This window comes from Suillus paluster (genome assembly GCF_016628075.1).
Source record: "Suillus paluster strain FC165 chromosome Unknown EDB91scaffold_133, whole genome shotgun sequence".
Classification (NCBI taxonomy): domain Eukaryota; kingdom Fungi; phylum Basidiomycota; class Agaricomycetes; order Boletales; family Suillaceae; genus Suillus; species Suillus paluster.
Window position 1 is genome coordinate 1 of NW_024537693.1, and position 68839 is coordinate 68839.

Here is a 68839-nt window from a genome sequence, read left to right on the forward strand (position 1 = left end):
GGAGGTAAGTTAAATCTGCACGTCTGACTCGAGACCTGTTATCGTAGGTTCCCGAATGACCTTGCCGACGCCACGCACCACAGCAGAGGGATTGAATTCGGTCATAATGTTTCGCTGAAAAAGCTCGTCAGAATTAATGTATCATAGAAGAGTCGTAGAAGAGCCTAAGTGATCAGCTTCTACAGTACAGAGTGGAACCAAGCTCGACCGACATAAGGCAATAGACAAGCGGAGCAGAACAAGTAGAGAATACAGTACAATGATGGAGGGTAGAAGAGCTATATATAACTAGATGAGATGATGAAAAATGTCAATGGTGTTCCAGAACGTTTCTTCCCTATAGTTGATTATTTTCGATAGAGATACAACCAATCCAGAGCCAGAACCGCGTCCAGCATCCAGCTCGACGTATGGTGATATCAAGGTGCGAGGTTCCAGTCGCCGCCGTGGTAGTGGAGACTGTAGGAATTGCAGCTGATGTCGTGGCTTGCTGTGATGAGGATGGTGGGGGTGTGCTCTGGGTTGCTCCGCCAGTAGGTTGCTGCATGACATGGATTTTGGGAGGTCGAGAGGAGCTGGCTGCTTTCTTCCCTCTTGCATGATATATCCTCTGCGTGAAAACGTGTCAGTGATAAAAAGAATAGAGGTAGAAAAAAGCGTACAGGCGCGCCTGGGGCGCACGGGACGTCAACTACTACCGGTAGCTCTCGCAACTGGATGTTCGATCCATCTTGTCTGGTTTGTCTGCCGGACGTGATGTTTTTAGCCCAGCTACGAGGGTGGGATCTGGGCGGGGTGTCGTGGTCGGTTGCTGCGCGTGAATTGGAGCGCCGGCGCCAGAGGGAAGGTAAGCGACCGAGGAGTGTGTGTTGATTTGGTGTTGTCGTGACACTTCGTCCTCGGGAGGTAGAGAACTAATAAGATAATGGTCAAAGGAGATCTTAGATTGGAGATGGAGATCACATACGTCGTCGAAAAACCCTGGGGGTCGTCGACTCGGACGAGTGCCTTCGATTTTCGAAGGCCGCGGTCGTGTAGCATTAGCCTAGTATGTAGATATTCAAGGCCGTGAAAAAGGTCAAGAGACACATAACATACATTAATGTCAAATGGCTTCTTGATTGTTTTTTGCGATGAATGAAGATATGAGAAAGGCTGTTGAAGAGACATGATGCAACATACCACCTGAAAGGACGACCCATTGTCAGCATGATTGAGGATGAAATGTACACAAGCTTACATTGTCTGATAGAAGGTGCTCGAGGCCAGCTTCCTTGACGATAGCAGAGACATCCCATTTGTATATGTCCTTGTCATCGCAGCCAGTGACGAGCAACCTTCCATCCACAGAAAAGGTCACACACCTCACCCAGTCTTCATGGTAGAAGGGTTGTCCGATGGGCTGATTGGTTTCTAGGTTCCATAGTTGCGCTGTATTGTCCCATGATACACTTGCAAGGATGCGTTCATTCGGAGACAGTGAAATAGCAGCGACAGCAAGATCGTGTCCCTCCAGAACAGCGGTTTCGGTCCAGGTGGCGGTGTCGAATTTCCTGACACAGAAGTTTGCCTCGGCGGTGATAAGCGTCTTTCGGTCTGAGGTCCATGCCAGACAGAGAGCTGGAACGAATACATTGTCGAGTGTTTTGAGCAATTCGCCTGTGTTGGCATCCCAGACTTTCAGACGTTTCTCTATGCCCGAAACGCCCGTCGCAATCATTGTACCATCGGGTGAGTAGCAAACCGCCGACACATTGCGGCCTTCCGCGTCGGCCTTGATTGGTTCAAGGATCATCTTTCCGCTCTCGACGTCCCATACTCTGAATGTCCCACCGTCGCACCCGCTCACCACTCGTCCTCCATCTGGACTCCAGCACACAGACCACACTGTCTTTGTGTGCCCCGTCAATTTTTTGATGACCTTGCCTGTGTCAATTTCCCACAATCTCACTGTACCATCCCCGCTCCCACTTGCTACTGTTTTGCCGTCCGGCGAAAGTGCTATGTCTGTCATTTGCTCACTTCGTTCGTCCGTCCAGTCCTTCCCGACCTGCATACCGCTCTCCAAGTCCCAGACTCGAAGTGTGCCGTCCAATGAACAGGTGATGATCCGCCGGTTATCGGGCAGCCGTAGGACGCCGAGGACCGAGCTGGTGTGTCCTTGCATCCTTTGGAGAGGCTTTGTCACTGATTTCTCTTGCTTTTCAGGGACTCGTGAAGACATGATATTGGTTCGGAAACTTCACCTAATAGGAGCGGGACAATTTCAGCTCTTGCCCACCAAACAAACGCCATCACTCACTCAGAGGTACTTGGTTTTACACAGAACACACCCGCCCAGGACGAATGAAAGCTGAAAAGGAATGGACTTATTGTTTGATGCTCGCTAGAGCTAGAGGGAGGTTGCTGTTCAAGTCCTGTACATGTGCGTCTTCCTTGCTTTATCCTCTTGCGGCTTGCTGTGCCGATCAAGCGCACGACTCACGTTGTCTGACAACCACTTTCTTCATCGATATCGACATCTCAGCATCACATCTGGTAGTCCTGCTATCAAGCGAGCCTGCATTTCTGTCGTTCTTCAGCCACCCTTATCTCCATCGCCAGCAAGAATTATCTCTGAGACTCGGAGACGTCTATCCGACTCCATCGCGTTGTCTTCTATAGCACGTGTCTCGCAAATCATCTCAGCAAGCAGTTCCCGTATCTCTTCAGACATCTCCCGGTTGACAACCATTTACCAGTATCGATACCTCAATGACTCGATCATCAAGCAGGAATGCACCAGTACTACTTGGATTCTTGAACATCTTTTCCTCGCGTGAATAAGGTATGTGCTCCGCAGCATTAGCTCAGGCTATATCTCACCATAGCATAAAGAAGACAGCGTCAACACTCAACTACCTGCTAAAATTCAGGAACCTGTCAAGCGCCATCCTTATCCAAGGGCCTATGCACTACTGAAGAAGACTCTTCCCCTTCCTCGCTTCTCCGCGTAGAGCGGCAGTGCCTTCTTCATGTGCCCAGATTTCCTTCTTTCCAAATCTGCGCCACAGCTTAGATCATCGCCAATTCACCTGCTCTCGCTTCAAGTCTATCTAAGACCGCAGTGGATAAATACGACACTGAGTCGTATGAACTACTTATACCTTTATCGCCATAGCTCTTCTCCCATCGCGCCTTCCCACATCTCGGATGACTGTTCGATGTGTAGCGAATTTGTCACAACTACAACTTTGCTAGAGCACCTACCATCTTTATTCTGACTTCGAATGGTTATGACTGCCCCCGCAATAAAGCTACTATGCGCTGACTCGTAAACTACAGCTAAACAAGTTCAGAAAACAGTCGCATGCAGTCTTCCTAATCGATATCGCCGTTTACTACGAAGCTTTATCCGCAAGTTTATGCTGCAACTGCTATGGCTGACCATGCTCGAGCTGCCAAGACAATCGCTTACAGTCATCAATGCTCGCAGGTTTCTTTCCAAGACATTCTCGCATTAGCACTCACATCTCACAATCCTCTACAGGATTGCCGATTCTGGGCTTGCCGGGCCTGTCGCACTTGACATGCTTGCCATGTCCGACTACTTGATCCTCATATAGTGCCCCACTCCGGTGGGCGTGTGGAAACATCGTGCTGCCGACATGAATGTACACATGTCTGAGGGATGTTTGTAAGAAGGACGACGAAAAGGTACGGGTAGACCTTGCGGTCCATGTACGTTGCTTATCTCGATATCCCAGTAAGTAGCCAGCCTACAATATGTGCAGGCACAATATCCTGGCAGTATGACATATCATTTACTGTCATTGAAGTAAATCCGTGATATATCCCTGGAGTCGGCTTACCACGGCAAATAGTTTAGATGCCATTACAAATGATATATCACCATGTACCCAATATCACAGCACAAACCAGTAGATTATGAAAATGGTATAATGTGGATAAAGTGTGAAAATACACGAGAATATCACCACGTTTTCTGCCAGACTCTCTCGTCTGGTAATTTGCCAAAAGTTACAGACTTTGCTATCATTATAGCGACATTTTCCCCTAGAATATACCCAGAATTCACAGAGATTTCTCCTGGAGTACTTGATGGATGCAGCTGCTATATTCAAAATATTGTTTGATAGCACGCTACTTTCACGCTCGTCCTAGCTGCAGCTCATTAATATAATATATTGACAGTATGGACATTATGGGTATACTATATAGCAGAGTATGACTGATATTTGAGTGATATAATCCATTCGAAACACCTGCCCGGCCAGTACTGTGCTCCACAAGTTTCAGCTCGAGAGCTTGTGATGAGAGTAATCAAGATGGTGAGTGCCTAAGCTGGAGAAAAAACAAAAATGGGGGCATCAGCCCTCAGAAATCATTACTTGTGTAGACATCTTACTGGAAGTGTCAAGTCTGGGCATAAAGTGGAGAGCCTTACTGAAATAAAGTGAATATATGCACATATTGTCAACCACATAACATACCCAATTGATTTGCGAGATCAGTTCCGGTTGACGAGACTTGATGCGAGAGCATGGCAGCGGCTGTGTGTGGATGATTGATGGATAGGCTAGGTGACGTCACAGAGGACTGAAAGCATTCAAGTCAGAAGAACAACTCATCGAGAAATGTTAACAACGTACATGAGCTGTGGCTGTCTCGTGCATGATAACACGTTGAACCTCAGAAGTCAATAAGCTCCTCGAGCTGAGCAGGACATTGTAGTATAACATCAGCCCCGAAATTGGTCAACTAAAATGTCACGTACATTGATAACGAGTCATTGAGTTGTCGCATCTGTGACTTGTGAGGGGGATTAGCATGATAAACAAGAGCTTCCCAATGTAACACCACCAGCAATTGTGTTTGCATTAAGGATCCTGGTGCGCGGTCATGGTCGAGAGTCAAGAGCACTGGGGCCAACCAGAACAAAATTGCGACTAAGTCCCATGTTGATCAATATTTGTGACACAACGAAAGGAAAGTTTGATTGTATTTTCAGATTCTGTTGAAATACCACAGGGTGTATTTTTCATTCGGGGAAATGCAAGAAAATTACTGGAAAGTGTCAAATTGCATTGTGTTTCCCAGAAGCAGTAATCTACGTGTTTGTGCTGTGTATGCACTGCCGCAATTTTGGCAATTTTGAAACTCAGCTTTTGTCATTCCAGGCATTTGGTCACCTCCTCATGTCAGGCCTTCTCACACTATTCCCACACTCCGCATTTTCGCATTTTTAGCCACCTTACTCCACAACACCCAAAACATGACCCAATATGGTACATCCCCACAATTTCAATTATTCCCACCCTCCCCCTACATCATTGCAGCTTCACCACCACACCACAATAGATCCCTGTGCATATATAAGTAGCAGTTTAGTATATATATGTATGATATAATGTAATAGACCGCTTTTTTTGTCTATTTGTGTGCCTGCTCCTCCTCTAGGGCCCTCTTGACATAGGGTAGGTTATAAAACATTTTCGCATTTTTGCCCCTTTGGTGGGAGGTGTTCTATTATATTCAGAACATGTCTATGAGCATATATGAGTAGATTCCCATCTTTATTTCACCCCCTGAAGCGTCCTACATCAATAGATATAGCACATATGCAAGAAAACATAAAATGTGTTCTTATTGAATTATTTCTAGGTAGACAGACTTGGAAAAATCATTCCTAGTATCTATCCAACTGTAGGAACAACGTATCAGGAGCATAGGACTATAGGATGATCACCTGTTGCATAGTGTACCCCCCCTCTCCTGGTGGTTCACCCCCTGTGAAAGTTTTTCCTGTAGGACCCTCGGGTCTATTTCTATGTATATTTGGAGTAGATATATCATATAGCTGGCCAAGAACACATATAGGATCCTTCTACAGGAATTAAAATATATAAAATCGCATTTTTGACATTTTTGATGTTTTTACATGTCTTAATCTTGCATAAATAATCCAGCCTGCTCATATATAATCAGTAGTACATTCATACATATGTTCTATGTCAAGGATCAGCCCTACATAGGGCGCAAATATGATATCTGATGTACAGGAGGTATTTCTACTGATAAGAAGCCTACATAATAATTAAGCCTGTGATAAGTGATCAGATACCTGTGATACCTCTCATATATGTCCCTAATGATATATTTGAAGTTTTAGAAAGATCCATGAAGGACTGACTGAATGACAAGCAAAATGACATATGTGTGAAAAGTGACAATTGTCATCTTTTTACACAAAGTCACATTTATATATGATATAGGCCGAAGATTTCATTAAAAATATGTAGGATACATAGTAGACTACTAAATAAACCTCTACTACACACTGCCCTGAGGTTAGAGGATTGTGGAGGAAATGTAGTGCATATCTGAGTTGATTCAGCATTAAAGTCCTACTACTGCCCAACTGATCATTTTCGATGTTTTGGGTCTTTGGACTTTCCCACACTCCATTTCTTATCTATTTCACTTCCTCAGCACTCAATTCCTGTTGGATTGTTTTGTGAATTTATGAATATGATACTGAATATATTTGGAATGTACTCCAAGTTTCTGATTATTAAATTTCGATGTTTTGAAGGTATTGATCCCTTATCAGTAGAAATAGCAAGCATATGCAGTATCTCAAGCCTACAACCTATTTTGAACTGATCTTTGTCATACAAAGCAAGTATATATACTGTGATAATCATATATGCACAGGCTGAATTATTTATGCAAGAGTAAGACACTGAAAAACATCAAAAATGTCAAAAATGCGATTTTATATATTTTTGTTCCTGTAGAAGGATCCTATGTGTGTACTGGGCCAGCTATATGATAGACCTACTCCAAATATACATAGAAATAGACCCGAGGGTCCTACAGGAAAAACTTTCACAGGGGGTGAACCACCAGGAGAGGGGGGGTACACTATGCAACAGGTGATCATCCTATAGTCCTATGCTCCTGATACGTTGTTCCTACAGTTGGATAGATACTAGGAATGATTTTTCCAAGTCTGTCTACCTAGAAATAATTCAATAAGAACACATTTTATGTTTTCTTGCATATGTGCTATATCTATTGATGTAGGACGCTTCAGGGGGTGAAATAAAGATGGGAATCTACTCATATATGCTCATAGACATGTTCTGAATATAATAGAACACCTCCCCACCAAAGAGGCAAAAATGCGAAAATGTTTTATAACCTACCCTATGTCAAGAGGGCCCTAGAGGAGGAGCAGGCACACAAATAGACAAAAAAAGCGGTCTATTACATTATATCATACATATATATACTAAACTGCTACTTATATATGCACAGGGATCTATTGTGGTGTGGTGGTGAAGCTGCAATGATGTAGGGGGAGGGTGGGAATAATTGAAATTGTGGGGATGTACCATATTGGGTCATGTTTTGGGTGTTGTGGAGTAAGGTGGCTAAAAATGCGAAAATGCGGAGTGTGGGAATAGTGTGAGAAGGCCTGACATGAGGAGGTGACCAAATGCCTGGAATGACAAAAGCTGAGTTTCAAAATTGCCAAAATTGCGGCAGTGCATATTGGGTACATGGTGATATATCATTTGTAATGGCATCTAAACTATTTGCTGTGGTAAGCCGACTCCAGGGATATATCACGGATTTACTTCAATGACAGTAAAATGATATATCATATTGACACTATGGCCTGGTGCAGGTCGAACTTACAGCGTGTTGACGTGCCAAAGCCACGCTTACGGATTCCTACCTCACTTATTTTATGTTCCATCCAGTAGCAAGCAGTTGTGGAGAACATGGAGCACGCACTTGAGGACTCCCCGCACTCGTTTGGGCGGGTGACTATATCTGTTTCGGTGAGCTGTGGTCTAATATTCAAGTGCAAAAGTGGGTACTTATAGACGTAGCGTACCAGTCTAGGTGAATTTGTATCTGTGTCTGGTTAGCAGGGCGCAGCAGATCATAATTGGTCTCTTGCAATACTTGCTTCACTCCTGGCCAAGGCCCAAATGTGCAGGTACACCATCATTACTATCTATTGTTGACGAAAGCTGACGTGGTACCTACTGCGCTTCGTTCACAGGCAGTTCAAGCAAAGTGTGTGCATATTGCACAACTGTGGCTCACAGACGTCGACCTGTCTGTTCATGCTGATGGAGATCATACCTCCATGATATTTCACCAGAGCTCACATACAACCGAGCGTCGCAAGAACCTTCTTGACGTGTTCAATGTGCACTAGGTATGCACTGAGCTTGAGAAGTCTTGAGGCTGAGCAGATTGGGTCATGTGGAAAGATCGATAGACTTGATAATCCAAGGCACCGTGTACTCAGATGATTTTGAACAATGTCTTGTATCAACGTTGAAAACACTACAGGAGATAATTGACCGAGGAGGAACGTGACATTGATATATTGAATGGATATGCGATGGAATGACATGTCGAGCTGCCTCATGTGCCTATCAGAGATGAAGTCTGTTGGGTGTGATGACCCACTGTTCCAGGGCTCTGTGAAAGAAGAGGAGTACTAATAGACATGTCAAGTACGCCATTTTTTCCTAGCCTGACATGAGAGACTGAAGAACTTGCAAAAAGACCAGGGAGCTCAGATAGCTGCTCTATTGAAGAGATCAGCGGTCGAGTGCGACAAATCAATTTGCTCCATGTTTCAGCAGTCATTGCAACTCACACAACAAGTCTGCCGGGTGAAAATGTTCCCCTTCGCATCATGGTAGGACATTCCTTCCGTCATTCTCTTTCTTCGACCCTTTCTAGACTCTCCTACTTCACCAATTCATATTTTCACTACGCCACCTCATGTACTAATTAGTGATGGAAAAGTTCGGTCCTGAACCGCGGTTCGAACCGGACTTTTCCTGAACCAAACTGAAGTCCAGTTCAAGGTTCAGGGTATGGGCTGAACCGAACCCATAGTTCGGTTCTACATTCAGCTTTCTCCGAACCTTTTTGAATGTGTTCGAATGTGTCCGAACGCCGAACGCGAACACTACCTAGTCCTAGAATTTTGTGATGTTGTGGGGGTTAGATTCCTTTCACAGCTCAGTGACTTTCATGTCACATCATGTGTGTACTTTGTTCCAAGTTGATTCCCCAGGTGAAGAGATTGATGGGTTGTGCTTGGGATGCACTGTAGTGGTCTTCAAGGTGCCAAATGCCTTCAGGTGCATCATTTTCCTTCCTTGTTTTCTTTTTACTTACCAATATTGACATCATCTTACTGATTCTTACAGGAGCCTGCCAATGCTACTCAGAGTATTGCTGATGCATTGCAAGCTGGTCTCGAGAATTTGGTCCCACGGCGATATCCTACTCTCAGGAGGTGCATGATGTTGTCCTTTGAGCTGCTTACCTGACGCTGATGGTGCCACGGCGATTGTCCCGCTCTCAGATAGTGTCTGATCTTGTGTTTTGAACTTCTGACCTGATGCTGATGGTGCCACGGCGATGTCCCGCTCTCAGGGAGTGCGTGATCTCCGCCCCTCGTTTGTGTTTGCCTGCATTGTTCCCAGTATATATGTTATATCTGTGTATGTATGTACATTATTTCTACCATTTTCATACTCACTTGTTCGAGGCTTGTCTGCTTCTGACCTATCCCAGTTCCAGTGCTTTGTGTTGTTGGAATTTTGCGCACAGGCCATGGCTTGCTTGGGCCCAAGCCCCAGCTTTCGGCTGGCTTGGGCTCACAGCTCAGGCTTGAAATCTAGTGAGCCCAAACACCCTCCAGGCTGAGCCTAAGCTGGGGCTTTGAGCCCAAGCCGGGCCGGAACATCACTAAGCCCCTCGCATGATGCCACGCAGTGTCTTTAACCTTGTGCATAAATTCCAGACGTTCAGCATTCAAATGCCAAACAGAACGTGAACCAAATGCACTGAACGCGTTTGAGCACATTCGGTCCAGCGTTCAGCAAAATCACTGAACCGAATGTGACGTCCGGTTCAACGTTCACCAAATTTCCTGGTGAACCGGACTGAACCGAACTTTTCCATCACTAGTACTAATTGACGTGCTCTTGACACAATGCACAATACACATTGTCTTAGCACAGGCTGCACATTCGTTTTCTTATCGCCCTTGCCAAGTTGCCACTATTTGCTCCCCTTGTCGCTCATTCTTGTATTTAAGATGGCATGTATCCTCTCGAACGATCATCTGAATCTACCCAGTGTTCACCCTCAGCATCAGGCCCAAACATCTCCCGATTATTGTGATTCGTCAGTATTATTCATAGATCTGTTCTAAACTATCTTTTGCGATCTCTACATTTCCCCTTCGAACTCGATTCATTGCATCTCTCAACATAATCGACTGCATAGTCAGATAACTGTTGCATCGATAAGAGCAGGCTATTATGTCTAGAAAGATAGAGATGGTAATATCATATGTATAGTATGCAGAGTAGAAATGAAGCGCGGTCAACCAAACCACCCAAAAATATGCGATTACCGTCTTCCAAGCCCACTCAGGCTCCATGCAACACTCGACTGCACAAAATCAAATCTGCCCAATATCCTTAACATCAGATCGCGGATAGAGGCTAGACTGAATGGCATCCACCACACATACACATCATGCGTAAGGCTTGCGAGTTTCAAAAGCTTCTTGGTGAAGCTGATGATTTCCAGCACTCGCCCATGATGCACTTGTGCACATTCCCGCAAAATTGTATCATCCACATCGGAATCTCCTGCAAACGCTTGAATGTGCTTTGTGATGGCTTCTGTAAAGAAGATTGCGTCCCTGATGGCCAGGTTCATGCCCTGGCCCCCTGCAGGCGACTGTATGTGAGTGGCATCACCGACTAGGAAAATAGCGGCACCAAGACGCGTGAACGTGCGGTCAGTGACAACTGAATGGGTTCTGAAATGTGTCGACCAGACCAGCTGGTCGACCTTGACGGGTGTCAGGTTTAGGGACAAATTCGATGTTATAGATGCTGGGCCGTACATGTCGATCAATTTCTAGATGTACTCCTTCGGTGGTGCATGGGGTGGGTCTCCGTTCTTCACCGGTATGGCAGAAATTATATGGAAGACGAATTTTGTAACGAGTTTTCCATTGCGCGTCAGCTCGGAATGAAAGCAGTTGCCGAACGGTGTGAGCATCAGGAAACCGTCTGCGGAAATCATGCTATTGATATGGCCCTCAATGGTTAATTGACCGACATGTTCGGGCTCGAACGTAACATCTGCACTGACCATTTGAGTCAGTATGTGATTGCCTAAGTTGGGGCCTTCTGGGTCAGAGAACCCTATGCCGGTGATGGTACAGGATCTGGAGATGGTTGTCAGACATTCCACAAAGCTCAGCTAGCAGGAACTGAGGTCTCACGGTTGAGCTGGGCGCCGTCTGCACTGATGATATACCTGGCTCTAACTAAAGCCTACAATCATAAGGTCATCAGTGGGCTTTCTTATGAACGCTCAAGTGGCACTTTACCTCGAAGTTGCATCCATTCGAGGTCCGAGACAGCCTCATTATTGTATGGTCCGTCAGATATCGAACTTGGTCAGCAGGTAGAACCGTATGGGATTTCTTGATTGCCCATGATGGACCTTCTTTCATGCGGTGTTGTGTGACATGCATGGGAGGGGCTGTGTTTGGGCACTTATCTGACTATCCTTGTCTGCTTGTGAATATGTGGTGGTGACGAAGGTCCTGGCTCTGCAATGACATAAATCTTCGTCTTGAGTAGGATCACACTAGCACTGACACTCAAAAAACTTACTTTGTCAATCATAACATTGATTCGCATCAAGTCGACAAAGGTGCGGTCGAAACCAATCACTTGCAGCGATTGCATCTTGATCTGTCGGCGTGAAGCATACGGAACCATATCCACGCTGTGATGGTTCTGGGATGTGGGCCTTGTTGTTCTAAGTGCTTTGGGAGGTGATCTGACGTCAAGTATGCGAGTCGATGAAGCGTGACATTGTTGTGAAAATAAGGAAATCTCAGGCCAGAATTGCAACTGTTCAAATTTTGCGATGGCTTGGGCATTGTTGTTCTGCTCAGGCAAGACGAAAAAGGTAGGAGAGTCACAGAGGACTGGACGAAACGATAGAAAGTTCACACGGCGCACGGATTGTTGGTGTATTCATGGGGATGCAATGGTTTGCTATCACTCACAACTCCACCATTTCTTCAACAGAGGTCTACCAGTCTCTGGTACATCAGGCCTTGGAGTGGACACAAGTAAAGCATGTTAACATCAATATGTTGAGTTCCTTACCTATCTTGTTATCTCGTACACCTTTGTATACCATATGACTCTCATCTTCTCTCAGGCTTCTCCATCCTCCGGACTCGTTACCTAATCGACTCTGCTGATATTTGTACCACGCTTCGCCTCTTGACCACCTCAGAATTGTTGTTACAACTCTACTGAGGTGTGTACTGTGTCCGTCGTATCACGCCGTCTTGTATTGACTTGTGCACTAGCCTTTGTCTAGGTACAGAATAATAGTATTGTTCTTACCAGAGCCAGAATGGCGTCCAGCATCCAACCCGACATATGGTGATATTAAGGCGTGGTTGCGATATGAGCATGTCGAGTGCATTTGCAGGATTGACTTGATCGATGGCGCTTCAGGAGGCATTGTGGATGAAGTCGTTGTTGGCAAGAAAAAATCATTTGCTCCAGAGTGGTAGAGATCGTCTATCTTGCCGTTGACAGGACCTGTATGTAGACTCAGTAAACCGACTCAGGAGCAGTTTCGAAATACAAAGGATCGAAGAAGGAGATCATGGTGGTGGGAGCCGGAAAAGAACTACATCAGCAAAAGCGGCTGAAATTTCACGCAGTTTAAGTGTTAGAAATCAATTCAGTTCACATGAGACTATACCAAACAGGGAATGTCAGGGATCGTAAAACGATAGTTTTTCGACGGGTCCAAACATTGATGTAGTTACAACTGTATTTTCGCGAGGTGTGGGAATTCAGTGCCTTCAGTTCTTGGACTTACTAAGTGACGTACTTTCAGGAATCAGAATAGGGACATTCAAAGTTGGGCGCCCACGCCCACCGCCTACGCCCACGACCCCTTTGCCCACGGCGTCGTCACCTAAAATGTAGTTTGCATAATTAGATAATACAAAAGTAATTGTAAAAAATTATTGTTTGTTACCTTCTACTCACCATCAATCAGATCTGCACATATGGCGAAGAAGAAGGATAACAGCGTCACAATCCTGGAGATTGTCTGGACCGACGACTTGGTCTGGCAGCTATTGGCGCAGATTGAACTTTCGGAGAACAGAGTCGTGCTTCTAGGCAAACGGAAGAAGGGCAAGGTCAGTGAGTCAAAGTTGTCATATGTGATACAAGATATGATGTTTCTGTGCCAGAACACGTCAGGAGATAGCAAAGTGACGGTATATCAGCGCATGGCGGCTGCCGTTTTCCCGCAATTGCACAGCCAGAATGCTGTTGCAATGGGGGACCGAGTCAAACGAAAGTATGAGTAGTGAGTGTTGCGCTTTTTCACTATTTTCCAGCTTACAATTCTGCTCAGCTTAATGAAAAAATACAAGGTGCATGCTCGACATCTCCAAACAACTGGTGAAGGGATCCAATCTGATGCAAACGGCAATGTCTCTGACAACAAATTTTTCGAATGCTATGTCCCTGCTGATGGACCCGACACAACCACAACTCCGAAAGCACAGTGTATTTGGGGTATGTTACTATGTCCACTGCTGTGCTGCTGCCTCTTCAAGGGTCATATCTGGCTGACACAAAGTGCGAAGAACCATAAGCAAGAGATATGAGTGAAGGTATTGCTTGCGTGATGTTCGGAGACGTGCCATTGAGTGTAATGTGGTTTCGGTAGTGTTAAGTTATCATTGATTATATAATACATTCGTTCAAGTACAAAATGGGTAGTGGTATATGGGCGAGGGGGGTCGTGGGCATAGGCGGTGGGCATGGGCGCCCAACTTTGAACATCCCTAATAGGGACGCTCAAAGTTCGGGGGCACACAGGTCGCCCACGCCCACCGCCCACGCCCATGACCCCACCACCCTACCCAAAATGTACTTTGTATATTACATAATATTAAACTTGTGAAAAATAAACACTTTACACTTTGTCGTTGTTATCATCGCCGTCGTTGTGCTTTGTGATGCGGAAGAAGAACACCGGAGTCGCGATTCCCGAAATTGAATGGACAGCCGATGTGATCTGGCAATTGCTAACCCAAATAGAGTTGTCAGAAAACAGAGTCGTGCTGCTGGGGAAGCGCAAGAAGGGCGAGGTAAGTAAGTCCAAATGGCACAATGGTACAAGACTGATGATGACTTGCAGAGAACATCGGGCGACAGCAAAGTCACCATTTACCAGCGCATGGGGGCCACAATATTCCCACAGTTACATAGCTTGAATGCTGTTGCAGTTGGAGAACGTGTCAAACGGAAATATGAGCAGTAAGTCTGCCACATATTTTGTTTCCTCAAACTCATACAGTTCTTACAGCCTGACAAAGAAATACAAAGAGCTGGCTTGCTGGCTTCAGACAACAGGTGAAGGCATCCAAGCTGATACAGATGGCAATCTGTCCAACGGCGACAACAAATATTTCCAGTGTTATGTTCCTGCTTCTGGACCAAACGAGACAACTACTTCGAGGGCACAGTCCATTTGGGGTATGTACCTTACATTACTGTGCATTGTCTCCGAGTATCTGACATCATACAGATGAGATTGTTAATGAATTTCAGTTTTTTCCAGTCCTTCATTGCATCCTCTCCTCTCATCCGAATGTGACACCAATTGCGATCACTACTGGCACTGGCCCACATGGAAAGAAGACAGTTCATTTTCAGGCTCTGAGTGATGATGAAGGTGACGAAGTTGGATTCACGGCTGATCAGCAGTCACAGATGCTGACCCTTCACAGAGTTCTCGAGGCTGAGGCCACTCGTCGTGCAAGCTCACCATCCTTCGAGTCTCCCTTCGAGTTTCCATCCGAGTCCTACCATGACCCCTGTGATCTCTCCCAATCTCTGTACAACAGTGATGATAAAGAGAATGCCCCCCCTCCGTCACAACCAATCTCGACCCCACTTGGGAAGAAGCCTCCCAAGGCTTCATCACTTTCTCAGAGCAGTGTTGAGAAAGCAAGGCACCACATATCCAAGGTACCAAAAAAGCGGAGTCTTGACGAGACTCTGATGGACATGCAAAGGTGGGCGAATTTTTGTTGATCAATGCTGCCTCTCATACTTTTGCAAAGGGCAAGTCTAGAGGCAATTGGTGCTCGTGCTGCAGCTGATATGCGTCTCCAAGAGCGTCAGATGTTGCTGAAGGAGTTCGAAGCTGGTATCTGGGATGTTGATGAGTATCGGGCGAAGTTACGTGAACTGACTGGGACTTCTGAGAAGCCTGAGAAGCGTGCTCACTACTCTCCGGACTGGGGTGACTTTGAGTAGGGTTATTTTTCTATTTTTCTTCCTTCGGACGGTGTCTATTTTTCAACTGATGTTCTTCCACTCCTTATCACACATTCCTTGACAATTATTCACGTTTAATAGCAGTTTGTCAAATTTTAGTTACATTTGCCAAAATGCCAGTAGTTCTTCAACAAGTTGTTGCCGCTTTGCTTCTCCATAATTCCTCCCATTATCCCGAGCAAGGTCAGCTGTCCCTCAATCTTCTTCCTCTTCAATGCGAGAATGGGTATCAGCAAAATGCTCCCCCTGTACAGCTCCCTCCACATCTATGACGAGGTTATGCAATATAATTGCAATTGTTATCCAATGACATGCAGCTCGATGCTTGTGTTTTGAATTGATGTTTACCCGAAGTCCCCGGAGGCACTGCCAATGGCCTTTCAAAGCCCCCATACAATGCTCAGATCGTACCCGAAGATGAGCAACTGCACTATCGAAAAGGGTATTCTCTGGCAAGAGGGAAGCAGGGCGCTTGTGAACAGGAATAGTGTATGGACTGACAGGATATGCAGAGTTGACCCAGGCAAATTCATTGCCCTTGAAGAACCAGTCAGTATGCTTGGCTGCTGCAGTATGCTCGAATGCAGAGGCATCATGTGCCGAGCCTGTGAGTCCATGTGCATAATCAACAATGCGGAGATTGGAGGGTAGATTTCTGATCTGTTCAACATGTGATGGTTATATTTTTGTTACAGATACATAGTGTAGGCTTACCTGGAGATTGAGACCATAGTTTGACTTACGAGTGAAGTATGCATCTCCATTGAGGCCTGGTTTGGTGTACAGGACAACAATAGTCCCGTCATACATTACCCAGCCTTCCCGCCAAGTTCCCCAAAATCCAAGTTCATGATCTATCCACAACTTCTCAATCTCCTTCTCCTCGGCAGTTGGTAGGCGAACAAATGCATCATGCAAGGATTCAATTGCAGCGAAGCATCGCTCCGTAAATAACTCCACTCCACCCTCTGAGATCCCTGCGTGGCGGGCAATGTCCTCTAGTGACCCGCCATTTCCGTAGCGTCCCATCCGATAGAGTGTGACGGCAAGCTGAGTCTGGATGGGTGTTTGAGAATTGTGTGAATTATTATAGAATGCAGGATGGTCTTCGATTAAATCAAGTAACACCTCGAAAACCGTAGGGGAAATTCGAAGCATGTTGGTAAAGCGGTCGTGGTCAGATGGACTTTTGGCATATTCCCAAGCAAGGTGTAAACTACCCGCTTTCGCGGCAATGGGGGATTGTCCTTGTAGGTAGCGAGTTTGCCAGATTGCGAGAATGCAAGATATGTCACAGTGCAGCTGCTGTGCTGCTTCTTCTACAGTCTCTGCAGGGTGAAATAAGATACGAAGGGCAATAAGGATGAGGTATGAGCGCAGGTATTGCTCGTGCAATGTGTGACGAGCCATCTGTGATATGTTTATTGTACAAGCCTTCAATGACTACCTTAGCATTGTATTATATAATACAGATATGTACAAAACGGGATGGTGTTGCTGTGCGGGGGGTCGTAGGCGTGGGCGGTGGGCGTGGGCGACATGTGCGCCCCCGAACTTTGAGCGTCCCTAATGTCGCAGCTGAAACTGTGGTCAAGTTCGAACCTCCTCCTGCCTTTTATCAGAACCCAACGTGACCCGTTTCACACCAATTGACCTGGCTGCACCGATAGCGAAAGCCTGTGGTTTTATTCCCACATTTCAACCCACCTCTCCGTCCTCCACATTACACGGCCAAGTGCCGCTTTGGCCCAAACAGAGGTAGTGCGAAAGTTATAGGACTCTTAATTGCGTCCTGTTCACGGGACGATTCTTCACCGCATACGGCGCAGGCCCATTCGTTTCTTATGACGATATGATAGCATGGTTTAACCACAAGTTTGACGTATCTCAGCGGATGAAGAAAGCGCCTCTCGACGCTCTGCAGTTCGACAGCTCGTGGCCACCAGTCTTTGCACACAAAGACTTGTGTCCCCGGAACATTTTGTTAGCACGCGATAGCACGTTGTATGTCTTGGACTGGCACAGATCTGGGTTTTACCCTGCATGGTTCGAGTATGCCAGCAAGCGCTGTGACGTGCACTTCAAGTCATGTTTATGGGACCTTCTGATTCCCTTTATCTCTCACACCATTTCCAGTGAGTCGTTCCCTGGCAGAGATCAGTTTTATAAACAATCCAGCCTTCCACTCCAGGTCGCACACGAAAGCTCGTAGCGGAGTACCAAAGCAACATTGGGTGGGCACTTCACATCGGTGCTTTTATTGTGTAGTACTTGACGTGTGCACTAATACCAAGTGCCATGACGTGCAAGTCAGCATCGTGCACTGTGCTAACTTGACCGTACCAGTCCACGGTGATGTGAGTTTCGCCTTCAGAACTAAGCAGTCTTGTCATTGAATGATTCCCAGTGCAATCAGCAAATTGCTGCTTGAGCTGCGTCACGACAGATGGCAGCTTGGATTGTGATGCACTTCAGACATGTAAGCAGCATGCACGACATAGATGGCAACAGTCTCGAGTTTCTGCTTCATACATTAGGTTTCAATGTTTTATCAGCCAGCTAACAAGTTGAGTAGTATAGCGTGCGTAATAGAAAGTAAGGTTTAATGATACACTCTAAGATATAAACATTTGCGTACTATGAGGTATAAACTACATATTTTAAAAGGTGCCCTGCGCGTGTGTTACGACGATCTAATACACCGAGGGAGATTATTAGTTCATTAACTCGGAAGAAGCGGGTTTTGCTCAGACTCATTTTTCGGTAGGGTAATCACCACCCTCGCCTTGTCGAGTACGATATCCCAAACAGGGGCATCAAAACCTTGTTTACGGACCACCCCCCCACGAAAGGGAGGAAAGTTGAAATCTGCACGTCTGACTCGAGACCTGTTATCGTAGGTTCCCGAATGACCTTGACGACGCCACGCGCCACAGCGGAGGGATTGAAGTCGGTCATAGTGTTTCGCTGAAAAAGCTCGTCAGAATCAATGTATCATAGAAGAGTTGCAGAAGAGCCTAAGCGATCAGCTTCCATAGTACAGAGTGGAACCAAGCTGGACCGACATAAGGCAATAGACAAGCGTAGCAGAACAAGTAGAGAATACAGTACAATGATAGAGGGTAGAAGAGCTATAGATAACTAGATGAGATGATGAAAAATGTCAATGGTGTTCCAGAACGTTTCTTCCCTATAGTTGATTATTTTCGATAGAGATACAACCAATCCAGAGCCAGAACCGCGTCCAGCATCCAGCCCGGCGTATAGTGATATCAAGGTGCGAGGTTTCAGTCGCCGCCGCGGTAGTGGAGACTGTAGGAATTGCAGCTGATGTCATGGCTTGCTGTGGTGGCGATGGTGGGGGTGTGCTTTGAGTTGCTCCACCAGTAGGTTGCTGCATGACATGGATTTTGGGAGGTCGAGAGAAGCTGGCTGCTTTCTTCCCTCTTGCATGATAGTCCCTCTGCGTGAAAACATGTCAGTCATGAGAAGAATAGAGGTGGAAAAAAGCGCACAGGCTTGCCTGGGGCGCACGGGACGTCAACTACCGGTAGCTCTCGCAACTGGATGTTTGATCCATCTTGTCTGCGTTGTCTGCCGGATATGATGTTTTTAGCCCAGCTACGAGGGTGTGATCTGGACGGGATGTCGTGTTCGGTTGCTCCGCGTGAATTGGAGCGCCGGCGCCAGAGGGAAGGTAAGCGACCGAGGAGTGTGTGTTGATTTGGTGTTGTGGGGACACTCCGTCCTCGGGAGGTAGAGAACTAATAAGACAATGGTCAAAGGAGACGTCATATTACAGATGGAAATCACGTACATCATCGAAAAACCCTAGGGGTCGTCGACCCGGACGAGTGCCTTCGATTTTCGAAGGCCGAGGTCGTGTAGCATCAGCCTAGTATGTAGATATTCAAGGCCGTGCAAAAGGTCAAGAGACACATAACATACATTAATGTTAAATGGCTTCTTGATTGTTTTTTGCGATGAATGAAGATGAATGAGAAAGGCTGTTGAAGAGACATGATGCAACATACCACCTGAAAGGACGACCCATTGTCAGCATGATTGAGGATGAAATGTACACAAGCTTACATTGTCTGATAGAAGGTGCTCGAGGCCAGCTTCCTTGACGACACCAGAGACATCCCATTTGTATATGTCCTTGATCAAGCAGCCAGTGACGAGCAACCTTCCATCCACAGAAAAGGTCGCACAAATCACCGAGTTATCATGGTAAAAGGGTTGTCCAATGGGCTGATTTGTTTCCAGGTTCCATAGTCGCGCTGTCTTGTCCTGTGATACGCTTGCGAGGATGCGTTCATTTGGAGACAGTGAAATAGCACGGACAAAACTGCTGTGTCCCTCCAGAACAGCAGTTTCGGTCCAGGTGGCGGTGTCGAATTTCCTGATTTGATAGTTTCCCGTGCCGGCGATATGGCGGAATGACCCGGCGATAAGCGTCTTTCCGTCTGAGATCCATGCCAGGCAGTAAGTGACTGTGAAGTCGAATGTTTTGAGCAATTGGCCTGTATTGGCATCCCAGACTTTCAGCTTGAACGTGCCCGTCGCAATCATCGTGCCGTCGGGTGAGTAGCAAACTACGTACACCCGGCTGTCTTTCACTGCCTCGATTGGTTCAAGGATCATCTTTCCGCTCTCGATGTCCCATACTCTGAATGTTCCTACTGTCGCCCCCGCTCACCACTCGCCCTCCATCTGGACTCCAGCACACAGACCCCACTGCCATTGTGTGCCCCGTCAATTTTTTGATGACCTTGCCTGTGTCAATTTCCCACAATCTCACTGTACCATCCGGACTCCCACTTGCTACTGTCTTACCGTCCGGCGAAAGTGCTATGGGCTGCACATATCCACTTCCTTCATCCATCCAGGCCTTCCCGACCTGCATACCGCTCTCCAAGTCCCAGACTCGAAGTGTGTTGTCCCTTGAACAGGTGATGATCCGCCGGTTATCGGGCAGCTGTAGGACGCCAGAGACGTCACCGGTGTGTCCTTGCATCTTTTGGGGAGCCTTTGTCGCTGATATTTCTCGCTTTGCAGGGGCTCGTGAAGACATGATATTGGTTCGGAAACTTCACCTAATAGGAGCGGGACAATTTCAGCTCTTGCCCACCAAGCGGACGCCATCACTCACTTAGAGGTACTTGATTTTACACAGAACACACGTGCCCAGGACGAATGAAAGCTGAAAAGGAATGGACTTATTGTTTGATGCTCGCGAGAACTAGATGGAGGTTGCTGTTGAAGTCCTGTACATGGGCGTCTTCCTTGCTCTATCCTCATCTTCGCTTCACAGCTTGCTGCGCAGATCAAGCGCCCGAGTCACGTCTGACAACCAGTTTCTTCATCGACATCGACATCTCAGCATCACATCTGGTAGTCCTGTTATCAAGCAAGCCCGCATTTCTATCGTTCTTCACTCACCCTTATCTCCATCGCCAGCAAGAATTATCTCTGAGACTCGGAGACATCTACTCGACTCCACCGCGTTGTCTTCTCTAGCATGTGTCTCGCAAATTACCTCAGCAAGCAGTTCCCGTATCTCTGCAAACATTCCCCGGTTGACAACCATTTACAAGTATCGATACCTCAATGACTCAACCATCGAGCAGGAACGCATTAGGACTACTTGGATTCTTGAACATCTTTTCCTCGTGCAAATCAGGTATGTGCTCCGCACCATGAGCTCAGGCCATGTCTCACTGTAGCATAAAGAAGACAGCATCAACTTTCGACTGCCTACTGGACTTCAGGAAGCTGTCAAGCGCCATCCTTATCCGAGGGTCTATGCACTACTGAAGAAGACTCTTCTCCTTCCACGCTTCTGCGCGCGGAGTGGCAGTGCCTTCTCCATGTGCGCAGATGTTCTCCTTTCCGAATCTACACCACAGCTTAGATCATCACCGATTTACTGCTCTCGCTTCTCTCACATATCGGATGTGATTGTCCGATGTTGACGCTAGGGGCTGTCGTTGCGATTGTAGTAACTATCCTTACTAGAGCAGTCCTGTAGCGTCAACGTGTCGACTTCAAATGGTGATGTTTGCCCCTTTCAATAGTGTAATCAAGCTACCATGCGTTGACTCGCTTAAATTCCAGCTGATCAAGCACAGCCACGTGCAGTCTTCCTAGTCGGTACCACCGTTTGCCACGAACTATGTCTACTTGTCTATCCGCACATTCGTGTATCGTCACAAATGCTATGGCTGACCCCGCTTGAGCACTTAAAACGCTTACAACATTAACACTTGCAGCTTTCTCATCGAGAAATTCTCGCATTGGCATTCGCACCTCTACAAGACGGCCGCTTTGGGGCTTGCCATACCTGTCGCACTCGACATGTCTGCCACGTCGGGCTACTCGCAGAAATTCGTATACTATTAGTATACCACTCCACTGAAACACCTGAGCTCATGCAGCAAGTGTGGGAACACCGTGCTATCGATACGAATGAGAAAAATGACAAGGACACCTTGCATTTCGCGGCCTAGGTGCGTTGCTCATCCCGAGCTTCTAGTAAGTAGTCAACCTAATGTGCAGATCGAATCAGCTGTCAACGTCCCAAGGACGCACAGTTGTTAATTCTTACCTTGCTTTGTAGGTATTTTTCCACTCAGATACGATCCAAAACGGTTTTCGCCGCCAGTCAAACCTCGCACATATCACAGGGCTCCCGCAGTGGCACCGTGACCACGCACAGCAACCCGAGCTTGGCTGGCAGCGCGACACTAACGCGCTCAACACCAACTCGTTCGATGTCGAGGTGCAATATCGCATCACGAAGGCCATCCGCTAGCAAGCAATCATGGAGAACTTGGAACACGTGCTCGACTATCGGCAGGTGTTTGGGCGAGTGACTGTGTTTCAGTGAGTAGTCTAATATTCCAGTGCAGAGGTGGGTTCTTATAGACGTAAACTTGATAATGTCTCGTGGTATCAACATTGAACCTGGCGATCATCCAAATTACTGCAGGACGGGCGCGGATCAACGATGTGGTCGAAAAGCCTTTGCACACAACGAGTCTGTGCCAGGTGGAAATGCCACCAAGAGAGCACTATGGGGGTGAGCATTATTTCCACCCTCTCCGTTACGCATCAACTACCTTATTGTAAGGAGCTCCATACCTGTATCGTCGAAGTCTTATGCAGACACATGCTGTTCTATTTGTTAGGAAGTGCACACCTCTCTCGCCGGAGCACTTTGCTATGCAGCCACGTCTCTGTTCTATTGTTCACGTTCCACCCACACATTGTCTTCGCTTGGTCGTACAAACACCATCAAGCAGGAATGCGCCACTCGGATCCTCAAGTATCTGTTCCTCTCGCGAATCAGGTACGTGTGCCGCATCTTGAGCTCAGGACATGTCTCACCATAGCATAGGGGAAACAGCTTCGGCTCTCGACTGCTTACTTGGCTTGAGGAGCTTGTCAAGTACCGTCCATGTCCGAGCAGCTCACATGCTGCTGAAGAAGATTCCGACTTTCGTCTTCCCTATGCTACCTTCTTCATGCGCAAAGAGTCTCTCCTGTCAGAATCTGGGCCACAGCAGGTAACGGTCCCCATTCAGCCTCTCTTTCAGAAGCAAACCTTGGAGTTGTGGAACGCGCTAAAGACTGATGCCAACGAAGTTTCCTTCTGCGTTCTCGACGATCTGTAATTAAGAGGCCTCCAGTTCTGACGGATGGTATTTCTAGATGAGCTTCTCACCTTCGATCTCCCAATGGTCCCCAATACTTGAAACTTTATCGCCATTGTCGCCAATGGTTGGTTTTGGCGCAGTGTTTTAGCGGCTTTCATGGGACGAACATAGCTACCCTCCTCGCTGGAACCGAGCCACTTATGTTCCTCAAGACATGGGTAAGGTCACATTCTCAGCAGCACAGGGCATGTGCACGCCTGTGAGCAAATTCTCAATACAGGGGGCATCATAAACCATGTTCCTGCTCAGTGCTTTCACTTGCTGGTACGTCACTTTCGCTTTCGCCTCTACGTACTCTCAGTGCAACTAACCTCACATGTTCAATGCTTCCACTGCGCAATTTTGCTTATCAAGAGGAATATTATCCTCGTCTGTAGGACATTGCAAACATTTTTTTTACCGGAGTGCGCTTGTCTTCGACTGAAGATCTTCCAGAGAAGCCTGTTCCACTCACGTACAGTAGTGGACGATGTCATGATTCAAGACGAGCATTGCCAACATTATTCGACGGTTCTTACACTTGACGATCGTGACCTTGTCTATGCTTATGCTTCTTCATAACGGCTATCGGCAGTACTTTCAATAAATCATGATGATACTCATCAGTGAAACATTTCGAACTATATAGCACTACGTAGCAAGCAGAAGCGCAGTAGCAAAACCCCGCTACAGTAGTAGTCGAGTGCTACAGTAGCTCGGGTAGCACGTCGTAGCAAATCAAACTAAACCATTTGAAGTTAAAACTACTGAACTCGCATCTCGCTTTCCATATATGAGTTTAATGATCAACTGATCAAATCGGTCAAGCATCGAACGCTTAGATCATACAGATTAGCAGAAGATATGATCAAAGTTCAAATGATAAGATCTACTAGTATAACAACAGCGCGACTATGAAAACAGTATTATGCCATGGGGCCGCCCCAGCCTGTACCAGGCGCCCCACCCCAACTCGAACTCCCGAATGAATACTGATCACTGACGTGCGGAAACGTTGATGGATTGTCGGTGACGAGCTGTTGCTCGTCAGGTTGTACAGCATCACCACTGGAGTTTGCATTCCAGTGCGGCTGGTATGGGGGCTCAGGAGGTGAGTAGTGTGGTGGGTAATATTGGAACGGCATCATCAGTGGCGACTTCGCAGCAACAGGATCATGCTCATCTTCACGGGGGTACCACGAAGTGCCAGATGACGACGACGATGATGCGACTGGAAGGTGACCATAATCAAAGGTAGACGATGGTAACGAACTCGAGGAGGAGGTGCAGGTGGGTGCAGGGCAAGGGCGCTGGTATAGCTCAGTAGTCGTAGCAGCAACATAACTCATTGTATTTTTCGTTGGCGACATTTCTCCTGTGCGTATCCGTAGCTTTCATCTGTAAAATGCGGGGTCAGTACATTGTGATGAATGCGCCGCGAACACTTACAGGCATTTGTCGTGATGTGCCTGCATGCGTGGCATGAATTCATACTCGTCAATAGTGATGTTCCGGCCCGGCTTAGGCTCAAAGCCCCGGCTTAGGCTCGGCTTTGAGGGGCTTTAGGCTCACAAAATTCTGAGCCTAGGCCGTGAGCCCAAGCCAGCCCAAAGCCGGGGCTTGGGCCCAACCAGGTCGCGGCTTTTAGAAGCAAACAGACGCTTGAGACTACTTTAGCATTAGTGTAGGCTAGTAGTGACAAGCAACAGCATGATTACAATGTGTCTAAATGTCCGTCTCAACATCCGACACGTCCTCAGCATCATCACCCAAAAGTAAAATGTCCCAACCTTCTTCATCCACAACATCACCAGTCTCCGCGTCCGCTTCCACTTCTTTGTCATTGTCGTCCAGGTACTCTAACTCAACGAGAGACGATGGTTCAGGCTCCCGGAACAGAAGATCGTGTCGTAGTGCACATTTCACACACTGGAGTGCTTCAACAATGTCAGCCTTAAGCCGGTTGCGTCGTTTGGTGATGGTGATGCCACCTTGCGAGAACGCCCGCTCACTCGAGACCGATGACGACATGACGGACAGATAATCCCGTGCAAGTGATGCCCAAACAGGGTACCTCTGCGCATTGATCTTAAGCAAGATTATCATTAGCGTGAAATTTTTGAGTAGTGAAAAAAATACATACACCCCACCATTGAATGGTAGACATGCCAGATGATGGAGCCGCTTCAACCGTCTCGAGGTAGGCCAAAAATTCAGCCCTCCACGGTCTTGTTGGGTCACCAATTGAAGTAGGCACTGGGTTGGTCGACGAATCATCCTCGGAGTCACTGAGGACTTCACGAATTAACTTCTTGAGACTGCCAGCTCTGCTTGGCTTAGTTGCGTGCTGTGATGTCGATGATGTCACTTGGTTCAACTCAAAATAGTGGGCTTTAAACTAATAGTAGCACATTTAGATTAACTTGACGCTGACAAAAAAAATATGACTCACCACTGTCTCCGCAGTAGAAAGCACGTCATCGTGCAGGTCCTCTGGCCAATGTTTCTTGAAATATGCCATTTTCCCGGTGGGGTTGAGTACTGAAGTGCAAATGTCAGACTCGCAGTCGTTCATGAAAAAATAAACAACATACACATCGACAATACATACGCAGCAGAGTGCGTTGTCTTCTCATAATACTCATCCACTTTTGCTGCGGCATGTTTGAGTGCGGGAGCGAACTGCGCATACTTTGACCTTTCTGCACGCGATGACCAAGCCTTATAGAGAGTTTCGAGTGCCGGAATTGCCAAGTGTAAGGTTGAACCTCGTTCGGATGAGAAAGCTTGTTGGGCCACATCAGCATACTGTAAAACCTAGATAAGTAGCGAACTTCAAATAAATAGAAATTAATGTACTGAGAGAAGATCAGCAAACTGCCCAACATGCATCCATTCAACTTCTGACAGCTGCAGAAAGTCAATCTTCGCACGTCTAGCCAAATCACGCTCTTGACGACCCATCTCATATACAAAAGTGTCAACATGTTCCTTATTCATCTCCGCACGGTTGAGCATAATATAAGTCGAGGACCACCGAACCTTCATGTCGATTAACAGCTGCGTCGGCTGGGACACACCTCCCTTGGTTTGAACATTCCGGTACAATTCCTTTCACTTTGCAGACGAACATTCCTTAATGCAGATGCTACGAACGAGGCCGATTTCGTCTCGATTGGATGGCTCGTGAGCTTTCGGGTCATGCGGGTTGTAATGAGGGGACTTGCTGTATGAGCTGATCAAGGTCTGTGTCGCAATATTGATAACATGAGCTAGGCAGCTATTGAGATTGTCACATGAGTGATTTCGTTAAATAAGAAATGATCATAAGCACGTACTTTATTTTCCGCTGGCGCCAGGGAAACTCCTCGTCGTACTTAGCCTCATATAGCCTTGCAAATTCCTGTAGGGTGGTACCATTGTTTGCGGCGTTATCGCAAGTGACATGTCCAAGCTAGAGTGATTTATAAGGCTACTAAATATACTTGCAGTAAACTGAACTTACCTTGTGCGTGACACCAACACGATTGAGGATTTTAAACAAAGCACCACCAAGACGCTTGCCTGTGTGGGCATTATTGACTTGAGTGAATCCGAGCAGTGCACTTTTGAGTTCCCATTGCATGGTAATCTTCTCTTCGATCCAATGTCCTGTGACAGCAAAGTAACCGTCAGTATTTTCGGCCTGCCATGCATCACAGGTAGTATTGATGGCGCCCTTAACAGTCGCGCCCTACATCGGTCTACATTAGTTGAGTAGATAGAGCAATATCATAAATATTACTTACATTGAGTGTGTTCCTGAGCCCCGTAAGATGAGTTTTGAATGTTCTCATTATCTCCGCACGAGTTGCCTTCCTGCCTGGAATTTTGACACTGTTGGTTGCTCGAGCAGCAACATCAATCATTTCCCTGAACTTTGGATGCTCGAGTGCTTGAATTGGCTAGACAAAGAGACGTCAATTCAATTCCGTAGGAAGAGAGATGTAGTACCTGGTCAGTGGCCACAAGCCACTCAATTGCAGCCTGTTTGAACGACTTATCCGAGTATGAAACTACTCGCTCAGCAAGCTTCCACTCAGTCAGATGCGCATCAATGCTCTGCTGCGCCACATCATCCTTGCGGGCCTTGACATCACCAGGAAGCATCGACTCGAACGAATGTTCTTTGGCCCATTTTCGATATTTGCCAGAGAACTTTGCCTCAGCATGACGACGGAGGGTAGATATTTTGTTAACAAGAATACATGCTTTCCTATTGAGCATGCATCAGCGTGTGTATTACTACAAGTGAGCAGACTTACGGGCACATTTTGCACTTCCTGTGCTTTTTTCACCTTCCCATTGGCCCCTGCATGATCAAAGGTAGCACCGAAGAACGCATCAATGTCAGCAGTTTTGGCTTCTCGCGTCGGCACTGGTTCCGTGAGAGATTGAACATCGATGTCGATTAGAATACCGTCAGCATCAACCAATTCTGGTTCAGTTGGAACAGCAGCTGATTTGCGCTGCTTTCGAGGCTTGGGATTAGTACGTGCGTTTTCACGCTCGTCATCACTAGATTCCCTGTCAGAGTCTTCAGGGTGGACCCTTTTGCGGGTGTTAACAGCAGATGGCGCTGATGGTATGGGAGAGGTGGATGGAGATTGTGTGGTTTCGGTAGGGGATGAAGTGGAGGTATGTTCAGCAGCACGTTTAGCAGCCTCCGCAGCGTGGAACTCGTTAATCGCCTTTGTTTGGGATGGCAGTGCTGCCTTCTCGGCATGCTGAAGAAGGGCGGCTGTAGGTTTCGTTTTGCGTATGGGACGTTCAACACGGTGCTCGGCATCTGTGTTTGTCATGGATGGGTAGCAGGTAGGGACGTTAGAGGGACACATACCATTGATACCAACATAAATCGATTGAAAGATAGTACTGGGTGCGCAATTTACCAAAAATATCGATTTGCGCAACTGAGATCTGGGTTTGAGTGAGTTATGTCAAGCTTGCGAAGCACAGGTGACAGGACATAGCGCTGGCGACTCACCGTGGCTTTTTCATAGCAACAGACAAGAAGTAAGGCCTTGAAGGAGGATAGATTGCTGGATATGTTGGACAGTGCAGGCTTTTTGACTGCGATGTGAGTAATGTCGACCAACCGAAGCACAAGCATAGCAACTCACTGTGACATGTGGACCATTCGAGTCGAAGGTTGAAGCTGATAAAGGCGATTCGAGTCGAAGCTGATAAAGGTGATGGGAGTCAGAAGCTTAGAAAGACAAAAATAGAGTTGGGAAACGTACCTCCGGTGAGAACATGCCAAAGCCGCGGCTTAGGCCGCCGGCTCAGGCTTTTCGAAACCCAAGCCCAGGCCCAAGCCTTCCTCAGGCCGTGACTTAGGCCTGGGCTGGGCCCGGCTTATTTGGGCCCGGCTTGGGCCGGCCCAGGGCCTCAAGCCGGGCCGTGCACATCACTACTCGTCAAGCTCGGGCTTAGCAGCATATTCCATCATCGCTTTGCGGATTCCTTCCGCGACCCCCGAGAATTCTTCCGTCGAGAATTGAAGCACGTTCTTCGTCTTTGATAGTCGACCTTCCGAAGCCCGGCGGATGACACATATAATCTAATAGTTAGCAATATCAGTCCTGGTCGATGAAATCGGACGGGTTTGCTTACCGCAGCGCCCGTCAGTGAATACATAGGCCATGAAATGTGTAAGATTAATGCTCTCGACTGCGGATTGAGGAATGGTGAGTTGCATCCGAACCAGAAGTCTTCGTGAAGGTCGAGAAAGAAAAGTGCCGAATACACGAGAATCTTCCCCCTCTCATCATCGTAACCGTGAAGGATGTACTCCAAAAGGTTCGTGTCGTCAGTTAACAGCATCACGCACTGTTTAATATGGTTGCTTCTTTTGTCATCGTTCATTGCGCTATCGTCGGACTGGTATATTTTCAGGTACGATAGGACTCGTTCAGCCTCATTAACGAGCTTTCCTCTGATAGTTGATAATCCATCGAAAATGAGTTTGTTGATGCTGTCCGTGCACTCGGTGACTACATGAAGAGGTAGGATTAGTGGTCGGTAGTGCTAGTGAAAGAACATACCATGGCCAGACGTGTCAGATGCCTGTGAGATACACTCTGCAGCGATGGAACCAAGGTTGCTAGTCTTCTGCCACCCGCTCTCCAGGAGCATATCGAGAATGATGAGTTTACGAGCATGCTTGATGTTTTTTTGATCCGCCTCGCTGTAGTACTTCATGTCAGTGGGTTTGAGTTCCATCTTGGAGCTCCGTCTAGCACGTTCTGCCAGTGGGCGCTCGTTGCCATCAACACCATAGGTGCTTCCTGACCCCCTTGATGTGCGATGGCTGGTGGTGCGTGACGATGGGATTGAATAAGGGCGTAAACGTTCCTGGGATGGGAGTTGTGAGGACCGTTGGCGGGACTGGTGTTCTAGAAGAGTGTCGGTAGCATCTCTGTCTGTCTTAGAATAATAGTTGTGGGTACGGAAATAAGGAATGAGAAATGAGAAGTACTTCTATCATTGCAGCGGCAGATGTGAGGTGCTCTAGTGTACTGCTGCTTTGATGTTGGAATGGAATTGATTGAAACGGGGGAATAGATCCTGTGCGTTCGATAGAATCTGGGATGGCGACCTGCGCCCCAGACACACTGCGTCCACGTCCACGCCCACGACCTGAACCGCCCTGGCTACGAGGCATAGTAGAGGTTTAGAGAAGAGGGTAACTAGTAGAGCGATTGAATTACTTGAATCATAATATTATACGACAAGTTTTGATTTAATGAGGCCGCAGTGTGCCGCATGAATGATGACCAAACTGTTTCAGCTCGCCGTTTCTAGATTCAAGATAGGAGCAACCCCAGAAATTTTGCTACAGATCATAATTGTACTGCCTGCCAGGTAGTACTACACAAGACTACATATATACGTATATACGTATATGCTCTATAAACGGTCAGATCATACTCAGGGAATTGAATGGTAGACCTGATTCAGTTGTAAATGAAGTGACTCCTGCAGCATCAAATACCACCGTGACATTCCAACGATTCGGAAACCATATCACTGTGTGAAGCATCATAGGAGTCACTGCTGTCATCAGCCTCGTGGTCACCACGGCCGGGGAACAACCTGCCAAATTCAACCTCCTTCTGTACTTGGTTTCCGGGTCTCCCTTTGCTTCCTATCACTGCCACCCCTGCATCATACAGTTCGTTTTGAAGTGAACCAATTTGCAAATCAGTTTGAGTCATATGGCCCTTGGACTCTTCAAGTTCATCATGCACGATGGCCGTTATCAGTGACAGTTCTTCGGCGCATAGGCGCTGATACTCCATCTTTGCGGCGAAGGTGCGGCGACTGACACAAGAAAGCTCAAGCATGCGTTCCGTGAAATAGACTGCACTATCAGCAGGGCGATTACAAGTGAACTAAGAATTGTTTGAGCTTTGGACCCCATTCAAGTGAGGGTGACCTACCGATGTGAACAACGTCTTGGATCTCTTGGTGGGAAAGTACCCATTATCCTCAAGTCCATCATCTTCAAGTAAGCTGTATTGATGTGGGCGCTTGCGAGGACCGTGTTTGGTAGCTGAAGTGGGGCCACCCTCACTGGGCACAGTGGTCGTGAGGGGAGAAGTATGAGCGGTGTGCGGGCTACTGCTCCGGATGGGGCCACTCTTCAGAATGGGGGAGCCACTCATTAGGATGGAGGAGCTGCTACCTGGGACGTGGGAGCTAACCATTGGGATAGGGCTACTCTCTAAGTCGGAGGAGCTACTCCTCAGTATGGGAGAGCTAGTAGGAGCTTCGGATGTAGGAGGCGGTGATACAATTCTGAGAGCATAGTGAATAACAGTTCACCATAAACAAATGTTATTAATTGAACATACCTAGGCTTGTTTGGGGTCACCAGGGAGGTCCTCCTCAAGCTGGAAGAGTCACTCTTCAATATGGGAGAGCTATTTGGTGCCTCAGACGTGGGCAGTGATGAAACACTGGAGCATATGGTCAGTGAATGGCTGGTCATGGAAAATAACATAACTTCAGATAAATAAACAGACCTCAGGTTATTAGAGGTCCTCGCTGATGCAAATGAGCTACCAGTGCTGCTTGTGCAAGGCATATTAATGATAAGTCAATCGTGTTACAGCTCAAACTTCAAGTTTGTTGATAACTGAATCAACCAAATAGAAAACAGTTTCCCAGGGTTGTTGGCAAGAATTCGTGCTAAGTCCCGCTAATTCTCTTGGACTCAGCTTCAAGGGAGGTAAGCGCTAAGCCATCGTGGTTCTTGACAGCTCCTGATCACACTTACTATGCATAACAGCAATGCCGGGGAGGACAGGAGGACAGTTGACTCTTAGGAGGTGGGCCTATCTATGCATGACATTGCATGTCAACTTGATGTCGAAAGGACCATCAAATTAGGGCAACTTGCACGACCCAGGGATCAAGTTATGACAATGCCGGGAGGACAGTTGACTGTTAGGAGGTGGGCCTATCTATGCATGACATTGCATGTCAACTTGATGCCGAAAGGACAGTCAAATTGGGGCAACTTGGACGACCCAGGGATCATGGATAGATTTATAAGGTCTTTCCTCAACTCTAGGGTGAGTCAGTAGAAGAAATCCCATTGATCATTTGAATCATTTGCCAGCATGTCATCCTCACCTCCTTTTCATGTTCCCCATTCGACTACTAGTAATAATGGGCACACATTTACTTGCCCCAACTGCGCAGATATATTTTCAAGCATTGACAATGTCATCCATCATCTGTCAACTACTGTTACCTGCGGTCAGCGTGTTGTTCAAGGTCTTACCTCGGACTTCGGGGAACCTAGTCATTTCTCACAGGACTATGATCCTGACACCCTAGAACATGAGCAAGACGGTGCGTGTATGTCACTTGATTGATGGAGGCTAAATCTTAGTATGCATCTAGTCTATGGAGAGTACGACGAACTCGATCCTTTGGATGATGCGGAAGAAGTCATAATCCCACATGTCGAAAGCGCTACAGATGACGTATCAGCCTATAACCCGCCACTTTTGTCTGTCCCACATCCTGAGCAATATCATCCCAGTACCCCCGAGTCAGTGTGCGACACCCTTGGTGCTCTATTGGAGGGATGGTCTCGATGTCGTGAAGCACCTATTCGCCAACCCAGTCTTTGCGCCTTGTATGGATTTCCAGCCGTACCGGGAATTCGAGGGCGCAGACAGTCAGCGAGCTTATGGAGAATTTATGAGTGCTGATCTTGCGTGGGAGATACAGGTGGGTGGTATCACCAATGATGGGTACTTAGGCTCACTGTAGTAATCATGGCTTGTCAGGATACGCTTCCTCCAGGTCATTCATTTGTTGGTGTGATTGGTGCTTCGGACAAAACACCTCTGACCATTGGGACTGGAAACAAGGAGATGCATCCCCTGTTGATCTCGCTCGCTAATATCCATGCAGGCGTTCGCATGAAGGCGACATCACACGCATTCGCTTTGGTCGCTTACCTGCCAATACCAAAGTTTCTCAATGTCTCGAAGCCCGTACATGCGATTTTATCCGCACGAGTCTATCATTTCGCGATTTCAATTGTCATGCGTAATTTGAAACTTGCCGCTCGTGATGGCTGCCCTATGTCAGACCCCAGAGGAGATTTGCGTATGATTCATACACCTTTGGTCGCCTGGATAGCCGACTACCCTGAACAATTGCTCATTGCATGTACGGCCTTGAAGCGTTCTCCGATTTCTCTTGCTACCGCTGCCCAATTTGGGGATCCTCTTCCGCATCCTCCTCGAACTCGTTCTAACACTCTCGATGCTATTGAAAGGGCGTGCACTATTTCCGACCCCTGCGACATCGCATCCTTCTATAAGACATGTCAAGCCCTTCATCTGAATGGTGTTGTTGAACCATACTGGAAGGATTGGGGCCATGCATGCCCATCCTTCTTTTTGATACCAGATGGCCTCCATCAGTGGCACAAATTTTACTTCGACCACCCCATCAACTGGTCTATAAACATCATGGGGGGAGCGGAACTCGATCGTTGACTGTCAGTTCTTCAACCCCGTGTAGGAGTGCGTCATTGGGCGAATGGCGTTTCCACGCTGAAGCAGCTCACTGGTCGAGAACATCGAGACCTTGAGAAGCTCCTTCCTGGCGTGATTGTTGGTGCTGTCCCTGATGAAGTTGCATGTGCACTATGTGCTATCACGGAATTTATATTCCAAGCACAGAACCTCTTCCTTTACGACGAAACCTTACATTCTTTATCCGAAGCCCTCCGTGAATTTCACTACTATAAGGACTTCATCCTGACAGCGGGTGGCCGCCGTGGCAAGAACGGTCTCCTCAATCACTTCCAGATCCCCAAGCTAGAGTTAATGCAGCATGTCGCCCGGAGTACTCGAGCCATGGGTGCTCCATATCAATGGAGCAGCGATATTACTGAGTGTTGCCACATCACTCATGTGAAGCGGCCTTACCGCATGTCTAATCGCAGGGATTTCCACAGTCAGTGCTGCCGCTTCCTCGACCGGCAGGAAAAACTGCAATTCTTCCAGCTTTACACAGTTCTAAAGTCACAGCGGGCAAGCTTGATCTATGAAATGTCCAGGGAAGCAAACATGATGGCGCTCCACTATCCCGAAGCAACCTGGATCTCTACTGTTCTGCCTGGTGAGCAGTATGCCGTCGCCGGCAAACCAATCACTTCCCTTTTCACCAACAATCACACTCATTTTTCTTCCGACGACACTGTTGCGATCCTCCTTACTTGCCGTCCGCATTTCCCTCGCCTATCTATTGAAGAAGCTTCTCAACATTTCCACATTCCCGATCTCTGTCCAGCGCTGGGTGATCTGATCTCTGGTAGATCTTACCTCGAGCGCAGTGGAAGGCGAATATGTCGTCCCAACTGTTCTCTCTCCTTTGATTACCTTCACGTTTGGCAAAAATTCCGCATGCAGCGGCGCTCTACGCAAGATAGCCGTATTGTTAGTCCTGCTCACACCGTCCAGGCACTACCACCAAGCTCTTCGATGCCGTTTGGAAGGGGAGATACTGTCTTGATTACTCACGAAAGTGGCGAACTACTTTCGCCCGCCACTTCTGAACGTATGTGTATACTTTTCCCTATAACTTCTTCGCATCTTAGCCCCAGAATCCTAGGGTATCTCATTGTCCAAGTAAAAGCTATCATCCAGCCTATTACTGAAATGCCCCGCCTGAACCAACCATTTCTCTATGTCGAATTTTTCAACTTCTCTCATTCATCATTCAGCACCATCGACGATATTCGTTTCATTACTCCAGCTCCTGTAACCGACATGTTTTCAGTTCAACGCTGTGTTCGATCGAACCATGATCCCTTGGGAGACATAGTGCCTCTGGACAGCATGCGTCAGGTCATCGAGCTTATTCCCAAGTTCGGTCGAGAGGTACCACTGTCAATGAATCGCGACAATAGTTTGCAGCTGGCGCGCGAGTTTTATGTGAATAACTTCGCAGACAAAGAGACCTTCCATGCTATTCTCAGTTGCCAGTAGTTTCTTCTTGAACCTGTACTACTGCTAGTTTCCCTCAATCCCAGTTTCCTGTTTGGCAAAGTTATTGAATGGCGAGCAGTGATCATCATCATGATCACTTCAGTACTATCATCTTATCATGCTGCAAAGATCATGATAAACTCTTAATCATGATCGCTTACTGAAAATTACGGATACATTATAGCATTTCGAAAGTCCCGGAACCAGTACGGAGGTTTTAGTACTACTAGCTGCTACTGGCTGCTACTGGCTGCTACAGTCAATTTAAAAGAAGCGCTGTGCTACAAGCTGCTACAAGTCACTTCGCTCGGCAGTGGGTTTCCTGATGCTGGGTTAATTCTGCGCTTATCAGTGCGCGCGTTTGATTGTTTATTTGATCGGCAAAACCGGATTCTAGCCCATTAGATCTTATAATGATAATACGAGACGAGACTGTTTCGTCGAGTTTCATGGAGGAAAACTCATAGCACAATGTATTTCTCATCACGACGTAATGGACTCTGGAACGAGCTCGAAGGAAAGAAAGGTAATGAGAGGATTCACCACTAGCACTAGCGATTCATCCATCTCCAGGTTGTGCATAAAGCACAAAATAACTCAGTCGCACCTCTCCAGGCAGGTGAAGCGAATCTAATATGCATGACTGACAACAGTAAGAGCGCTGTGTATCAAAAGTTAAAATGTCCCGAAGTGGCACGGCATTCCTTTAAGTTGCAGACGTTCGAATTCCTAGGACAAACTTTGTGTAGTACATACTATCATGCAAATTGGAAGGCAGGTAGTGATGTCCCATGGAGCGTGCTGCAGTGTCTATGTAGGGCAACAATTTTTTTGAAAGTGGTACCAAGAAATATAGTACATCGATAGAGTGTAAGAAAGTCGCGGAGAACTGCTAGACGAGACAACAACAACAACAACAGCAAATGACAATGATGCATCAAAGCTAGAATATTGCTTCCCTAATGTTGACCGGCTATGTTCTGCACTGACACGCAGCAAACCCAGAGTAGAAACCGAGCCCACCATGGAGGCGGGATTGATCCTGTCGCCACTGCAGTGCTGGTAACTGCGGGAAGTGTCGTGGATGCCATAACACTAGAAGCCGCAGGTGGTTGCTGTAATGATGACAGATTGCTTTGGGTTGCTCCGCTGTGTTGCTGCATGGTATGAGTATTTGAAGGTCGAGAGGAGCTAGTGGCTTTCTTCCCTCTTGCATAATAGTTCCTCTGTTTCAGATGTGTCGATGATAAAGAACCTAGAAGGGGGGAAAAGACGTACAGGCTTTCCTGCTGTCAGCGGGACCTTGTGACGTTCGTTAAAAGGCTTAGGCTCCCAACGCCTAAATGGTTACCAATTAATATATAGATCAACTCTGATATATTCTCCCCCTTTTTGTTACCCTGTTTATTCCCTGTTATTCCTCTTATTCCTACTTTCCCTGATCCTCTCTAACCTATATAAACTAGCGTACTTAGTGTAGGATCGGGAGTTGATCCTTTCCCCCCAAAATAAAGCTTAGTTCGGCCAGTTTACTACCATTTGAACCCTAAGTCCTCTCAAGTCAACTCAATTCTCGTGTGTACGTTCCTAGAACGCCACATATTTTTAAACTCGAATTCTAAAGCTCTACCTATCTCTTAACTCTACGGCCACAGATTGACGAGGACTGATCACCCTCCGAACCAACGACCCTTCCCGTACCTATCCCTTACCACCTCCCATTAGAAGAACAAAAGATGTCGACTACTTCTATTGATGCATCAAAGGACTCGTCTCGAAGCTCCTCTCCTCATAAGGATGAGTTGAGTAAAGACAGAGGCACTCTCGAACTGGGTATCGAGAGTGCCTGGACTTGTGACGAAACGTTTGTCACTGGAGTCGAGCTGTCGAACAGTCAAAGGGCAGAACCCCCGACTAGCGACCAGCTATCCGCCGGAGATGTGGAAGGAGCACTGGGTGCCCCCATAGAAACTAGCACCCCTCTCATTTTTAGTAATGAGGGCGATGGGACCAAGCCCCCGTCAGATAACACGAGTAGGGGTTCGGCTCTGATGAGCATATCCCCACTCCTCCGAAGCGTTGCTGGGCAACCCTCTCCGATACTACTTGACATGGCAATTAAAATTAATGATAGCCCAAACCGTAGTACAGTCAAAATGAGTGAACAACGAGTCAATATCAGCTGGGCTGACCTCCCTATCGACGACGATGAATTAGGCGACTTACCCGAATTCCCAGCTCAAAGCCCAAAGAGCAAGGCCTCATCCTTGGGCTCTCCCCCGCATATCCCCGCTGAACTTAAAGGTAAATCAGTAGATACACAAGAACGAAAAATCCTACCGCCGAAAGACTGGCTAGACCAATGGTCAAACCTCGACGAAGGACTTGTAGAAGCATTGTGACCAGGATCCAATGACCCAGACGCTTCCTTGCGGGATATCTGGGACGAAGATAATAAACAGTTATCCATACAACTAACAAAACCTTTACCTAAGACAATACCACAACCATGTGAAAGAAGAACTGGTTGAGCAGTCCGTCATGGTGACCGACCTTCAGGAACAAGTGAGAGAACTCGAGACCCTAATTATTCAGAGTAAAACCAGGGAAGAAGAAGCTCGAAAACGAGTTAGAGAAGCTCACTGAGCCCCTGTCATCAGTGTCCAACTCCCCCCCCCTAACCAAGAGGGTGAGAACACAACCAAGGGCTATTCTAATCCTCGTACCACTAAGCCCCAAAGGACCGAGTGAGCTAAGTTGAGCTCATGCAAGCCCGAACTGACGAGGTACCAGAGAGCCTCCTCCGTTCTCCCAGCGAGCAGCTCAGTCAAATGAGCGATGCTTGGTAACAGTCACAAGGATCCTGACCCTGATAACTCGCCATCCGAGTCGTCCGAAGATGACAAGGAGTCCTCGACCGAATCCAGTTCTGAAGATGAGACCCCAGTTATCAAAAGAAAGACTGCACTCCCAAATCGCCCTGTTAATGCGAAGTCTTATGATAACCAGGACCTGGATCACAGTAGTCTCTATCCCACCAACGACTTTGGAGCTGACTTTCTCGCTCTTGAGCCCAAATCAGACCATGCTAGCGACTCCCCAGATACCAAGCACTTGAAAAGGACTGCAAGGAGGCAGTATTGAGCCAAGCTGAATCTACTCAAATATCAACAAAGTTTCATCAAAAATGAACCACCGTTCACCTATAATGGCGATGCTAACTCCACTATGTTTAAGAAGTGGGTTTGTGAAGTTTGTGATTGGAAGGATCGCGCCAGATTAACGACAGGTCAAAGCCTACACATGCTGGGAAAGTATCTGAGCGGACAGGCCTACCAATTCTATGAGCGCGACATACTTGACCTAGAGAAATCGTACTCACTTACCGAGTTCTTTGAACAGCTATTCGACTACGTGTTTCCCCCTGACTTTAGGATGCAACAACATCAGAAATTTATTGAGTGCTGCCAGGAGAACAGACAGAGCATACGTGATTACTTGAGACGTCTCAGGACACTCGCTGATATGGCTGGAGACGTAGATGAACGCGAGATGGTGAGGCAGTTCTGGATGAACTGTCTCCCCTACCTAAAAGCCTCCTTAGTCGATAAAGGCTATGAGCCAAACATGGTAAGCCTTGAAACGATCGAAAAGAAAGCTTTGTGCACCAAGAGAGCGTTCCTTGAAAACACCAAGGATCCGAACATCTTACTGGCCATCAACCTGACCTTAGCCGCAGGATATGCCCAGAGTAATGGTCGAAGCGACCGCAGAGAATCGCAGCATGGTAATAGGATGGACAAACGGCCCCGGACTCAATCCATCTCAGCCAATGCCATCCATCACTGAACGCCTCGTGACCCATGAGGACGCAGTCACCCTCGCCCAGGAGCGCCCCCTCCTAGGGTCCCTGGGAATCCAGAAAGGTTTAAGAAGGCCCCTGAACACCTAAAACAGCTTTGTGACCTTAACCAGTGTTTTGAGTGCGAACAAACGGGACACTTAGCTAAAGATTGCCCGAAACACCATCGTCTGACATTCAAACCTCCTGGACGCAACCCCCCCGCCATCCGAGCGAACATGGTCAGCATCTCTAGCGCTGATATTAGATCTACTGCCATCGAAGAAGGTATCACTTCCGGACTGTATGGAATGGCGGTTGAGTTAGAAGATTTATCTGAACTTAACGTGGAAAAACACCGTGTTGTCGAACAGCAGATTCTAGCCACTCTCCTACTAGCTGTCCCACTGCCAACCAATGAGTTAATTGACCCTCTGTATGACCCTTTTGCATTAGACAGATTCTGCCTCTCTAACCACAGCAGTCCAGACACCTACCTCCTCTTGGATTGTCACAATTATGACGACTATATTGTGCACTTTAGTCAATTATGCAACCAGAGTTCAATGCAGTTGCATGGCTAGTCGATCTGAAACTTCGGAACTTCAGAGACCTTATTCACACTAAGACGTCCTTCAAACCGTCCTGGACTGAGACACCCTCCTCTTCACTGACAAAGACCGCATTATCGACTGACCACCCGTCCGTCGACATCGCAGTCGTCTTGCTACCAAGTCAACACGAGTACGGCGACCAAAGACTCCTATCACCTTTGACCCAGGATGAAGACAACATTTTACCCCCTTTGTTGGATTGTGAGATGTCAGAGGATGAGGAATACACTAACATTAACACTCTATACTGCGTGAGCAGCAGTAGGCATGCTGAACTCCCGGATTTAAGAACCCTTCAGCGACAAGCTGCTAGACCGAAATCCACTTCAAGGATCCTCCCTTGGTCGATAGTAGTTATAGTGCTCATGAACGGCAAGCCCTGCAGAGCCCTCCTAGACTCAGGCTCTTTGACGGACTTCCTCTCGACCACAATCATTGACTAGCTCAAGCTCCGATACTCCGTCTTGGAGAAACCAATACCCCTGCAACTAGCCGTCTCGGGATCTAGAAACGTAGTTAAAGCTAATACTACCGTTGAGATATCTTATTAAGAGATCAACTGCGAGCATACCTTCGACATCGCCAACCTTGAATCCTACAACGTAATCCTAGGAATGCTGTTCTTGTTTCAGCATCAGGTTCTCCTGGGATTCAATCCCCCAGAGATCAAGATTAGAAGTATTGACCTGTTACCTATACGTGGGTCACAAACCCAAGTGCTCAAACTGCGACAGTCTGGACCCGAGACTGGCATCATTGATAAGTATCGCAAAGAGTTACGAGCCTATGCACGAGATATCTGCAAGGAGGCCAACGAGACCTCATTACCCCCTATCCGGGAAATCAATCACGTCATCCCTCTAATAGATGAACACCAGGTTTACTCCTGGTGCCAATCTCACTGTCCCGAGGCGTTAAGAGCACTCTGGAGGGAGAAGCGCGATGATTATATATGCACCGGGAGATGGGAGTTCTTCAGTGGTACCAACACTGTACCTATGATTATGATGAAGAAAGTAACTAAAGACGATTCACTTCACCTGCGAACTGTCCTTGACACCCGTCAATGTAACAAGAACACCAGGAAGCTCGCGTCTCCCCTCCCCAACATAGAGACTATCTTAAGAAACATATCAACTCACCCTTACCGTTCTTTGCTTGACAGCAAAGACACCTACGAACAGATTCGTATTGTCCCAGAGGATGTCCCGAAGTCGCTGTTTGCCACCCCTGACGGGACAATGATAAGTTATGTGATGCAAATAGGAGATTGCAACACTGGGGCCACTTACCAGTCTCTAATGAATCACATCTTTGGACTGTTTATCGGTGTCTTCATGGACATTTATCTCGACGACATTGTAGTATACTCTGATACGGCTGAGGACCATGTGCAGCACATAAAGACTGTGATCGACACCCTGAGAAAAAACAAGTTTTACCTTAATGAACACAAACTACAGTTTTTTATGCCCCAGCTATCAATCCTCGGACATGTTATTGACGACGCTGGCATCAGGTTAGATCCTCACAAAGTCGATAAAATCGTCAATTGGAAAACCCCCACCTCCAAGGAACTCCTGATGCAATTCATCGGGTCCGTTGGCTACCTTGCCGCAGGATGCAAGGGCGTAAGAGTGGACATGCAGCATCTATCCAAAGTCGCCTCCAGGACCACTTGGTGGTCATGGACCCCGACTGACCAGCATGCCTTCGATCTAGTCAAAGTGTGCGTACAGGCCCATCGAGATGTGCGACAATGGGCTCTTAGAATACCATCTGCACAGGACGGTACCTGTCCCATCAACTTGAACACTGACGCATCATTCACCAGGGCCAGCGGCGTACTTTCTCAAGGCCTTGACATGAAAGGTGTGGACGTGATTGCATTCTGGTCGGGCAAGTTTGATGCTGCCCAACAAAACTACCCTGTTCACGAACAGGAACTGTTAGCAATTGTCGAGTCTCTGAAATGCTTCCAACACTTACTGATCGGATTTAGATTCCGTATATTTACGGACCACAAGGGCCTCGAGTGGCTTGGGTCTCAAAAGAAACTATCGCCCCACCAAGCATGATGGCTGGAACTCATTAGTGAATTCGACTTTGAGATAATCCACATACCAGGAGTTGACAATACCTTAGCAGATGCACTGTCCCAGATCTACAGTGATGAGCCTGCTGGAATGGTCAGAGCCGCCAGCGAATATGTTAGCATCAATGAGGAAGACGTACTGCATTCATTACTACTGAACTTCGTGACAGTGCCAATTTATACAGGCACCCCACTGTTCCTAGGGGCAACTGAAGTGCATCGATCCACCTGCATAGCAATTGGACGCGAGACGCGCGCGCGAACCAATAAACCAAGCGACCGCAAGTACCTGCGAATCCTCACTGAAAATGTTAGCCCCATCTATCGCAGACCTCCCTGAGCCCCTGGTGAGACCGTCGACTCAACCAGCGAAGATGAAGCACCCAACCATGAACCTGAAACCCACATAGTCCCTGAAAATGGACTCATAAGCGCACCACCAGAAATGGAAGCATCCGCACCAGCTCCAAAAACCTCAGACTCACCACAAGCCGCTGCGCCACAGATACCATCTTGGCGTAGAGTGATTCTGCAATCAAGTGAAAACTCAGCTAAATCCCTGGAGGGTGAGAGCACAGCTACTGAGACAAACTCACCAATACCATCAGTGACGATAGGAACGCACTCAGACAACCCAGGAAGGGAGGAAGCAAGAATAATCAGCGCTGACAGAGCAAGTACAAACAGAGCAAGTACAAACATGGACCCACAATTGGGTCATGACACGTCAACACGAATAGCAGAAGACCTGCTGTCAGAAAATCCTCCCTCACTCACCAAATTGATCTCCCTTGGCAACCCAACGGTTGACATCCACGAAAGCCTTGTCAACCGATATGACGAGGACAAGTTCTTCGCCAAAATCATTGCCAGCCCAAACTCCTATAAGAACTTCGAGGTCAGCAATGGCAGAATATTCCTGAAGGACAAAGGAAGCAGAGTACTTTGCGTCCCTGACATCTTAGCCGGTAAACGATGCATTCGAGAGATTATCATCTCGCATGCTCATTCCCTACTCACTCACCTAGGCCCATCTAAGACGCTGATCTACCTTAGAGATAATGTCTGGTGGAAAGAAATGACGGCAGACGTACAGGCTTTCTGTGACTTATGCAGCACTTGCCAAGTCTCCAAACCCTCTAACCACCAACCCTATGGATTACTAGAGACCTTTGAAGTACCCTCACGCCCCTGGGAGACGGTAGGAATCGACTTCATGGGACCACTGCCCAAATTGCGCACCCTAAACGGTTCGTTCGATATGATCTTGGTTGCAATAGATCACTTGACCTCAATGGTCCATCTAGCCCCCACCAAGCAGACCTACCGTGCCAAAGACATTGCTGAAGTTATGTTTAACTTAGTCTACAAGTTACATGGGATGCCCTCTAACTTTGTTAGCGACCGCAATACCCTCTTTATGAGTACATTCTGGAAATGACTATATCAATTAACGGGTGTTGAACTAAGGATGTCAACCTCATTTCACCCACAGTCAGATGGTGTGACCGAACGAGCAAACTGAACCATGACCCAGATGCTGCAACAAGTGGTCTCTGTTGATCAGCGTGACTGGGCGATCAAGCTCCCAGTCATCGAGTTTGCAATAAACTCAGCTAGTTCAGTCTCACGAAAGTACTCTCCGTTCATACTAATATATGGGCGACAGCCCCCGTCAATGATCTGGAACGCTCAATCTGAGTACCCTGGCATCTGTATATTTGCTCAACGAATGAAGGACGCATTGATGAGTGCCCATGACGCCCTCATCGCAGCCCATGTCAAGAACACTACAGTCACTAATCGCAAATGCAAAGAGTCACCCTTCATAAAGGGTGATCTCATCTACCTGTCCACCAAAAACCTGTCATTACCAAAGGGCAGAGCCCGCAAGCTCACACCAAAGTTTATCGGCCTGTTCAAAATCCTTGAGGACTACCTGCAACAATTCTTACCTGCTAGACCTCCCCACGAACCTCAAGCAACGAGGGCTTCACCCCACGTTCCACGCTCATCTACTGAGGATACATATACCTAACGATGATCGACGGTTCCCCGGGAGACAACTCAACCAAATTGCTGACTTGGGAAGCCTCGAGGAATGGTCTGTTGCCCGAGTTACCGATCACAACGGTCAAGGAACCGACTCGCTGTTTGAAGTTGAATATACGACTGGGGATAAAGTCTGGCTCCCATACTATGAAGTTTTGCGACTGGAAGCCATTGGGCAATATCTTGAAGCATTAGGTGTACCCAATATAACGCACTTACCTCGAAAGATCTCTAAGGCAACCCCAGACACTAGTGTCGCCTCCGTCACTACCGTCAATACAGCCGAGGACGCTAGACATTGCCTCGAGCAAATTATCGCCCAAATGCTCTCTGATTTGCTGGTTAAGATGTCCCCCAAAGACCCCAAGCCTAAACATATAAGGGAGACACCCACTCACGTAGACGAGCACTCTGAACCTCCCATGTCTCAAGCAGTCCCTACCCACTCTCTCCCTGAGCCAATGAACGTCGACATTGTCACTCATCCTCCCTCGCACGAACCAGGTGAGATCCCAGGCTCAGACCCACGCACCCCTCATCCCAGATCCTCTCATTCGAGCAGGAGGAGTAACTGCTCAAGAGGGCGAGGTGGAAGAGGATACAGGCCCTCCCACAGAGAGCCTAACGCTGAAGCGCTCAACGCCTTCACCCAGTTCTTCAGAACTGAGGCAAAAGCTAGTAAGAAATTTACAACCCCTCCCCAAGTCCGCAGTCTAAAGACTAGCACTCTCTTAGAGGAACTAGCAATCAAAAAGGAGACTCACGCATTTGAGCAACAACTTCAAGCTGAGCATGAACGCTCCTATGCTTCCTGACCCTGGGTAATGCCTAGTAGTAACCTCTCCATCGACAATTGTCGCCAGAACCGCGACCTTCAATACAAACGGTCCCACCCTTCCTCCTCGAGCTCTGCGCTCCACGTGAACTCACCAGCTCCCTTAACGGCTGCTCAAGTCATCTCTGCCGCGACCACCCAAGCCAAGAGCCTGAAAAGCACACCTACTACCGCCTCCTCTACCTCTCATGAAGTGGATCCTGGCGCTGATGTTGATGACATTGTCGCAGCTGCCGAGTTATTGGACCTAGAGCGCGACGCCCGGATCAAGAGCCTATCTAATGCTCAATTCTTGGGTAGAGTTACCATCCTCAGCCTCACCTTGTCCAATATACTCATTCTTCTCGTCCTATTAGCCGCGTTTGGTTCTGTCATGACCAATGCCTCCCTAACCCAATAGGAACTCCTAAACTCCCGCATGACATTGCAGCTCCTCCTACTGGATGAGCTGGAGGGCATATGTGACGTTCGTTAAAAGGCTTAGGCTCCCAACACCTAAATGGTTACCGATTAATATATAGATCAACTCTGATATATTCTCCCCCTTTTTGTTACCCTGTTTATTCCCTGTTATTCCTCTTATTCCTACTTTCCCAGATCCTCTCTAACCTATACAAACTAGCATACTTAGTGTAGGATCAGGAGTTGATCCTTTCCCCCCAAAATAAAGCTTAGTTCGGCCAGTTTACTACTGTTCGAACCCTAAGTCCTCTCTCAAGTCAACTCAATTCTTGTGTGTACGTTCCTAGAACGTCACAGACCTTGACTACCATCAGTGAACCCGTGAGGAAAGTAGAAGGCCATAAATTACAATATATAGTACATAATCACAAGAACTAGCGTAATTCTGCTATAGACAATCACATTGTTATGTTTGGATTTATAGAGGAAAGACGCTTCCCTGATTTTCCTATAAAATTTTATGATCGAGAGAAGCACCTGATTTTACTCAAACTCCAAAGCATCAAATAATTGACCCAAAAATATAAAGGTTTACAATGCTTTGTCTAACCGTCAAATTTATATGGTATATGTCAGAATGATACTACTCGGAGTAAGTTAGACAGAACTACCAAAAGCACCAGCATGACAGATTCCCCGCAACTACCTGCCATTTTATCACCAGCACCAAATAATTCTCAACCTCAAACACACATTTTGTGAAGAAAATCAAATTTATTTATATTCAAATACATATGTAGTTACAGGACAAAAAAAAGAAACAGGGAATGATAGTGAAGAGGGAATATCACAACATGAATGACAGAGCAGCCACAAGAGAGGGACTAAGGCCAGCAAGGAACCACGAGAAACAGCCAATGAGGAACCACAAGAAAAGGCCAGCAAGGAACCACGAAGAAAGGCCAGGGAAAGACCACCACGAACGGCCAGGAAGGAACCATGAGGAAAGGCCAGAGAGGGACCACCATGAACGGCCAGGGAGGAACCACAAGGAAGAACCAGGGAGGGACCACCATGAACAGGAGGAACTTGAGAGGTGGTGGTAGTAGCAGTGAAACAAGATTGAAAGGAACTTAGCATGAAAATTTCCGTCCTGCACAAACAATGACAAACCAATTTCAACCACTTGCGCTGGTCACATGATTTGAGGTTATCCGATAATACGTATTATCTACAGTAAAATTTGAGGCTGAGGTGATGGTCACGTGCATGATCTTGGATGACATTGTAATTCACGCAATATTTGAATCGACTTATATAGATTTGTAAGTCAAATATAAATGAGGGAATATGATGTTGCTCGACAAACGGTACCTAATTACACAAATTCATGACCTTGTCGGAAATTCTCATAAGAATCTACATTAGGTTACAAGTGCTAATGGTCCTTTCCATGATAAGTCTTATATCACTTGGTAGTTTAAAATATAAATGAAGGGATATGGTATGAGTCAACAAGTATGACTTAACGATGCTATTGCACATTGATCGCTGCGACGGTGCAATGTTATTATCTTGTCGCAAACTCCTCATGGTAAAATGAATTTTCAGACATCTATGGCTATGTACTGATCACTAATATTTCTTGCCATATACATAGGTATATTCAGCAGTAGCAAAATTATTTCACACTATATTTCTCACAGCTACCATATCACGGACTCATCAATTCACTGATGACTGGTGGTACGTGCAGGTGGTGTTTGTGTAGCATGCCAAAGACGAAATTTTGAACCCAACTGAGAGGGCTAGATCGAGATTGTGTCACACATTCAGTTGCTCCCCATGATATCGATAACTGTCAACAAATTGTTCACAAGGGACTGCTCAATTATAGATGAAATCACATGCAATAGCGGGATGTGAAGTTACCTAGGTCAACCACCCCCCGACACATCACATGACTTTGCCACATGTACAAACAAACACTTCGCGAGATGTTCAAGCTTGCTCATCAGTAAAACACACAGTTCCTTACCTTACTTATATTTAACTTTTCTTGTGCAACAAGTAGAAATAAGCCTGAATAAGCAAGGGTAAAAATAAGTAGATGGCCAGTTGAAAAAGGCCATTCATCATCTGAATTCTCACTTATTTCTGACTTAGTTTACTTTTCGCATCACAAAAAAAGTAAAAAAGGGCATTGTCCATTCAGAAAAGCACAACATGAAAGCAATCAAGGGGACCACTAAGGAAAGACAAAACCGAGAAAATCAACAGTAAGCTATGCATGGAGTAGTAGAAAATGGTACAAGAGATGCATAATGAGTGGTGATAGTAGTAGTCTGAGCAAGTTGAAGATGGCGGCGAAGGGCTATATGGAGAACTAGGGATCGGCACTGGTAAACCCCCAGGTACCAGAGCCCACACCTGGCAAACCCCAGGTAACACATACAAGTGATATACAATTAGAAATAAAAACATCCACTGGATTCTAGATTAAAAAACGCACCTGTACCAATGCAAGTAAACACAAGCGGCAGCCAAGTGAAAACACGTGGAGACAGATGCAGACATGCAGAAATGAGTGGCGCCAAGCGCATACACAGCAAAATGGGCAGTGATATGTGCAAACAACAAGCAGGGACAACCAGAAATGAGTGGCAGTGGGCGACACAAGCAGGCACCAAGCGAAAACGCGCGAGGGCAGGTGCAGAAAAGTGCAGACATGCAGAAATGAGTGGCGCCAAGCGCATACAAGCAAAAATGGGCAGTGGTATGCGCAAACAGGCAGGGACAACCAAAAATGAGTGGCAGTGGGTGCAAACGAGTGGGGATAAGTGCTCATACACTAGACCAGGTGCAAACATGCAGGAGACATACTTGTCAGTGCCATGCAACATTTGGCATCGTGAATGCGTGTCCTGCACAAGGCCGTCGAGGTATTTTGCCAATGGTCGAGTTGGAGACTCAAGTAGTCTATAGAGTTGAGTTGAGTAAATTATAATAAATAAAAAAAAGACTTACAAGATCAGTGTGCAGGTAATAGCAGCTGCAGCAGGACCCAGGTGGAAGTTAGAGTTGAAGTTGTAAGTTGTGTACACAAAAATGAGACGTCACATGACACTCACGTGACGTGTCGGGTGGAGGTTGAGCTGGGACAGCTTGGGATGTGCTGCATGGTCAAAAACCCTGGGGTTAGCCGACGAGCACCTTCGATCTGCAGGCTCGGCGTCGTGTAGCATCAACCTAGGATGTAGGTACTCCTCAAGGTCATGCAAAAGGTCAAGAAAAACATGACACACATCTGTGTTGAATGGCTTCTGGACAGTATTCTGGGATGGACGAAGATGCGAAAGGCTGTTGAGGAGACCTTTGTATTGATGCGTAGTCTGAGAGAAGATGAGAGGGAGAGAAAGTAATATTCATCAGCTAAGATGTGTGAGATGCGCAAGATGTTATCGAGAGAGATGCAACTGAAGAGAAAGACATATATAGTGAGTAGTGAATTTTACTTTCAGAGATGAGATGAGACAGAGTACTTACTAGTGTGTTGAGATCTCAGATAAACAAATGAAAGGGAGGTCCAAAAGAAGCAGCTTGTGCTCGAAGGGATTTGGGATCGACAAAGACAAACCTTCGGAGCATGTTGAGTCCGAAAAGTGTTATGGTTCTCTTTGTCCCTATCTTTGCTTACTAAACCTTCTATGGACTTCCATCACATTCTATTGTACGATGTCCTTTCTCTTTTTCTCATTGGCTTATTATATTCCAACTCCACTTTAACTATTCAGACTCCATTTCAATCCTCTTATTTAAACCTCATCTTTACCACTTGTATTCTTTAACTTGACCTATGCAGACCAGGGCCTGCAATCTACTGCTTTACTTGCACAACTAGACACTAGGGTGTCTCTATAACTTTTGACTCTTGTTTCTGCTAAAGACGTCTAATCGATGCTGAGTGTAACAAAAGGTCAAGTTTCTTTCAGAACCGCTGTTCCCCAAATTGGCGACCCACCAGAACCAGAATGATCTCTAGTTTGAAATTCACACTAGACACAATGACCTGCCTCTCATCTTAGTAGGCGCCTCATCAGACACCACAGACCCCACCAGAAACTATCTGGGTTTTACCTGGGACGAAGAAAGACAGATTTACGTCAAACCTGTCCAAGATGGTAGACTCGCTACCATTGAAGAGTGGAGAACCTTCATCGAACACCAAGACCATTGTGTTGCCAGATACCACTACGACTTCACTTCTGAGACCTACGTACCCAATGACATCCCTTTATCCCCTCCAGGAGGCATACACACCCCATTACCTCCTGTCCAACCTCCTACCCCAGAACAGAACGACATCGATCTAGGTTCAGATGACAAAGACTCAGATAATGATGAAGACGATGAAGACAACATGCCTAAAATCATTGGCAACACCCCTCCCCCCTTCACTGGTGACACCCGCATCGCCCATGGATGGCTCCTCCAAGTCGGAGCGTACCTAGACATAAACAGTGGAGTATACAACACTGACAAATAGAAGATCATCTTTATACTATCATTGATGACTAAAGGAGAAGCCGCTAAATGGGCGGAAGGAATTTTCAAACAAGCAGTCACTGTGAACAACACTTATGGAGAATACATTGATTTCATCACTCAGCTCAGAAACACGTTCTTCCCAAAGAATGTCAATGAATCAGCTCTCCGCAGACTTTCCACACTCAAACAGACAGGCAGCATCTCTGCCTACGCCTCCATCTTCCGCACCATCATCGCCGACACTGACATTGATCAAGAGTTGATCAAAATCATGTTCTTCAAGAACGGTCTGAAACGCGAAATCATTAACGCCATCATGGCATTCCAGACCCTCCCCACCATGATAGAAGATTGGCTTACCAACACCTTAGAAGTGGAATCTCGCCACTTCGTAACCAACCCCTCTAACCACTGCTCTCACGACCACAACTCCATGGACATTGACCGTACTGAGATAGAAGGAGAAGATGAAGAAAGGCAGGTGAAGAAGACTTACCTTTCCCCTCAAGAGCGGGAATGCAGGCGCAAGAACAGGCCTCTGCTTCAAGTGCGGCAAGAAAGGTCTTATTAAAGATTGCCCAAACCACCCCTGCCTTTACACCAAGGCCGCCGCAGACTGCCGCCAAGAAAGCGAGTAAGGACGAAGAAGACGACTATAAGGAGTTCTCAGAGTGGAAGGCGTTTAAAGCACGCCAGGCAAAGAAGACTGAGGATAAGGATTTTGCTTAGAGGAGACTGGACCAGTGTCAGTATCTCCTAGAATCGGACTAGTAGTACAATCGATTGGTGACTCAAATTCTATGCAGTTTGCCATTAACTTTTGACTCTAGCCCCGCCATCGCCGAAGCCGCAGCTCTAATAGACTGTGGAGCAGAGGGGGAATTTATCGACTGGATGTTTGTCCGTCAAAATTCCATCCCTACTGAACGACTCCCAAGACCAATCAAAGTCCAAAACATAGATGGAACACTCAATAAGCAAGGTCAGATCACACACGCTTGAAATATGTCCTTTTATATTAGAGGAATTCCCATGAAAACATGTTTCCTTATCACCTCTCTAGGAGGTGAAGATGTTATTCTGGGAATATCCTGGCTAAAGAAAGAAAACCCACAGATCAACTGGACAAAAGAAGAAGTGACCTTACAAGAGCGAAGCGCTTACATAGAAGACGTCGAAGAAGAAAATCCCTTCTTCGACGCACAGGAGTCCCTAGAAGATGAATGGGACCCTGCCGCAGAAAGTATTCCGTATTCCTCCAAAATCCCCAAACTCCTTGACCCTGAACCCACTGACGAAGCAGAAGAAGAATTAGATCCTGATGAATTCTTGATCGCCTACTGCAAAGGTGATCACATCATAGGGACTTACGAAACTTTTGAATCCCCTCTAACTGATGAACATATCCCCGCCAACCACAAATACTTCTTGATCCATGGAACCTTAGTCAGGAAAGCCGACAAGAAATATAAGGACGTATTTGGAGAAGTAGCTAACGGAACTCCCCCATCAGAACGCAAGTTTGATCATAAGATCAATCTCAAGGACACCTTCGAACCGCGTAAATGCAAAATTTACCCACTTAACCCCACAGAAGAGAAGGCCATGAACGACTTTATTGACGAAAATCTTGCTAAAGGCACCATTATCCCCTCCGAATCACCACAATCATCTCCATTCTTCTTCGTCAGCAAGAAAGATGGTTCACTACGCCCCTGCCAAGACTATTGTTACCTCAATGAACACACGGTTAAGAACAATTATCCACTTCCGCTAATCTCAGATCTTATAGATAAGCTAAAGAACGCGAAGATCTTTACCAAGATGGACATCCAATGGGGATACAACAATGTCTGACTCAAGAAGACCAATCAATGGAAAGCCGCATTCGCCACGGCAAGAGGACTCTTTGAACCCATGGTAATGTTCTTTGGCATGTGTAATTTGCCCACTACCTTCCAATCTATGATGAACTGATATGTTCAGAGATATGATCCAAGAAGGATGGCTTATAATATACATGGACAATATACTGATCTTCTCTGACGATTACGATACCCATCAGAAACGAACCCACCATGTCCTGGAAAGACTCCACGAACACCGCCTATATCTCAAACTGGAGAAATGCATGTTCAACATAGAAGAAATCAAATATCTCAGGCATGATCATCAAACCAGGATCGGTAGCTATGGACCCGGCTAAACTGAAGGGAATCTCCGAGTGGGAAACCCCGAAGAAAGTCAAAGAAGTCCGATCTTTCCTCGGATTTGCCAATTTCTATCGCCGCTTTATTGCTGACTATTCCACAATCGCCCGTCCTTTGATAGATCTCATGAAGAAAGATATGCCATTTGAATGGAACAAAGAACGCGACTCCGTGTTTCGAAGATTGAAATCAATCTTTACGTCAGCTCCTATCCTCCAGATCCCTGACCACCTTTCCCCCTTTGCCATCGCCACTGACGCCTCCTTATACGCTACCGGCGCAGTCCTCCTCCAAAAAGATCCCAACGGCGAATGGCTCCCCTGCTCATATCTTTCTCAATCCTTTGCTCCCACTGAACGTAACTACCAGATCTATGACCGAAAACTCCTTGCTGTTATTCGTGCGCTCAAAGCTTGGCGCCATTACCTCCTGGGCTCTCCTTTCCCAGTCGAAGTCCAAACTGACCATAAAAACCTCACCTACTTCTGTGACGTCCAAGATCTCAATAGACGCCAAGCACGGTGGCAAACCTTCCTATCCCAGTTTGATATCCATTTCAAATTTGTACCAGGCAAAGACTTAACTATTCCAGACACCCTTTCCCATAGATCGGATCACCTTCCGGACGATAGTGTCAAAAAGGACAATTGTAGTATCCAACTTCTTCCTGATTATATGTTCATCAATTCCGTTTCTCTTTCTGAACAATTATTTATCTCTTCTTCCATTGACCCAGTAGTACAAACAGTGCTCGACGTGCTCCAGAATCCTTCCATCCCTCCTCCTCTTCGCTCTGCTTTATCTGACTGGAAACTATCTGACGGCATTCTTACTTATAAAGGACTCACCTATGTACCCCCAGGCGACCTACAGTCACAGTATCACTTCCCTTCATCATGACTCCCCCACCTGCCAGCCATCCAGGATGCTATAAAACCCAGGAACTTCTCTCACAAGATTACTGGTGGCCAGGGCCTCTCCACGTTCATAAAGAACTTCGTCGACGGCTGTAGCATCTGCCAACAGAATAAAGTAAACACGCACCCATTGTCTCCCCCTTTATGCCCTATTCCTGCTCCTATATCTAATTGCCCTTTTCGCTCACTGTTCCACTGATCTCATCACCGACCTCCCACCTTCCAATGGCTACGATAGCATCATGGTCATGGTAGACCATGGCCTTTCAAAGGGGGTAATTCTCACTCCATGTAACAAAACAATAGATGCTGAAGGCGTAGCAAATGTTTTCTTTTCCAAAGTATTCTCTAGATATGGACTTTACAATAAGATTATCTCTGACTGCAGACCCCAATTTGCCTCTAGATTCCAGATCAAACTCAGAAAACTCATCGGATATAATAACTCCCTTTCCACTGCATTCCACCCCCAGAGTGATGGAGAGACCGAACGAGTTAACCAAGAACTCGAAGTCTACCTCCAGATCTTCTGCGCTAACGATGCGACTGGCTGGGCTTCAATGCTCCCTCTCACAGAGTTCATTCACAACTCCCGTCATCATTCCGCTCGTGGCACATTGTTGTTCTACCTTATGATGGGTTATCACCCTAAACACCTCCCCGATCTCCACCCTAAGAGCGACATCCCTAACGTCGAACAACGTCTCATTATCCTTAACAAGGCACGTGACAAAGCCTTAGCCACTCATGAATTAGCGCGCAATACCATGAGATAACAAATCACATCCAAGTTTGTACTGTTCAACAAAGGTGACAAGGTTTGGCTCAAATCTAAGAACCTTCACCTCAGATATCCTAATCGCAAACTTGCACCTAAACAAGAAGGACCATTCACTATCACCGATGTTCTATCCCCAGTTACCTACCGACTCTCTCTCCCCGCGCAATGGTGTATTCACCCTGTATTCCACACCACACTTTTATCACCATTCAAAGAGAACGACACTCATGGTCCTAACTTCGTCGCACCACCACCAGACCTTGTAGATGGCGAAGAGGAACAAGAGATAGAGGCCATCGTCGGCCATAGAGGTTCATCCTCACGCAGATATTACAACGTTAAGTGGAAGGGGTTCCCGAGTTCCAAGAACAAATGGATGACAGAAAGGCAGATGGGTAATGCTTCTGATATTCTCCTTTCTTATAACAATGCATATCGTCTTTGATTTCTCTTTTCTTTTGTAGTATTCATGGACTACTACCCTTAAAACAGGGGTAATGTTACGGTTCTCTTTTTCCCTATCTTTGCTTACTAAACCTTCTATGGACTTCCATCACATTCTATCATATGATGTCCTTTCTCTTTTTCTCATTGGCTTATTATATTCCAACTCCACTTTAACTATTCAGACTCCATTTCAATCCTCTTATTTAAACCTCATCTTTACCACTTGTATTCTTTAACTTGACCTATGCAGACCAGGGCCTGCAATCTACTGCTTTACTTGCACAACTAGACACTAGGGTGTCTCTATAACTTTTGACTCTTGTTTCTGCTAAAGACGTCTAATCGACGCTGAGTGTAACAAAAAGTGCGGAGACCAAAGGGTCCGAAAGGAAACACTAATCCAGACCAAAACACACTAGAAGTAGCAGATAGGGAGGTGGGTGCAACGGGAGAGCTACAGGCAAAAGGAGATGAGCACAGAGAAGAAGAAGGAAATGTGGCGCTGATTCTCAAGTCGAGACTGGGGTGACTCGGACGTGTGCTTCAATAGAATAGACACACACATATGGCGAATCTTCATGTGACTGCCTACAAAGGCCATGTTTCATGCATCAACGCTCACGATTCGCTTGAAACGGCCACCTGATGAAACATACCACCTGACAGGATTATAACGGACACAAGCGGACTAAAAGTTTTCATTTCCCACTTTCAATTTCAACTTTAGTTTTCGGCTTTCGACTTCCAATATGGATTTCGCACCACAGATGTGGATTCAACTTGGCCAGTGGACAGGTTGCTTCCATTCGCATTAACGTAGCTCTAGGTGAAAGATTGAAAGCTTGCTGCGGTGCCTTGTACATAGTTAGGGGTAAGTGGTAGTGGTTATTTATGTACTGTTTGCACCAACAAGCTGATATTTGGTTGTGTTGAGGTGTTAGTCCGCCATTAACTTGTGTGTCTAGGTCCCTGGGCATCAAAGTGACTGCTGTGTGTCCTCGGAGCTCTGCCCACCTTGTTGTGCAACTCCCTTTGGTGTGCCAGGGGGCGAAAAACATAAAAGGCAGAGCTGGTTTACCTCAGTTAGTACCACTGGGATCCTGCTCATTCCAGACTGCCGGTATGAGCGCCATGTGTGGCTCCCCTCAGTGGGATCTCATTGAATCGGTAAGTCTCAATCTAGTATTGGCTCCTTTACCTCCCCTTGAGACAGGTATGGCCCTTTTTGCCCCAAGCTGAATGGTGGAGTATCACGCTCTCGTTCCCTCATCTATCACCGATTTTTTTAGTTATATTTACTCATCACACTAACGCACTTGACCCAGGCCAAATTGTAACATGCATGCAGCCAAAGTTCTCTCTTCTGGCGTCTCACACTCATCAACAACCTCTCCATATCACCGACTCTCATTGTCCTAGTCTCCGCAGGCGGCTCAGACACAAGCATGATCAACAGCTACGGCGGACTCGTACTCGGCATCACAGCCCTCGACAGGCTTCTCCTCGGTTCCAAATTCTTCATTATGGAAATCAGTGCCATGCACTGGGTCACTTGTCTCCGTGACACCGCTTTCAGCTGTGTTCTCAGCCAGGACAAGAGCTGGTTTGACCATCCTGAGAATGGTGCAGCCAAGCTTACCCAAGTCATCGTGAAAGATGGAGATGATGCGTGTACGCTGATCACTGTGGTGTCTAGATCGTTGCTGTTGGCGTGATGATGACTGTTGGACTTGTCTGGGCTATGGCTTGGGGGTGGCAGTTGATGCTTGTTGGGCTGGCTATTGGGCCTGTTTTGTTGGAGTTATGGGTCTGCAGACGGGTTTGATGGCCAAGTGCGAGGTGCACAATAAGAGGGCTCGTGAGGAGGTTGCGAGGGTGTACTACAAGGTGAGTTTCATCTTTGCTGTTGTTATGAGTAACATTCTGATTTGTTCTCTAGTCAATTCTCAATGTCCATGGTATTCGTGCTATGTCTCTTGAACCTGTTCTTCAGGCTTAATTCGACAAGGCCACTTTGCAGTGCCTTTCCACTGATGTACAAGGGCGCTCCATCTGCTGGCTGCGGACATCTGTTGTACTGGCGGCAGCATTAAGTTTCAGGAGACTAGATAACGTGTACACGGCTCGCGAACTGGGTCTTAGCAGAATTATAGCGAAAGCCTTCCTCCCACATTCCTCCCCATTTAGCAGACAAAATCAGCACAACCCCTCATCGTTGCACGTGAAGTATTTGAATGACAGATAATGGACCTAAGCTAGTAAGCATCTCTTTACCTTCATTGAGATTCTGACCAATCTTTCGTGAAGGTCCTGGGACGGTCTGACTCTTTACACTGCATCTTCGGACAGGAACGATAGCCATTTTCCATTGGATCATGCTGCCACCCTCCCCAAACCATGCCTAGTCACAATACATGTCCACACATGCTTCTATGCAATGGACGTGCTATTGAATGAGCAAACCACGCTCGTCATAGAACAGGAAGTTCTTCGGGACGCATCCATCTCTACCGACTTTGACAGGTGGATTCACTCCTGCATCGGAGGCAACACCTTTGATCACTACAACACATCTGTACGTCCAATGTCCCATTATTTTTAATTGTACACTTATTTTGCCTACAAGTGAAATCGGTCGCCATCACTCAGACTAATTATAGCTACGTAGTCAGTGTCTTTGATGGTCAGCTCTAGCTTTTTGGACACTTCATGTACTAGTGGGGTCCTTGTGTGCAGAATCACCATTGATGTACTATAACTAATAGAAGAGTGCATCGACTTCCACAAGTGAAATTGAGGTCAAAAGGGAAGTCAGAACCGAGCGTGAAATCAAAACTGTCTGCATGCGAAATCAAAACTGTCCACATGAAATTGAAACTGTTCATGCTGAAATCAAAATTGTCCACACAAAATCAAAATTGTTCATGTGAGATCAAAACCGTTCGAATTACTTGCATTTGAAAGCGGAAAATCTTTTTGAAAACCTTACTTCAATCACTGGGAATTTTGTCTGCTGGCGCCCTTCATAAAGGATGACACTGTTGTCAGTGTTATTGTTTAATAAAAGGTGATTGAAGCCAGCTTCTTTGATAATGGTAGAGACATCCACAGAGAAGTCTGCGCAATTCACATGGTTTTTATGGTAGAAGGGTTGTCCGATCTGTTGATTGGTTTCGGGATACGCTCATTCAGAGACAGTGAAATGGCCTTGACAATATCTTTGTGTCCCTCCAAAACAGCAGTTTCGGTCAAGGTGGCAGTGTCGAATTTCCTGATTTGATGGGGTCCTGTGCCAGCAATAAGGGTCTTTCCATCAGAGGTCCATGCCAAGCACCAATGAGACACCGCCCGGCGCAATCATCGTGCCATCAGGTCAATAACAAATTTAAACCATGTACACCCAGCTGCCTTTCACTGCTTCAATTGGTCCTAGAATTGTCTTTCTGCTCTCAGCATCCCATATTCTGAATGTCCCACTGTCACACCCACTCACCACTCGCCCTCCGTCTGGACTCCAGCAGACAGACCGCACTTCCCTTGTGTGCCTTTGTAAGTAGTCAAGACTGTCGTCCCTTAACCGTTACGCCAAAAGGCAGTGATAATGAAAGCTCATGTTTCATTATCTCGGACAGTATTTATACTGATTATGGGAACTCAGGTAAGCCACTGGGCTTACACTCTCCCACATTTTCAGATCTTTTTATCCCCCCACCAGTGCTGGTTCCCAATCACGTAGCACTGTGGTTTGGTGTGGGAATTTTATCCGAAACGGGAGGGCACAAACGGCCGCCCCAAGGGCGAATCTTGAAATTTGCCCCGGAGCGGGTTGGAACACCCGACCTCCTGCAAACCTTGAGCTTTCATTATCACTGCCTTTTGGCGTAACGGTTAAGGGACGACAGTCTTGACTACTTACAGCCTTGTCCATTTTTTATGACCTCGTCTGTGTCAATATCCCATAATATCACTGTACTATTGAAGCTACCTGCTTGCTGCTGTCTTGCCGTCCGGCGACAATATTAATGCTATGCCGTTAACAACTTCATTTCCTTCGTCCCTCCAGGCCTTCCCGACCTGCATCCCGTTGTCCAAGTCCCAGACTCGAATTGAGCCATCCTATGAACAAGTGATGATCTACTGTTTATCGGGCAGGCGTAGGATGTCAGAGACGAAACTGGTGTGTCCTTGCATCTTTTGGTGAGGTTTTTTCGTTGATTTCTCTTGCCTCGGAGGGGTTCATGAAGACATGTTTTCGGCTCACGGACTTCACCTAATGTACGCGGTACAATGTCAGCTCTTGCCCATCAAAAAGGACACCATCACTCACTCAGAGCTTGAGAGAAATTGCTGTTCAAGTCCTCTACAGGTTTGTCTTCATGCTGTTCACTAAGCACTTCACAGCTTGAGCGCGGGCTGTGCACATTAAGGGCCCCAAGTTTTGTTTTCTCACAACATGCACAGTTTCTACATCGACATCTTGACATCGCATCAGGTAGGCATGCTGGCGAGCAAGCTCGCATTCCTATATTTCTTCACTGACCCTTCTCGGAAAAATATCTGTGGCTTCGTCTGCCATGCCATCATCGTATGTCTTGCAAAGGATGTCTCGGCAAACTGGTCCCATATCTTTTGCTCAACACCGCTGGTACCGACAGTGTCACTGCACCCTTCACGACTAGTGGTCAAGAGGACAACCAGTTCAGACGCATGGGTGCTCATAGATGAGACGATCCAGCCCCTTCCAGGTGGTCTTTCTTCGAGTTCTGGATTACTCGGAACGTCCTTGTTATATCTGATCAATGCGAACAGTGGACAATGAACATCAATCATATTGATCGCAAGGCGAATTCGAAGGCTCTGGAAATGTCTATGCGAATGTTGACGACGCTCACATCACATTGTGGATTACATTTCCCCGTGTCTTGGATTATACGACTTTGTGGCCAAGTTTTACCTTTTGCTTGGACACAGTACTCGCAGGTGATGGAATTGGGCGCGTCGTGCAGTTCTTCACCCGATGCACAGCTAGGTCACCACCTTGGACAAATGTATTGCACACAAGACAGTCAGATTTCTTCTGTTCAGTCAGTATGGGGACGGTTTGTGATCCCGGGGTGACTGATATTGTGCAGGAGCCGCTGCCATGATACAACGGTAGATATGTACTAGACTTTCCTGTACTTGGTTCCGTCCTTCGTCTCCAGTCAGTCAAAACAGTGTATGAATCATGCGAGCACTATAATATTCCAGCAGTCCTGGAACGTTAATCTCTAAGTACTGTAATGTGATCGGAGCTGTGAGGGATATACAAATAAGATTCTATACAAACAACCTCGCACTCTATACCAGGTCTCTCGGAGTCTTCCAAGTCGCCGTCCGAGCTTTGGCTCTCTCCTTGATATCTAAGCTTTTGAGCCACATTGGCGACATTGCGCCTCCTGCCTCACTTCTTGTGCCTAATCAACTTCACTTCCATTCCTTGTTCGATACTCTCCATGACACTCTTCACACCTTTATCAACCGACTCTCGCCCCGCAGCAGTGCCTCCTTTTGCACACTCCCAGCTGGTCATCTCACTGCGTGCAATGGAGGTTCTTCTGATCTCTCCAAGGTGAGGAACATAGTGATCTTCAAGCTCTTCGACATGTGCATCGACCCGAGAAGCAGTACCCGGGAGAAAATATAGGAATACACTGAATAAGGCTGCGGGTGGAAGTGAGATGCGTGTGTGGAGTGCATGCGAGTGAATGAAGACAGACATTTTCAAAGCAGACATAGTGAGTGGGGATGCAATGGTTAACTAGCATAAGAAGATATCACTCACAACTCCACCATTTCTTCAACAGAGGTCTACCAGTCTATGGCACATCGGGCCTTCGAGTGGACATGAGTAAAGTATGTTAGCATCGATATGTTGAGTTCCTTACTTATTTCGGTCTATCTTGTTATCTCGTACACCTTCATACCATATGACTCTCATCTTCTCTTCTCCGCACATTGATCCTCCGGACTCGTTACCTAATCGACTCTGCTGATATTTGGACCACGCTTCGCCTCTTGACCACCTCAGTATTGTTGTTCCAACTCTACTGAGGTGTGTACTGTGTCCGTCGTATTACGCCGTCTTGTATTGACTTATGCACTAGCCTTTGTCTAGGTACAGAATAATAGTATTGTTCTTACCAGAGCCAGAATCGCGTCCAGCATCCAACATGACATATGGTGATATCAAGGCGCGGTTGCGATATGAGGATGTTGAGTGTGTTTGTGGGATTGACTTGATCGATGGCGCTTCAGGAGGCGTTATGGACGAAGTGGTTGTTGGCAAGAAAAACCAAAGTTGAATCATTTGCTCCAGAGTGGTAGAGATCGTCTATCTTTGCGTTGACAAGACCTGTATGTAGATTCGGTAAACCGACTCAGGAGTAGTTTCGAAATACAATGGATCGAAGAAGGAGATCATGGTGGTGGGAGCCGGAAAAGTTCGACTACTGGTTACAACTGTATTACTGAGGCATTTTCGCGGGGTGTGGGAATTTGGTACCTTACTTACTAAGTGACGTACTTTCAGGAATCAGAATGTTGCAGCTGAAACTGTGGTCAAGTTCGAACCTCCTCCTGCCTTTTATCAGAACCCAAATGTGACCATTTCACACCAATTGACGTGACTGCATGGATAGTAAAGCCTGTAGTTTTATTCCCACATTTCAACCCGCCTCTTGTTGGCACGTGATAACACGTTGTATGTGTTGGACTGGCACAGATCTGGGTTTTACCCTGCATGGTTCGAGTATGCCAGCATGCATTGTGACGTGCATTTAAAGTCACGTATATCTTCTGATTCCATTTATCTCTCACACTATTTCCAGTGAGTCGTTCCCTGGCAGGGAGCAGTTATAACACAACCCAGCCTTCCACACCAGGTCGCACACGAAAGCTCATAGCGGAGTACCAGAGCAACATTGGGTGGGCACTTCACATTGGTGCTTTATCGTGTAGTACTTGACGTGTGCGCTAATACCAAATGCCATAACGTGCAAGTCAGCATCGTGCACTGTGCTAACTTGACCATACCAGTCCACGGTCATGTGGGTTTCGCCTTCAGGACTGAGTAGTCTCGTCATTGAAAAAGGTGCTCTGCTCATGTGTTATGACGATCTAATACATCAAGGGAGATTGTTGGATTCATTAACTCGGAAGGAGCGGGATTTACTCAGGCTCATTTTTCAGTAGGGTAAGAATCACCATCCTCTCCTGGTCGAGTACAATATCTCAAACATGGGCATTTGAAACCTTGTTCGTGGACCACCTCCACGAAAGGGAGGTAAGTTAAATCTGCACAGTCTGACTCGAGAGCTGTTATTGTAGGTTCCCGAATGACCTTGCCGACGCCACGCACCACAGCAGAGGGATTGAAGTCGGTCATAATGTTTCGCTGAAAAAGCTCGTCAGAATTAATGTATCATAGATGAGTCGTAGAAGAGCCTAAGTGATCAGCTTCTACAGTACAGAGTGGAACCAAGCTGGACCGACATAAGGCAATAGACAAGCGTAGCAGAACAAGTAGGGAATACAATACAATGGAAGAACTATAGATAACTAGATGAGATGATGGAAAATGTCAATGGTGTTCCAGAACGTTTCTTCCCTATACTTGATTATTTTCGATAGAGATACAACCAATCCAGAGCCAGAACCGCGTCCAGCATCCAGCTCGACGTATGGTGATGTCAAGATGTGAGGTTCCAGGCACCGCCGTGGTAGTGGAGACTGTAGTAATTGCAGCTGATGGCGTGGCTTGCTGTGACGACGATGGTGGGGGTGTGCTCTGGGTTGCTCCGCCAGTAGGTTGTTGCATGACATGGATCTTGGGAGGTCGAGAGGAGCTGGCTGCTTTCTTCCCTCTTGCATGATAGTCCCTCTGCATGGAAACGTGTCAGTGATAAGAAGCATAGAGGTAGAAAAAAAGCGTACAGGCTTGCCCGCGGTGAACGGGACGTCAACTACCGGTAGTTCTCGCAATTGGATGTTCGATCCATCTTGTCTGCGTTGCCTGCCGGACATGATGTTTTTAGCCCAGCTACGAGGGTGTGATCTGGACGGGGTGTCCTGTTCGGTTGCTCCGCGTGAATTGGAGCGCCGGCGCCAGAAGGAAGGTAAGCGACCGAGGAGAGTTTGTTGATTTGGTGTGGTGGCATTTCGTCCTCGGGAGGTAGAGAACTAATAAGATAATGGTCAAAGGAGACGTTATATTACAGATGGAAATCACGTACATCGTCGAAAAACCCTGGGGATAGTCGACTCGGACGAGTGCCTTCGATTTTCGAAGGTCGCGGTCGTGTAGCATCAGCCTAGTATGTAGATATTCAAGGCCGTGCAAAAGGTCAAGAGGCACATAGCATACATTAATGTTAAATGGCTTCTTGATTGTTTTCTGTGATGAATGAAGATGAGTGAGAAAGGCTGTTGAAGAGACATGATGCAACATACCACCTGAAAGGACGACCCATTGTCAGCATGATTGAGGATGAAATGTACACAAGCTTACATTGTCTGATAGAAGGTGGTCGAGGCCAGCTTCCTTGATGACACCAGAGACATCCCATTTGTGTATGACCTTGTCATCGCAGCCAGTGACGAGCAACCTTCCATCCACAGAAAAGGTCACACACCTCACCCAGTCTTCATGGTAGAAGGGTTGTCCGATGGGCTGATTGGTTTCTAGGTTCCATAGTCGCGCTGTCCTGTCATATGATACGCTTGCAAGGATGCGTTCATTCGGAGACAGTGAAATATCACCGACATGATAACCTATGTGTCCCTCCAGAACAGCGGTTTCGGTCCAGGTGGCGGTGTCGAATTTCCTAATTTGATGGGATGACCCGGTGATAAGTGTCTTTCCGTCCGAGATCCATGCCAGGGACCAAACTCCGAAGTCGAGTGTTTTGAGCAATTCGCCTGTGTTCGCATCCCAGACTTTCAGCTTGTCAGTGCCCGTCGCGATCATCGTACCATCGGGTGAGTAGCAACCCGCCGACACGTAGCTGCCTTTCGCTGCCTCGATTGGTCCGAGGATTATCTTTCCGCTCTCGACGTCCCATACTATGAATGTCCCACCATAGCACCCGCTCACCACTCGCCCTCCATCTGGACTCCAGCACACAGACCGCACTTCCTTTGTGTGCCTCAATTTTTTGATGACCTTGCCTGTGTCAATTTCCCACAATCTCACTGTATCCTCACTCCACTTGCTACTGTCTTGCAGTCCGGCGAAAGTGCTATTGTGACTCACACTTCTACTTCTTTCGTTCATCCAGGCCTTCCCGACCTGCATACCGCTCTCCAAGTCCCAGACTCGAAGTGTGCCGTCGAATGAAGAGGTGATAATCCGCCGGTTATCGGGCAGCCGTAGGACGCCAAAGACGGAGTCGGTGTGTCCTTGCATCCTTGGAGAGGCTTGGTCACTGATTTCTCTTGCTTTTCAGGGACTCGTGAAGACATGCTATTGGTTCGGAAACTTCACCTAATAGGAGCGGGACAATTTCAGCTCTCGCCCACCAAACGAACGCCATCACTCACTCAGAGGTACTTGATTTTACGCAGAACACACCCGCCCAGGACGAATGAAAGCTCAAAAGGAATGGAAATATTGTTTGATGCTCGGTAGAGCTAGATGGAGGTTGCTGTTCAAGTCCTGTACATGTGCGTCTTCCTTGCTTTATCCTCATGCAGCTTGCTGTGCAGATCAAGCGCCCGAGTCACGTTGTCTGACAACCAGTTTCTTCATCAACATCGACATCTCAGCATCACACCTGTTATCAAGCGAGCCCGCATTTCTATCATTTTTTACCCACCCTTATCTCCATCGCCGGCAAGAAATATCTCTGAGACATCCATCCAACTCCACCGCATTGTTTTCTCTAGCATGTGTCTCGCAAATCATCTCAGCCCACAGTTCCCGTATCTCTGCAAACATCCCCCACATCAGTAAAACCTCGAATTCATTTTCCGACATTATGTCACTTTCCTCGCCTTGGCGCCAGTGTCAAAGTGTGAAAATCAATCTAAGGAGTGATAACCCGAGCACAATGGGGTTTCTCCAAGGCGTTCCAGAGTAGCTAAGAGAGTTTGGTGTGCAAAGGAGAAATAATGCATGTTCAGAGAGATAATGATAGTATATATACAAATTGTGTACAAGTAGCTATGCTGAACATGGTAAGATCAAAATGCAATCTCGAATGCATGGTGGTCAGCATATTTGTTCACACAGTAAGCTCGAAATGCATCATACGAGTCATAATATTTAAATCCCCGAGGCAAAAACTCTGTGCCATACACGGGAATGAGATGTGCAGCACGATAGATAGCATCAACGTGAATGATGGCATGCTTGTCACTACCTCTGGGACGAACAATCCACATTCCCATATCTTCATCCACAGCGTTGCCAACTTTATCGAACCAGCATATCACAGCACAGGGATATATTTCACCCCAGAACCTGAATGAGAAAAAGGCACAAACTCGAGCGACCTCAAGGCCTTGCATCCCAGGTAAACTAGAGTCAGTGTTTACAAAGACACAGTTGTGGTGCAAGTGCTCGTTCTGCCAGGAGGGACAAGAGTGGATATGTTCAACGCGCATGCCACCAATACCGCTCAAATCACTTGGCGCATAGAATCGTGATGATGCTGAATTGAAGACCGAGATTTTGCCAAGATAGAGAGGGTATTCTGTGACGGGTATATCAGATGGGTCGTGGGGATCATCGGAATGCAATTGTTCGAATAAGAAGTGTCCAAGGAGGTTATGGAGGCGAGGAATGCCAAGTTCTTCAGCAAGTGCAGGCACAGTTTGAGCGCGCTTTTTGCCCTCTGTCCAGAATGTTAGGATACTATTGAGAAAATAAGAAAAAAAGAAAATGTACGGGGCATTTTTGCCAGCTGTATGACAGCTTGTAGAACGGTTGGTCCATCATCAATTTCCAGGTCCCCATCGATGCTGATCTGCAGAGGTGCTACATCTGCAGGTGCAGGTGCGGGCCCAGGTGCCAGTGCAGGTGGGGGTGCCGGCTTGTTCTCGGTGATCGACGAGCAAAGGCCATTGGGTGCAGCAAACAGCCGTATATTTTGGATATAATGCTTGAGCGAATGCTGACAAGGTAAGGAGAAGGTAGGAATAGCACCCGACATCTTGAAGAGTTCGTGGTAATGGTGAAAGCGTGAGAGTGCATCTTCGATCTTGACTAAGGCATCATCTGTGATGATATTATGGCGAACCAGGTAGCAAAATTCTAGAAGTGCGTGGAAGGCACACACAATGTCTGTAGGTAAATGACCCTCAATGGCGGGCAAATAGACCTGTTGGATTAATAAGTTCTGTGGTGATAGTGAGACCGAAAATCTGCAAATTACCTTCATCAGGGCCTTAGAATCGTCTCCCATCCATTGCTTGAAACCCTGCCCCTGAGGGAATTGTCGCAAGCCTGAAAATGAGGCCACAGCAGCAATCCTAAGACATGATGAGGAATCATATGTAATATGAACACTGGACAAGCTTACCTGCAATCAATATCATCCATAATTCGCTCGGCGTGTCGTTTTGGATGAATGTGTCTTAGGTATTTTTCAACCCATTCCACGAGGTGGTCCTTGAAGGCCCCTTTTACGAGCTGGTGGAGGATGTTGGGTGAGATCATCTGATATATGTCGGCTCAGGGGAAGTCGTTTGTGAACGGCTGTTGAGATAAAATTGTTAGTATTGTTGATGACCCTGTGAGGCACATGCTAATTGACATACTACGAGTTCTGGGACTATTCCCGTGGCATTGAACATACCACTAAAGGGACCTTCTTTGATAAGTGCATCTACGTAGTCACGACAGTGACACAACACATCTTGATCAAGATTGGCATGAGGTGCCATACATCTGCAGAGATTATAGTGTTAATTTAAAGAAACATAGAGTGATAAATACATACTTAGGACACCGACCATGAATGATACACGTTAACAGGACTTGCTCCTCGTAGTCCACAATGTATGGCCCTAGTCCATAGATAACCCACTGGTAGTGTCTGTCTCCGAAATGGGTGACTTTGGGGGTTGTCATAGCTGGTTTGAGCAGATTGAGGATCTTCGATTGCGACGAGTGGAACAATTGTCGTCGAAAATTTCGGAAGGCCAGCTCTTCAGCATGTTCCTTGGTAGCTGTGATAGATTAGTTAGCATACACTAGAAGACTTTGCGCTATGACATACTTGATGACATAGCAAGGAACCCGATGATCACCAGTCCATTACAATGGGCTCATCGGACGTTGTTGCGAATATTACTGATTGATGCATAAAGCGGGTAATACCCATTGTTCCCTGTGCCGACCGAAACAGTGGTCTTGTCACTACCAAGGATGATAGGGACAAATGTTGAGCTGAGTGTGCTCAGGTCTTTAGCAATTTCATCCTACATACAAATTTAGCAGTCACTATTGAAGATGTGCCAAGTACTTTACTGCCTGGTCCCATGCCCAGTTGCCTGACATAAAATCTTTCCACTGCTGCTGATCGTTCTCCGATGAGTATTCTTGATATGGGCGGTAGTCAAATTCGTTAGCATATGTCGGATTGGCAAGCATATTGCATGCCACTTCATGTGGGTCACAAAACCACACATCATACTTATCATCCATCCAGGGCTTGGGGTTGTCATGTCTCTCGCCATCATAGGCCACCGTGAAACATTGCCATTTCACATCTCCGAAGGGTGAACTATCAATGACTTCATAGAGATCATGGTGATCTGCAAACGGTGGCTTGTCATTGTGCTTTGTGAGGGTAGATGCCCATAAGTCCAGTAGCCGATTAATCTGACCTGCCGGCATCTGATTTTGCATGTACAAGAACTCTGCCGTTTCAAATTCTGCACGATTGTGAAAGGGTGTCCAGTTGTCAGAGGCTAGATTCTTGGGAGGGGGGGGGGGGGGGGGGGGGGGGTGGAGTGCCAGGGGGGAGATACATGCCATCAGCATCACATGGTCTACCTGCAATTGTGCTGAGTGAAAAATAAAATAAAATCAGCCAGCAAATGAACATTACCGTCGAGACCCGTGTGGTAGTTCCTATACAGGTGATCCCCGGGCCCAAAAAATTCTGCATCGATGTTTGGCTGAGGGGATGGTTGACATGGGGGCTCGCCCATGTTGATATTGTAGTCAGCATGTCCTTCATCAACATTCATTTCAAAATGGTGGTGCGCATGCCCCTCATCGATGTTACCAGCGTGTCCTTCAACATGAGGGTGCACAGCAAGACAATGTTTCATTTGGCCAGTGATAGTCTTGAACCACCGTGCACAACTTCGACATGGAATTTGAAGTGCGCTATGGTCTCGTCAGTGCAATTGAGTGTGAGGAATATTGTCAGGCATTGCAGTAACTAAAGTTCAAGGGGATCAGCTTGTCTTCACGGTGTTGGGAGAATAGCCAATACCAGCTGTGGATATCTCCCCGTTCTTCGAATTAGCTTGTCTTTGTGGCGTTGATAGAATAGCCAATACAAGCTCTGGATATCTGCCCGTTCTTCTGGTCAGCTTGTCTTTGCAGTGTTGGAAGAATAGCCAATACCAGCTCTGGATATCTGGCGGTACTGGCTCTAGGAATGATTCTGCGTGTCTTCTCATTGATGTTTTGTTGACGCCCAGTCTGTAATGTCAAGTGAACACTAAAGGCATGAAAAATGACAACAAACTGACCTACTAGAATAACGGATGTTTTGCACATGTGTGCACCAGCCTGAATCGTGAAGGAGACGGTCTAACAAGCTGACTGTAATAGGAATAGAGTGGGGCGTTTGTTTGGTTGAGTGAGTTCTAACTTTAATATGATAACTTACAAATTTGCACCGACAGCCAAGGTTCAACTCCAACCACTCAGAGTTCCGCTCACTTTTTTGCCTATTTCCAGCGTGCTGCCTTGTTGGAATCTGCTACTTGTTAGTAATGGCTGACATCACTGAGCCACGCCACACTCACCCACCGAATGCAAACAAACACCTGGGCTTGCCTGACCTGCAAGGACAAAATCAGCGGTGCTCTCGGGCCAAGAAAGCAGAGGACAACAAACTCCTCCAGGAAACCTGCGAAGCTCAAGAGTGGGCTGCAGTCGAGGGGTTGCAGCAGCTTGCTGCCATGCAGGAAGAGATGAAGGAGGCAGAGGTGCAAAGCATGACGAAGAAGCCAAAGGCAGTAAAACCCTGCGCTCGCCCTGTCAAGAAAAAGGCAGCTCCTCCTCCAGCAGATAAGAAGTTCCTGGCAGCAGAAAACAGTGAGAGCAGGTTGCAAAAGTTCGGTGATGCTGGCCCACATGAGGATGGTACTGTTGAGGATCAAGATGCGAAAAATAAGCAGGACAACACAGATGCGAGATCAAAACCAAGAAGAAGACCAAGAAGGACACGTCTCTTATCAAGGATGCAGCTCGAGGTTCGCAGTCAGGGGCATGTGTTGAAGACAAGAAAGGAAAGTCTTCTACTCTGACGTGTGTCTATTCTTTTTGATCAACAACAATGTTGATGCTTACTGAATCAACACTTTTCTTCCTCAACTTAACCTCAAATTTCAGGACAAATTCCAAGTTTTCACTGGCAGGGTGCATCAAGGGTTGGGCTTCAAACATTGTACCAGACTCAACTGATTGGCCCATGTCAAGTGCTTCCAAGTCTCATACCGTGGCCTCAGCATTGTCCTTGGCACATGGGCCACCAAGTAGCACTTTGTCTGGTTCCGGTGCTATGTCAGTGTCAGGTGTAACCACCAGCAGCCTGCATAAAATTCCCCCTGTCACTGCTAACACTACTGAGGCTCTTGTTGGTGGCTTTGGCGATGAGCTTTTGGGTGATTCAGAAGAACACCTGGATGCCATCCTCTCAAAGCCATCTGCAATTAAGGTGCATGGCAAGCCGCCAAATAAAATTAATTCTAATGTAGCAAATGGACACTACAGATTGCAGATACGCTGACCGAGCTTACTGACAACACCGACTTTGAGATCAATGCGCCAATGGATGTAGATGACAACATGCAGACAGATGCAGACAACAATGCACCAACAGATGCAGACAACAACACGCCAACAGATGTGGACAGTGACACACCGATGGACGCAGATGACAATCCACTGATGGAAGACAACAACGACTTGTATGTTGGTGATGGGGCCCATAAGTCTGAGAACAGTGACAGCCAGAGCAGTCTCACATTTCGCTGCCCGACGAACCAGAAGCGCAAGGTTGTGGGTACCAAATGCCCCATCCAAGTCTTCAAGGATTCATCAGACGAAGATGATGATATTGAGGTCTTGGATGT

General features: G+C 46.8%; 17 protein-coding genes across 17 annotated transcripts in view; 10 read left to right on the plus strand and 7 right to left on the minus strand.

The window, feature by feature from the left end:
* Positions 1-2337: 2337 nt before the first annotated feature.
* Positions 2338-2827, plus strand: EDB91DRAFT_1171047 (uncharacterized protein). The gene has a single exon (XM_041320200.1). It carries the CDS (start codon positions 2424-2426, stop codon positions 2820-2822), a length of 399 nt encoding a protein of 132 aa, XP_041170410.1. The 5' UTR covers positions 2338-2423; the 3' UTR covers positions 2823-2827.
* Positions 2828-3416: 589 nt separating this feature from the next.
* EDB91DRAFT_1087497 (uncharacterized protein) lies at positions 3417-4881 on the minus strand (the record flags this gene model as incomplete). Its single annotated transcript, XM_041316224.1, has 7 exons — positions 3417-3437; positions 3458-3479; positions 3511-3758; positions 4409-4446; positions 4494-4599; positions 4653-4716; positions 4778-4881. The coding sequence occupies 7 exons, from the start codon at positions 4879-4881 to the stop codon at positions 3417-3419; spliced, it is 603 nt and encodes a 200-aa protein (XP_041170411.1).
* A 5487-nt stretch (positions 4882-10368) lies between these two features.
* EDB91DRAFT_1171061 (uncharacterized protein) lies at positions 10369-11587 on the minus strand (the record flags this gene model as incomplete). The annotated part of the gene is made up of 4 exons (XM_041320201.1): positions 10369-10983; positions 11032-11273; positions 11354-11405; positions 11462-11587. 4 exons carry the CDS (start codon positions 11585-11587, stop codon positions 10465-10467), a joined length of 939 nt encoding a protein of 312 aa, XP_041170412.1. The 3' UTR covers positions 10369-10464.
* Positions 11588-13180: 1593 nt separating this feature from the next.
* EDB91DRAFT_1087499 (uncharacterized protein) lies at positions 13181-13779 on the plus strand (the record flags this gene model as incomplete). Its single annotated transcript, XM_041316225.1, has 4 exons — positions 13181-13315; positions 13370-13488; positions 13537-13700; positions 13742-13779. 4 exons carry the CDS (start codon positions 13181-13183, stop codon positions 13777-13779), a joined length of 456 nt encoding a protein of 151 aa, XP_041170413.1.
* Positions 13780-14112: 333 nt separating this feature from the next.
* EDB91DRAFT_1340086 (uncharacterized protein) lies at positions 14113-15452 on the plus strand (the record flags this gene model as incomplete). The annotated part of the gene is made up of 5 exons (XM_041325699.1): positions 14113-14278; positions 14329-14447; positions 14497-14666; positions 14752-15208; positions 15257-15452. Exons 1-5 carry the CDS (start codon positions 14147-14149, stop codon positions 15450-15452), a joined length of 1074 nt encoding a protein of 357 aa, XP_041170414.1. The 5' UTR covers positions 14113-14146.
* Positions 15453-17216: 1764 nt separating this feature from the next.
* Positions 17217-18018, plus strand: EDB91DRAFT_142745 (uncharacterized protein). Its single transcript, XM_041326214.1, has 3 exons — positions 17217-17608; positions 17665-17830; positions 17881-18018. Exons 1-2 carry the CDS (start codon positions 17326-17328, stop codon positions 17739-17741), a joined length of 360 nt encoding a protein of 119 aa, XP_041170415.1. The 5' UTR covers positions 17217-17325; the 3' UTR covers positions 17742-17830; positions 17881-18018.
* Positions 18019-20661: 2643 nt separating this feature from the next.
* EDB91DRAFT_1171098 (uncharacterized protein) lies at positions 20662-21319 on the plus strand (the record flags this gene model as incomplete). The annotated part of the gene is made up of 2 exons (XM_041320202.1): positions 20662-21159; positions 21210-21319. A coding segment is annotated over exon 1 (437 nt), but the record flags the coding sequence as incomplete, so codon positions are not given.
* A 980-nt stretch (positions 21320-22299) lies between these two features.
* On the plus strand, positions 22300-23755 carry EDB91DRAFT_1087501 (uncharacterized protein; the record flags this gene model as incomplete). The annotated part of the gene is made up of 8 exons (XM_041316226.1): positions 22300-22361; positions 22388-22389; positions 22468-22557; positions 22667-22827; positions 22871-23044; positions 23275-23393; positions 23444-23458; positions 23572-23755. 8 exons carry the CDS (start codon positions 22300-22302, stop codon positions 23753-23755), a joined length of 807 nt encoding a protein of 268 aa, XP_041170417.1.
* A 3161-nt stretch (positions 23756-26916) lies between these two features.
* Positions 26917-27439, minus strand: EDB91DRAFT_1062890 (uncharacterized protein; the record flags this gene model as incomplete). Its single annotated transcript, XM_041314567.1, has 2 exons — positions 26917-27117; positions 27167-27439. 2 exons carry the CDS (start codon positions 27437-27439, stop codon positions 26917-26919), a joined length of 474 nt encoding a protein of 157 aa, XP_041170418.1.
* Positions 27440-28625: 1186 nt separating this feature from the next.
* EDB91DRAFT_1255277 (uncharacterized protein) lies at positions 28626-29879 on the minus strand (the record flags this gene model as incomplete). Its single annotated transcript, XM_041323950.1, has 4 exons — positions 28626-28775; positions 28829-29208; positions 29260-29641; positions 29694-29879. 4 exons carry the CDS (start codon positions 29877-29879, stop codon positions 28626-28628), a joined length of 1098 nt encoding a protein of 365 aa, XP_041170419.1.
* A 322-nt stretch (positions 29880-30201) lies between these two features.
* EDB91DRAFT_1255278 (uncharacterized protein) lies at positions 30202-31208 on the minus strand (the record flags this gene model as incomplete). The annotated part of the gene is made up of 3 exons (XM_041323951.1): positions 30202-30609; positions 30658-31015; positions 31072-31208. 3 exons carry the CDS (start codon positions 31206-31208, stop codon positions 30202-30204), a joined length of 903 nt encoding a protein of 300 aa, XP_041170420.1.
* Positions 31209-31842: 634 nt separating this feature from the next.
* EDB91DRAFT_1255279 (uncharacterized protein) lies at positions 31843-34737 on the plus strand (the record flags this gene model as incomplete). Its single annotated transcript, XM_041323952.1, has 5 exons — positions 31843-32077; positions 32129-32283; positions 32336-32461; positions 32521-33235; positions 33266-34737. The coding sequence occupies 5 exons, from the start codon at positions 31843-31845 to the stop codon at positions 34735-34737; spliced, it is 2703 nt and encodes a 900-aa protein (XP_041170421.1).
* Positions 34738-45172: 10435 nt separating this feature from the next.
* On the plus strand, positions 45173-45672 carry EDB91DRAFT_1171119 (uncharacterized protein; the record flags this gene model as incomplete). Its single annotated transcript, XM_041320203.1, has 2 exons — positions 45173-45179; positions 45411-45672. Coding segments are annotated over 2 exons (269 nt in total), but the record flags the coding sequence as incomplete, so codon positions are not given.
* A 9252-nt stretch (positions 45673-54924) lies between these two features.
* On the plus strand, positions 54925-55478 carry EDB91DRAFT_1255289 (uncharacterized protein; the record flags this gene model as incomplete). Its single annotated transcript, XM_041323953.1, has 4 exons — positions 54925-55122; positions 55176-55247; positions 55295-55366; positions 55419-55478. 4 exons carry the CDS (start codon positions 54925-54927, stop codon positions 55476-55478), a joined length of 402 nt encoding a protein of 133 aa, XP_041170423.1.
* Positions 55479-58705: 3227 nt separating this feature from the next.
* EDB91DRAFT_1269267 (uncharacterized protein) lies at positions 58706-59255 on the minus strand (the record flags this gene model as incomplete). The annotated part of the gene is made up of 1 exon (XM_041324544.1): positions 58706-59255. One exon carries the CDS (start codon positions 59253-59255, stop codon positions 58923-58925), a length of 333 nt encoding a protein of 110 aa, XP_041170424.1. The 3' UTR covers positions 58706-58922.
* Positions 59256-63700: 4445 nt separating this feature from the next.
* On the minus strand, positions 63701-66506 carry EDB91DRAFT_1269275 (uncharacterized protein; the record flags this gene model as incomplete). The annotated part of the gene is made up of 9 exons (XM_041324545.1): positions 63701-64353; positions 64407-64839; positions 64894-64990; positions 65041-65191; positions 65275-65408; positions 65461-65689; positions 65740-65787; positions 65815-65941; positions 65991-66506. The coding sequence occupies 9 exons, from the start codon at positions 66504-66506 to the stop codon at positions 63701-63703; spliced, it is 2388 nt and encodes a 795-aa protein (XP_041170425.1).
* Positions 66507-67474: 968 nt separating this feature from the next.
* Positions 67475-68839, plus strand: part of EDB91DRAFT_1255294 (uncharacterized protein) — a gene marked incomplete at both ends in the record, with an annotated part of 1628 nt that continues 263 nt past the window's right edge. The window contains 4 exons of the mRNA XM_041323954.1: positions 67475-67823; positions 67883-68012; positions 68097-68421; positions 68478-68839. The exon at positions 68478-68839 is cut by the window's right edge and continues 79 nt beyond it. Coding sequence (XP_041170426.1) covers positions 67475-67823; positions 67883-68012; positions 68097-68421; positions 68478-68839 — 1166 coding nt within the window. The remainder of the gene's footprint in view (positions 67824-67882; positions 68013-68096; positions 68422-68477) is intronic.

What these genes read in the sequence shown, in the direction of transcription:
- EDB91DRAFT_1171047 (XM_041320200.1), top strand. Translation starts at nt 2,424, where the DNA reads ATGTGCGTCTTCCTTGCTTTATCCTCTTGCGGCTTGCTGTGCCGATCA.
- EDB91DRAFT_142745 (XM_041326214.1), top strand. Translation starts at nt 17,326, where the DNA reads ATGATAGCATGGTTTAACCACAAGTTTGACGTATCTCAGCGGATGAAG. An exon ending in TATCTCTCACACCATTTCCA is followed by an intron (nt 17,609 to 17,664) that starts GTGAGTCGTTCC and finishes CTTCCACTCCAG; the next exon opens with GTCGCACACGAAAGCTCGTA.